Source organism: Equus caballus, chromosome 2 (genome assembly GCF_041296265.1).
Source record: "Equus caballus isolate H_3958 breed thoroughbred chromosome 2, TB-T2T, whole genome shotgun sequence".
Taxonomy (NCBI): domain Eukaryota; kingdom Metazoa; phylum Chordata; class Mammalia; order Perissodactyla; family Equidae; genus Equus; species Equus caballus.
In genome coordinates, this window is record NC_091685.1 from 58,731,571 (window position 1) to 58,792,782 (window position 61,212).

The following is a 61,212-nucleotide window of genomic DNA, read 5'->3' on the forward strand; positions in this document are numbered from 1 at the left end:
CTCCAATCACAACAAGATGAAGTTAAAAATAGGTAACAAAAGGAAAACTGGAAAATTGACAAATATCTGGAAATTAACACAACCAACCAACCAATGGGTCAAAGAAGAAATCAAAAGGGAAATTAAAAAATACTTAAAAGTGAATGAAAACAAAATGCAACAAACAAACATGTATGGGATGCGTAAAACAGTGCTCACAGGGAAAGTTATATCTGTAAATGCCCATGTTAAAAAAGAGGAATGATCTCAAGTCGATAACCTAACTTTATACCTTAAAGAACTAGAAAAATAGGAGCAAATTAAACCCAAATCTAGCAGAAGGAAGAAAATATTAAAAAAATAGAGCAGAGATAAACAAATAGAGTTTGGAAAGACAATAGAGAAAATCAATGAAACCAAAATTTGGATCTCTGAAAAGATCAACAAAATTTACAAACTTTTAGCTAGACTGACAATGAAAAGAAGAGAAGGCACAAATAACCAAAATCAGAAATGAAACTGGGAACATTACTACTGATCTCACAGTGATAAAAAAGATTATAAGAGAATACTATAAACAATTGTATGCCAACAAATTAGGTAACTTAGAAGAAATGAACAAATTCCCAGAGACACAAATTAAACTGACTCAGGAAGAAGTGGCAAATCTCATCATATGTATAACAATGAAAGAGATTGAATCAGTAATCAAAAACCTCCCATGAAAGAAAAGGCCCTGATCAGATGTCTTCTCCAGTGAGTTCTACCAAACGTTTAAAGAATTAGCACTGATCCTTCTCAAACTCTTCCAAAAAATCAGAGAGAACGCTGCATAACCCATTCTATGAGACTAGCATTACTTTGATACCAAAGCCAGATATAAAAATCACAAGAAAAGAAAATTACAGACCCATATTCCTTATGAATATAGATGTAAAAATCCTCAATGAAATATTAGCAATTGAATCCAACAGTATATAAAAAGGGTTATTCACCATGACCAAGTGAGATTTACCTCAGGAATGGAAGGATGGTTCAATATAATTAATAAAACACAATTAATAGGATGAATAAAAAATTCACATGATCATTTCAACGGATGCAGAAAAGGAATTGGACAAAACTCAACACCTTTCATGATGAAAAGCTCTTAGAAAACTAGCAATAGAGGGAAAATTCCTCAAGATGATAAAGGGTATTTGTGAATAACCCACAGCTTACATGATATTCAAAGGTAAAAGACTGAAACCTTTTCCCCTAATATCAGGAACAAGACAATGGTGCCTGCTTTCCCTGTTGCTATTCGACATTGTACTGGAAGTTCTAGCTAGAGCTGATAGAAAGAAAAAGTAATAAAAGACATCCAGATTGGAAGCAAAGAGGTAAAACTATTCCTGTTTGCAGATGACATGGCCCTAAATGTAGGAAATTCCAAGCAAGAAAGTGACTGCAATGAATAAATGAATTCATTGAAGTTGCAGGATACAAAACTGACATCCCCAAATCAGTTGTGTTTCAACTGATGCTGTTAACTAAATACTTAATTCCTTAGCTTCCTCTTGAGTGTGACAATTTCTTAGGTTTTCCTTATTTTTGATGAATTTGTCAGGTTTGTTTGTTCGTTTGTTTTGTGAAGAAGATTGGCCCTGATGTTAGCCAATCTTCCTCTTTTTGCTTAAGGAAGATCGTCCCTGAGCTAACATCTGTGCCAATCTCCCTCTGTTTTGTATATGGGATGCCACCACAGCATGGCTTGACGAGTGGTGCGTAGATCTCTACCTGGAATCTGAACTCTTGAACCCTGGGCCTCTGAAGTGGCACATGCAAACTTAACCACTAAGCCGCTGGGCTGGCCACTGACCTTGTCAGTTTTGAGGAGTAGTAGTCAGGTATTTGGTAGAACGTCCCTCAATTGGGATTTGTGTGATGTTTTACTTATGTTAGACTGGGCTTATGTGTTCTTGGGAAGAAGACCACAGGGTTAATCATGTCAGTCACATCACGTCAAGGATAAATACTATCAACATGATTTCTTGTCATTCACGTTAACTGTGATCATCAGGCTGAGGTAGCATTTGTCAGTTTCTCCATTGTAAAGTTGGGCTCCCCCCCACCCCTTCAGAGCAGAGTATCTCCGTGCATTATTTGGAATTCTTCTGTGATTTTTCTATTATCTCCCTTTTATTTATTTATTCAATTATTTATTGATATCAGTATGGACTTGTGCATATTTATTTTTGTACTTTGGGTTATAGCCTATGCTACTTAATTTATTTCTCAAAATAACAGAAAAAACAGTTTTGTCAGTCATTATTTTTTTCAAATATTTTTCCTTCTTCCTCCTTCTTTGGGGATTTCCACACTAGGTGTACAGTCGTGCATCACTTAACAACAGGGATATGTTCTGAGAAATGCCTTGTTAGGAGATTCTGTCGTTGTGCAAACATCATGGAGTGTACTTACACAAATCTAGAAAGTACAGCCTACTACACAGCTAGGCCATATGGTACTAATCTTATGGGACCACTGTCATATATGTGGGCTGCAGTGGACTGAAATGTTGTTATGCACATGACTGTGTTAGTCCAGTTAAATTTGTCCAGCTGATATTCTTTCCCTCTCTTCCTCTCTGTGTTTCTTTCTGTACAGTTTCTATTGCTGTTTCTTTAAGTTCTCTACTCCTTTCTTCTGCAATGTCTGATCCATAATAAATCCCATACAACATATTTCACAATCTCTGATTTTGTAGTTTTAATCTCTAAACATACATTTGTGTCTTTTTTGTAGCTTCTATATCTCTACTTAACTTTTTGAACATATGGAGTAATGTTATATTTTATGTTTGTTTTAATATCTTTGTCTAGCAATTCTAACATCTGTGTCTATTATGGATTGGTTTTTATTTTGATTGGTTTTTCTTCTCATAAGGTATCAGTTTTTTGTTGTCTTTCCATGTCTGATAATTTTTGATTGGATTTCAGACATTGCGAATTTTGCTTTGTTGGATGCTGGTTATCTTTGTATTCTTACAAATATCCTTAACCTTTGTTCTTGCGCATAGTTGAGATTCTTGGAAATCTTTTAATTCATTTGGTGTCTTGCTTTTAAGATTTGTTAACTGCAAACAAGAGCAATGTTTGGTTTAAGACTAATTATTTCACACTACTGAGGTAAGATACTTCTGAGTACTCTATCCAACGCCTCGTGAATTATGAGGTTTTCCAGTCTGGTTGTTGGAACTGAGGCAATATTCCTGGCCTTATGTGAGTACTGGGCAATTTTTCCCCATAATCCTTTTGGATGGTTCTTTCCCTGGCCTCAGGTAGTCTTTTCAAAGCATGTGCTGATTAGTGTTCTGCTGAATATTCAATGGGAGGTAAGAGGGGTTCTCTCCCTGTGCAGGTCTCTCCTTTCTGATACTCTGTCCTGTGAATTCCACCACTTTGGTTAGCTCAATTTCCTCAATTCAGAGAGTCCTCTGGGTCCCGCCTAGGTTCCCACCCCCCATGCTGTGCCCTGAAAAGTCTCTCAAGGAAATACCCCAGGGCAATGGTGGGGCTCACCTCACTTGTTTCCTATCTTTCAGGGATGACTGTCCTTCATTACCTTATGGCCAGTTTCTTGGAAACTTTTCTCATATGTTTTGTCTTCTTCGGTTTGGTTTGATTGTTTCAGGCAGAAGGTTAAATCAGGTCTTTGTTACTCTATCTCCAATAGAGGTTGAACGTCATTTTGCTCGTTTGTTAAATATTAGTACATAATACAGAATTTAAAAAGGTATACTACAAGCAAACAAAAAACATCTAGGATTGGAATTATCCCTTAAATCACCAGTTTGAGATCTCTGAGGGAGTAGATCCCATGAACAGGTAAAAATGGCACTTTTTATACAATGTAGTAAGAGCCATGATAGAAGCTGCTATTGGAGCTCAAAATGAGGCTCTTCATCCTTGCTAGGCATTGAATTAAGCCTTTTTGGAGGAAATGACACTTGAGTTAGCCTTGAAGACTGGACAGATGTTATCCGATAAAAAAGGCATGATGGAGAGAGAGAATAGTTTAGGTCAGAGATCCACCATGAATAATGGCATATTAGTGTGAAATCACATATCAGAAGGTAGGAACTACAATCAGTTTGATTTTAGCAAAGCATAATAGGCAAGATAGGAAATGGTAGATTTGATTCAGGAGAAATCATTGTTTGATGGAGAAAGAGGAAGCCAGCTTGTGAAAAGCTTCACATGTCATGCTAAAGCATTTAGACTTCCTCTTGTAAGCAATGGAGAACCACTGAACCGAAGGGTTGTAAGCAGTCATGTTAGCCTCTTAGAGAAATCACTGTGGTGGCAACATGGAGGATGGAGTTGAGTGGCAAAGATTGACTTCAGGGAGACCGGTTGGGAAGTCATCATATTGGCCCCAGGAAGTGATAGTGGAGCCTAAACTATGATGTGTGGTCAGTGTTGGACATTCAGGGGGAGGTATGAAAATCATTTAGGATGTGAAATGTCAGGACATCTTGACACTGTGTGTGAAGCAGTGAGGGAATGGGTGTGGATATAAAATAAGTTCCAGGCATTTGGCTAGAATTACCACATGAAAATGCTGAGATGAACTCTTAGGAGCTGTTATGAGGAAGAACAGTTCTGGGATAGGGAGAGTTTGGGAAATGCTGGACATAAGGTGGCCATCAGATATGCTCCTTGCGTGACCTATCTTTGACTCTTGCTCTTACTCCCTTCCTCCAACCCCCATTTATTTCTTTTGAAGTCAAGCCTGCCATAGTGGTAGGGCAAAAAATGTGGATTTACTACCTGGTTCAGGGAGACTTTGTCCTCATATCAGGTTTCTTCTTGCAGAACTCTGATCATTGTTTTTTTTTTTGGTGAGAAAGATTGGCTCTGAGCTAACTAACATCTGTGACAATCTTCCTCTGTTTTGCATGTGGGACGCTGCCACAGCAAGGCTTGGTGAGCAGTGTGTAGGTCCTTGCCCAGGATCCAAACCTGCAAACCCTGGGCTGGTGAAGCAGAGTGTGTGAAATTAAGCACTACACCATCGGGCCAGCCCCTGATCGTTGGTAGTTTTATCAACAGTCTTTGATAACTTCGAGGAAGCAGTTTAGGGCTGCCATGTTATATGGTGAAGATTATCTATGGCTCTACTCCAGAGGCACTGTTTGTATCATAGTACAGTGAATGATGCTCCCTGGAATTGGACAGTGCACGTCCTAAGCTGTATGTGGTGGTGCATTGCTGTGTCATAGAAACAGCCCAATTTTGGCTCTAACTGGACCACTTATACAATGAGTGATCTTGGTCAAGACACTTGAACTTCGTGACCTTCAGTTTCCTTGTTCGTAGTGTGTGTACGATCTTACAGTGCTGCTTGTGAGAATACAACGTTGTAAATTCTAATTTTTAGTTTTTATTCATATTTTCATCTCATCTTTGAAATCTCTTTGCTAATTTGGGGGAGATCTGATGACAAACTTTGGGTGATATATTTGCTCCGTGACAAAGGTGGCTGTAGCCAAAGTAAAATAGAAGAAAGATCACATCCACATTCAGAACTTGATCTTAGCTCTTCTTGCTGCCTTAGTCTCTTCCCCCAACTGCTTGCTTCCTATATCTTCCTAAATCTTCCTAAGGGGCTTGGGCTAGGTACAAAACTGAGATGTAAATGCTAAGCCAGTGGTTTTCAAGTCTGGATGCACATTAGAATCACACAGGGAGCTTTAAAAAAATGATGACGTCTGAGTACTAACCCAAGCGGTTGTGATGTAATTGGCCTGGTGTGTGACCTGAGCATTTGGATTTTCTAATGTTTCCTTGATGCTAATGTACATCTGGGGTTGAAAACCTTCTCTCAGCCTTTATATCTCCCTGATCTAATGGGCGGGAGGATTAAAGTTGGTGCTGGGGGCAGGGGTGGGTTTTCTTTTATTTTGGGATTAGTGTTTGTCATTTGGAGAGACTGGGCTGGAACAGAGGTATGAAGATAAGAAGTGGGCTGGGGAGATAGCCTTTCTAAAGATTTTATTTTTCCTTTTTCTCCTCAAAGCCCCCCGGGACATAGTTGTATACTTTTAGTTGTGGGTCCTTCTAGTTGTGGCATGTGGGATGCCACCTCAACGTGGCCTGACGAGCAGTGCCATGTCTGCGCCCAGGATCCAAACCAGCGAAACCATGGGCTGCTGAAGCGGAGCTTGCGAACTTAACCGCTCGGCCACAGGGCTGGCCCTGGAGATAGCCTTTCTAATCCCTGATCTTTTTGCCTTTAGAGTCTTGTTATGAGAAAAATGTTGCAATGTATTTATGAAATAAATACATAAATAAAAAGACACTATGTTTTCAAGAAGAATGAAATTGGCAACTGATGTCTCACATTCTGTTGTAAGGTTGGCCAAGATCATTGTTGGATTCAGGAGGAGTCAAGAGGTCAGTAAGTGAATGGGATAGGGTTGCCAGATCCAGCAAATAAAAATACAGAGCACATTTCAATTTGAATTGAAGATAAACAAGGGATACTTTTTTAGTATAAGTGTGTCTCATGCAGGATTTGGAACATACATACACTAAAAAATTATTTGGTGTTTATCTTAAATTCACATTTAACTGGATGTCCTGCATTTTTTTCTGGCAACTCTAGGCTAAAACCACTCAGTGAAGTTGGGAGAAGAATCTGAAGCAAGTCAGGGTAAGCTGATCTAGGAATCAAAAGTCAGGTTTTGATTTTAATCATCATTGGCTTAGGTTTTGGGATTAGTCTGGCTTTGAAAGAAAGAACTGAAAACTAAGTAGCCCACAAAGCTGTTTTAATAATATGATCTCTTATGTTGATATAACACATTTGCTTTCTAATGTAGTTTCACAATGTGTTCTCTCACTTTATCCTCCAAACCACCAGAAGGTTAGCTCACGTTAGTCATGATGTGACAGTGGAGACCAACCAAAGGCTAGAGAGAAGACACTTCTCTGAAGTCCCCCAATGGGTTGGTACTGAATCAAGACCTTGGACTACGACACAGTCCAAAACCATGAAGGCAGGAGTCTTCATGGTGACTAGCTCTAATTGTTGGCTCAACCCAGGTTCTAGAACATAAGATCCCTAAAGTTTGTTTACCTCTTAAGCTGCCAGCAAATGTTTATTCAACACTTTAATTTTACTAATTTTTTTCCTTCTCTGTCTCTTCTTTTCTCCTTTTTTGTCCTCTCTTTTTCCTCCTTTCTCTCTCTGCTTCTCTGCCCTACCTTTCTCTTTTCCTCTTTCCAATCTTGAGACATTTGAACAGAAATAAGGAATGTGTTACAACATGGAAGGCACAGTTCTGAGAAGCAGTATTTTTTACTCTTTTCCAGTTCATATCTATTGTGTCAAAAACACAGTACTAAGCCAAACCTTGAGATGTCCCTACTAGCAATGCATACTTATCAACTGCTTTGAGCTAAGGATGGAATAATGTGGCTTCTTGAACTGGAAATTTTTATTGGCCCTGACACTAAGGAAAAAAGATAACAAATGTGGGTGATCATTTGTATACTAGTCAAAAAACTACCCGTGTTGACCTCCAAATCTAAAAATTTTGGGGGGAAATGATATATGGCATCCCAAATACTTTTAGCATCAAATAACTTTGGAGTTGGAAAGGCCATTGGAGACTCTGAGTTGATGAATGAGGTAGAGTCAGGACAAAACTCAAAGCCCCTGGGCTTTATGATAATCTGCTGTTACAACATACTTCCTCCATTTTCTGAATTTTTCATTTCACACTGTGAGGTGGAGAAGTTTCAGAATAATATGGTGGGAATTCCCTAGCTAATAGTCTAGCCCTCTATCCCTTTAGGATGGGGCTGATTCTTCTTTGTAGGGCAAGGTCCAAATTCCTTTGCTTGGCCACTTAAGGTCCTCCACAGGTTGGTCTCTACCTGTTTTTCCATCTTTGCTCCCGATAAGTGTCACCTGCTTACCCGGACGGGTTTCCTTGCCGCCCACTGAATGCTCTGCATTGCTTCGCCTCCTCTGAGTCTATCCGTGTTTCTGGAATGGGCTCCTCCTTCCACGCTATCCACATCCTACACCATCACCAGGTTTAGTTCAGGTGCCACCTTCCCTATGAAACTTTTCTGACACCCTCTGATCTCCTAGGCCATTGTCGTCTGCATTATCCTTTGAAGGTTTATTATATACCAGGAATGATATTCAAAACAGTGGGCACTAATTGATCAAAATGGTTGCTGGCCACAGCACTAGCACTGGGTTCCAAAGGCCTCTTTTGTGCCGGGTATTTCCCTTTAGTTAATTGATGGATGATGAGGAGGTCTTTAGAGTCTGGGGAGGGGCCGGAGCGGCCAAAGTAGCAGGGTCACAGAGGTTGGAGGGCTTTGGGACAGATGTCATTTACCAACCAGAATAGAGGAATTTCAAGATTTTAACAGTTGGCATAGACATAACAGTGCACGTCAGATAAATATCATTTCTCCATATATTATCTTATTTTTTAACTTGCTTTATATGTGTATGTTTTACATACTTTTAGAACTAAAAATTTATCTCAGCAATCATCCAGTCCAGGGATTCTTAGCTTAACGTCTGTACTGTAGACTCAAGGGGAGTTGATGGCTTTCACCAGATTTTCAAAGGTATGTGCAATGCAGAGAAGGTTAGGAACCACTGGTCTGCGCCAATATCCCCATTTATAGATGAGAAACTCTAGCCGAGAGAGGCTGAGCATAAGTACCCTGCATGCAGTAGTCTTCAGGGGACTGTCTGCTGCCTGCAGTCCAGTTCATGTCCCCTCATTGAAGGCACTGTTACTAACCCTATTGAAGGTGCCGTAACACCACGGTGACTGACTGTCCGCACCTTTTCTTCTGTAGGGATCCTATGGAGCTTGCTAGGTTGGGGCTCCTGGTGTGGTGGGAGTGGGGAGGTAGTGGGGGCAACAGCTCTTACACGAAGCAATAGGCGGTGCTTACACTGAAGTGATGTGTGGACTAAGCAATCTATTGGGGAGATGACTTTAGAAACCCAGACGAAAGAGTCTAAAATAGGTTGTCAGATTATGGAAGGGGTTGAAAGCAGATATTAATAATTCATATATTATCTGTTATATTAATAGACTCATTTACTATCAGATAGGTGCTTTACAGGTATTAAGCTATTTAACATTTGCGGCAAACTTATGAGGTGGGAATTGTGATCTCCCATTTTACAGATACAGAACTCGAGGCCCAGAGAGGATACAAAACTTGCCCAAATTCATACAACTGGAAGAACTAGAATTTGAGCCAACGTAGTCTGGTTCCAGCATCTTCCATCCCAACCACTACGCCAGCTATGGCCTCTTAAGAGTTGGGATGTGGAGCCAGGGAATGAAAAAGCAAGGCAGGATAAGTTCAAGTGGGGGAGGCTGGCAAATGCCTCCATCAAGTGCTGCTGCCCATGCTGGCTTTCCTGTGGCCTGGCGCTGGGATGCTGGCCAAGTGTGAAGGGCAGTGCTGGGGTGGTTGGAGTCTCTCTCTCTCTCTCTCTTTTTTTGGTGAAGAAGATTGACCCTGAGTTATCATTTGCTGCCAATCTTCCTCATTTTGCTTGAGGAAGATTGTCGCTGAGCTAACATCTGTGCCCATCTTCCTCTATTTTGTATGTGGGACATACAGCCTGGCTTGATGAGCTATGCCATGGGGCTGGACCCAGTTGTACTCTCTTGAGAGTCAGAAAGCACTTGTGTTTTGATATTTGTGATTTGTCTATGTAGGCCCTGTGCTTGGTACTGGAGACACAAGATGCGTCTACTGCCTGGTCCTGAAGAAACTTGCGGTTCTTCCCAAAGGAGTAGAAAACAGATTTTGGCAGTGCGTCTTTGGGCCTACACCTTCCCCTTTCTGAGTCCTTTCTGCCCCTTGATGCCTTTCTCCTTTTTTTCCTCCAGGGTCCAGAGCCCTAGTCCTTGCTTCTCCACTGTCAAAAATTCTGCTCTGGGGAAAGGAAGGGAATCCCAGCCTGAGGTGCACATAGCCCAGGGGGCATAAACAGCTACACTTCCTGGATGTGATTTTAAGCTTGTTCTGCCTAGCTCTTCACTCTGAACTTGTGTGCCTCCCCTAGGAACCCTGCAGTCAGCACCACTATGACTAAGATCCAAACACTCCCACCTCATTGTTGACCCAAGCCATGGGCCCTGTCCTGCCCTGGCCGCTGACTTTGCCTCCTCTCCCTGTGCCAGTGCTCCATTGGAGCTGAGGGCAGCATGTGCCTCTTCCCTGGCACTGCCTGCTGCTCTCCTCGTCGCACCCCCAGCCGTGTCAGGAGGAGCCTGGCTGGGAGTGGGCGGGCTGGGGCCACTTATGCTGGGGCAGCTACTTAAAGCGCTCGGGATTGGAAGAGCCAGGCAATGAGGGTGGCCATTCCTGAGGTTCTACCAGCTTCTGGACCTTACATACTTTATCTTATTTCATCTTCCCAATAACCCTGTGTGGCAGGTATTAGTGGCTTCATCTTCCTGATGAGGAAACGGAGGATTAGAGAGTTTAAAAGACCTGGCTCCAGCTCAGCCAGTTCATGAGTGCCAGAGCTGGGACTCAGCCTGCATCTGTCTGATTGCAAAGCTGATGTGTGATATTTCCCCTGCCCTAGTCGCATTCTCTAGTCCAAGGTGGCAAGGAAGGGACCAGAAATGAAAAAGAAAACTGAAAGTGTTAGAAGTTGAGTGGGCATTGAAATGGAGCAGCCGGAGAAAACCAGCAAGGGCAAGGACAGAACTAGCAAGTCTGACAGTTAACAGTGACTGAAGCGGGAGTGCCTGAAGCTGTTCATAGTTTGCTGTTGGGTCCTGTGGTCTGTGGGAGGGGTGGCCTGTGCGGGGGCACGTGACGGGGTAGGTGCTCCCCTGTCATGCTTAGACCCTCAGTCCTGGACTTGCTCTGCTTGGAGTGACCACATCACCCGCCTCAGCTCCAGCCACCAGGACAGCAGCCCAGCCTCGGCCAGCAGCTCCTCGGGGCTCATCTCAGCCCGTACAGGAGGATCAGACAAGATGGGAACAAAGACTGTAAGCCTACGAGCTGAGCTGGCAGCCTGGCGTTTTAGGAATTAGCAAGTTGGCGGGGAAGGCAGCTTCTTCATTCAGCGGGAGAAGCCGTCTCAGTATTCCTAGGGTCCGACCCCCAGGTGGCAGCTACCTATTGTTCCTCAGTGTGAGGCTGGCCTCGGATAGTTACATAGGTGACATGTGCTCCATGGAGGCTCACGTCTGGTTTTCTGACCTCCCCTATGGTTCCTTTCTCAGGGAATTGATATGCCTTCCCTTCCCTCCCGAACATTATATACTTCCTGGCTGAGCTGTAAACGGAGTCCGCAGCTGGCCTGGAGGAGCCCTAGTGGTCTCTAACTTGGCTCTGGAGGCTGGAAAGGGAGAAGCGCAGGGCCGCCCTAAACAGCTGACTAAATTCAGCTCCACCTGTAGGGCTCGGGGCAACAGGCTGCGTTGTTCTCTGCTCCTGGGCTTTAGGCAGTGTCTTGAGAACTGCATGGCTGAGAGAGAGGAAACAGGTGGACACCACGTGGCCTAGAGGAAGCCCAGGGTCACCAACTCCCCCTGGGGCCGAGAGGCGATGGCTCCCTTTGGAGAATGGTGTGTTAATCATCAGATTGCTGAGATGTCAGGCTGCGGAGAGAGGAAAATTAGAGTCAGGGCTTGTTAGGTGTGTGATGAGGAACCAGCTCAGCACCGGTTAGAGTCCGTTTCAGTTCTTCTTCTCCTCTGAACTGAAAAGTGTAATTCATACCCACAGGCAAATTGTACCACCCTCCACACTTCGGAGGTGCTTTCCCAGAGCCGGGCAACTGGATAGCTGAAGAGAACACCAGGTCAGTGCCTGGGCTTGAGTGGCTCTCTGTCAAAGTTTATTAAGTACTACTGGATTTTATGGAGAAGGGAAGTGACTTGCCCAAGGTCATGCAGCATATTAGGGCTGGAGGAGACGAGTCCCAGGCGGGGACCACAGTTCCACAGGGGGACCAGTGGAAACCTACATCACAAATGCAATTACCAGAGTGGACTGAGTGGAAGGGCAAAGGTAAAGAAGAATTTCACACATCACGTGTTATTTTCCTATGGATTTGTTAACTTTAGAGATTATCTTATTTATTGGCTTTAGCATTAATGAGCATTTAGATTTCTAAGCCTTCTCCCTTAGCTACTCTGCCAGGTTTTCTGGGTTTTTTTGGCATTTAATACTCTACCAACATTACGTATTCTGTGGGATCTCTCTATGCGTGGGGAGGCAGTGTAGTTTAATGGAAAGACAGATGAGTAAGGAACTGAGCAGTCCTGGGGTTCGAGTCTTGGCTCCACTACTGACTCAATGTGTAACCTCTGGCTGTTGACTTAATTTCTCAGAATTTGTTTTCTTATCTATGAAATGGGAAATAGTAAGATCGCTTTCAATGGGCTACTGCGGGGATTAAATGAAATAATACATGCTTAACGTGGCACCTTGCACATAGTAAGCCCTGAGTAAAGATTATTGATATTTATGTCTTAAACTAAGTACTCAACATTAATTTTCCTCCACTCAGAGGATATTCTTTTCTCAGCGTAGGAACCTCGCTGTCCCACCCTCCCCTCTTTTTGAAATAATCAAATAGCCATTGCTTTGTGAAGCTGAATGTTTTTATATTGGCTCACATAAATGGAAATACACATCTGTATTTTAAATTAGATCACCTAGTGTTTATAGCATCTCTAGGGTATACAAAGGACTTTGACATCAGTTTTGCTTAGTTTTTTAATAAGCTCATTAATTTTCACAGCATTCTTATGAGACAAGGATTAGCCATATTGTTCACGAATTAATGAAAGTACAGAGAGGTTTTGGCACTTGTCCAACATCACAGAGAAAAGTCAGTGGCAGCCAGGAATCGCAGGGACATCTCCAGGCTGCAGACTCCGTGCCTGCCTGCTCTCAGCTGACTGCGCTCGGTGTTCGTGCGCGTGTCTTTTCTGCTCCACGAGGTTGTGCATATCTTAGGTCCTCTGTAGTAGCAGGAGGGGCTCACGTGAAGCCTCCATCAGGTGTCGGCCACTGACCATTCCCGCCGCCCCTCCCCCAGGCCAGTTTCAATCGGATGAGAAGGGAGGGGCCATCTGGAGCAGCACTGATGAAGGTAAAATGGAGTCTAGGAAATATCCAGCTTTCTTCTATTCCACTTTCCACACCCGTTTACCTTCCACGATGTCCGTGTTTTTTGACCTTTCTGGAGCCAAGCTCTCCTTCCTCTCACGCTCTGCTCCTGGGGAAAACACTCTCTACTTTTCCCTCTTGTTGATAGTGTCTTAAGCCTCATCCTTGATAGAAGCCATTAAGTTCTATTCCGCAACCAGAGACATTTCAGGCATCGGCGTCAGGGAGGTGATGGTGGCCGATATTTTGGGGACTAGAAATGCCACTCTCTGTGTTTCCAAAATCATGTGGTAAAGATGAGCGCTCTCTGCCTCTGGGGGAGCAGTCCTGGTTGGAATCATGGTGTCAGATTCTGGCTTCCACTTCCCTTGTTCTGAGGGTGGACACAAGCGCCTCTGTGGCAGAAGAGGTCTGGTTCTCATAGGCAGCTTCGGGATTGACTCTGGAATGACCAGGTGGCCACCTGCTCCCATGCTTGGTCTCCCTGTTAGCGCTGACCGTCTCCAAGCTTGGGGTTGACTCAGGGGCTCTTCCTCCACAAGGTTTTCTTCAAAGTTTTGTTGTCTTTTATTGCCTTGCCCGCTGATTAGACTTGGGACCAGCCCTCGCTCTATTTTGGCTGCTTTAACTGTGTTTTGATTCCTCTCTTCTAGTTTCCTGGCAGCCTAGCCTTGTACCGTCTCTGATTTTGGTCTCAAACACCTATCTTGGTGCTGACCACTTAGTTTTGTCTCTCCTTGCTGTAAGATTAGAAGGAAGCGGGTCGCAGGCTCATGATTCACACAAGGTTTCCTATAGGAGGTAGGAATTGAACTGGGCTTTGACGTTTGAGTAACATCCCAACAAGTGGGGAGAGCTGGGGAGGGAGCCTCAGGCAGAAGGAATAAGACTGAGTGGTGCAAAATGGTGCTATAGAAAAAGCACAGTTTAGTGATGGACAGAACTGGGTGCAAAGTAGGAGCGGGCTCTGGTACTTATGGAACACTTATGTAGGCTTTATGTATGTTTTAATCACAGCGGTTTTCTTGCAAAGTTTGGGTCAAATAAGAGAGGTGCACTAAAAAAAAATCCACAGGAAATTCTTTTCTATTTCCCTAAACTAAATACAAGATTGAGGCTATGGTTGTGCGTGTTTGTATATGCATGCGTGCATTTCACTTCTAAAGCCCTTTTTCCGTCATAAAGTAGTGAAGTCTCCTTCACTGTAAAAGAAGTTTTCTACTATAAAAGAAGCAGTTTCTGAAAAATACATGGCTAGTGCTTTGAGCATGAGAAATCATCAGAAAGGTGCTTGGGCAGGTCCCTTCACTTCTCTGGACCTTGGCTTTCTCATCTGTAAAATGGGGCTAACACAACTTACTTCTCAGTGTTGTTGGAACTATTAAATACTACATGGGAAAGCAGCTAGCACAATGTCTCCAGTATGCTCTCAAAAAATGTAGATTTTATGTCATTTCACGCTGCCTGAAATGCTGGTTTGCTTAGCTAGGCTCGAGAAAGTCAGAGAGAGGCACCGTTTCTGCTCCACCCTCGTGCCTGGCTGATTGCTCAGCGCTGAGCAATGAGAATGCGTCCGCTATAGACGAGCCCGCTCCCCTGAGCCTGGGCTTGAGTGTCTTGATTGCTGGGGCTTGTACACTGGGCTAATGATGAATTCTCTTGCCCTTGTTAAGACTTGGCCTGGGGATGTAAAGTGACGTCAGCTCCTTCCCCTCCCAAGTGCTTCTGTCCGTGTGTTCTTTCCCTGTGATGATGAATTCTAGCCATCGGTGGCCTAGTGCATTTAACACAACATTGTTATGGAAACTTCTGCTTTACACTGAGTTGAGGGAGGCCTGATGTTGGGAGTAGCCTGGGCTCTTAATTAGTACTCATTTGCTCTTGTTAACCAGATGCGTTTGTGTGCTCAGGAGGACACTCTTGTCACAGCTCTAGAACCGAGATGCCTTGTCACAAGCCTCTTCCTCAGAAGACCTTAGCTCCCCTTCATGTCCATCTTGCTGCTAACTACAGCTCTTTGTATGTTTATTGATCGGCTGCTCTGCTGCTAGGTTCCAATCTTTGTTCCAGGATTTCCATCTTTGGACTTGAACCTCTGCTAACAAGATGCAATCATTATCCTCGGCCTTTAATTCTTAATTTTTTTCCTTACATTTAATCTAGAAGCCTCATCATGCTCCATCTTTTCTCTTTAGTAACCCAAAGTGCTACTGGTCCTTGTCCAGGTACCAATACTTTGGTCTCTGCTACTGGAAGTCCAGGCTTCTTCAAGGCTATCTTTAGCTGAGTCCCTGGTTCCAAGCCTTTTATATGTCAACGTCTACCTGGCCACCTGTATCCATCCAGCCTGTCAGAAAGGTCTTGCTGGAATTTCTCCTAGACTTCAAACTCCAAACCGTAGCAGAGATTCTGATTCAGAAGCTTCGTTAGAGAAGGGCTCAGGTGGTGGAGAGCTAAGGGGGAGTGGAGCTTAGACCTGCCTAGAACACCAGGTGCTTCTGATACAGATAGTTCATAGATCATTCACTGTTGGCAACAGTGACCAATACCGAAGTTTCTGAAATCTGACTTTCATGTAAGGGGAAATGTTGTCATGTTGGCCAACAGAGGTTTAAAGCCACAGGTAAGAATGACTTGTTTTAAATCAGAGCTTTTTTGGAGACTGAAAACAATTTAATTTCCTAAGTAAGCTAAACATTCTCTCCCTAAGTTGTCTAGCCTAAGCATTTTGCTTGATCAGCTCTTTCTGCAGAGGAAACACAGGTGAATTTCAGGCCATGCTTTGTTCAAATAACTTTAAAATTTGAATCTGTTTAGGTCTGTGTTTATGAACTGTGCCTGGGCTTACAAAGCATAAAGTCTACTCTCATCAGGTACATTGTCACTTCTCCCCCTCCAGTCCTTGTCCTTAATCTGCCCCATACTCCAGCCAGCTCCCACTAAATGTTAGTAAAGTCTTTCCGATAGGTGCTTCATGGGTGATCTTTCTTTGAGCTCTATTTTTAGAGGAAGATATGAAAGGAGACTGAAAAATTAAAATCAAGATCAGTGGTCTCTCCCTTGGAATGTTATTAAGAGGATGTGGTCATTTAACAGTACTTTTCCCTCTTCCCATCAGTGTTTGACATCTGAAGTCCCGGAAGATGCTGTCACACCTTGCTTTATTAACATAGCTGGAGTCACCTGTTTGGAAAAGCCCAGGAACATTAACCTTGAATGAAAAGAAAGTGGGACAAAAGGAAAGATAAAGGGAAACAAGGTTTTGGCAGCAGGAGATGCCGGCTCTCAGCCAGGCCCCTGCAGCTATGCTGCTAAATGGCCACATGAATTTATTTTACAGCGAGACCACTTCCACTATCTGAATATATTGAGTCTGCCGTTGTTCAGACAAGATTCAGAAACCCAGTTAAGTTACATAATGTGTTGATCTTCCAGGAGAACTCGGGAGGGGGGCAGTAAGTTAGGGAAGGGAACAGATGGTGGAGATGGTCAGGATGGGCCTTCTTTGGCCCAGAAGGGTCAGAGGGTTCAAGAGAAGTTGGACTGAGAATTATACACACTAACGCCACAGCCATTGAGCCCGAGGCCAAGGACGTGTGTGGCAGAGCAGGGCTCTCGCAGGAAAGGTGCGGTGGAGCAGAGCTGGGAATGTGGCCTTACTTGCAGCTGGCAGAAGCCTTAGAGCAAAGCACTGTTGCTAATTCTACTTCTCTGCACTGAGCCCTGGGCTTCCCATTTTATTTCTTGTTGTTAAGGACTGAATGTTCCTAAACGATGGATGGGGTGGGGATGGGTTTGGAGTAGTCCTTTTGGGTGAGCTGACCTTATAGCCCAGATTTTTATGAGACATGCAGATTCCCACCGTCCTTCTTCATTGAATTCCTAACTCACTTGTCAAACCTTATGTCCTGATCTGTGGGTTGGATGCTTTGTTTCTCTGGCAGTTTGGCACAGAGTGGCTTTGGGTCCTGTAAACCCTTACTTCCAGGCCTGCTACCTCCTCTCCAGAGCAGAACAAGGCAAGTGATTAGAATATTAGCATAGTTTGTTGTTCAACAGAATAACAAGGACTGAAAAATGGGTTTGATCCAAAGCAGGACAGTTGGTTTTGCTCTGGTTCCTGAGCCAGGCAGAACCTCCCCCATAGCAAGCTACCTTGCAATTGGTCACCTTTGGCCACAGAGTCAAAGAAAGAGTGGGAAGGAGGCAAAGATCAGGTATGAATCTATTTTCCCATTTGGGAAAACAGCTCAAAGTGTGGCTTCATCATCATAGGGAAAGGAACGGCAAATTTGTATCCTGGTAGTGGTTTCCACTCAATAAAAAAATAAGAAAAAATTCTGTACTGTCATCATTTTAGAGGGGTGAAGGGGGTTGTTAGTACTGGACTGTGGTGAGTACAGAGCCTGGCACTCAGGAGGAGCTGGATAATGATGTCGCATGATATGTGAATTTTCTTGACCTTGAGCTGTGTGATTCAGCAGTTTTCTTGGAACAGACACGTATCTCTTAACTACTACAGTCACTGGGTGGATCTGCACACAGCTGGCCGTCAGACATGACAAGGGAATTTGCTGCTTTCATGAGGCCTTTTTATAAAAATATATGGTGAGCACATGGATCAATATTTTGAATCCTTTAAGGTCAAAATAGAGTAGTTTTACAGTAATTAAGTGACTGAATTGTTTAAGGCCTGCTTTTTGATTTTGGTTCTTTAAAATTTTATTTTTGTCTTAAAATAAAAATAGTATATTGTAAAAAATACTGAAAATACAAAAAAACCCTCAAAACAAAATGCAAAATAAAGCCAAAATGGCAAGTAACTTTATGAGACAAAGACAATCACTTAGCAACATTTTATTATGTAATCTTCTAGTCTTTTATGTATGGATATATGTACATATTTTTACAAAAATTAGATCATATTGTGTGTACATTTTGCTAAGTTCTTTTTTCACTTACATGTTTTGAACCTTTTCCTGTCTCTATAAATATGGTTTATATTCTTTTTTTGTTTGTTTGTTTTTGAGGAAGATTAGCCCTGAGCTAACATCTGTCAATCCTCCTCTTTTTGCTGAGGAAGAAGGGCCCTGAGCTGACATCCATGCCCATCTTCCTCTACTTTATATGTGCGACGCCTGCCTCAGCATGGCTTGATAAGCAGTGTACAGGTCAATGCCTGGGATCCAAACCCATGAACCCCGGGCCACCAAAGCAGAGCGTGTGAACTTAACCACCACCACTGGGCCAGCCCTTGCTTTGTATTCTTTTTAATGACTATTATTTCACCACAATTTCTTTAATCAGTCTATGATGGTGTATATAGTTTTTATTTATTTGGTAACAGAAAAGTTTTTATAATCAATGTCTCTATAATAAGGTGTTGCATATGTTTATTTCTTTTTTCTTTTTTTTAAAGATTGGCACCTGTGCTAACAACTGTTGCCAATCTCTTTTTTTTTTCTGCTTTATCTCCCCAAACCCACCCTGTACACAGTTGTATATCTTAGTTGCAGGTCCTTCTAGTTGTAGGATGTGGGACGCCGCTTCAACGTGGCCTGACGAGCGGTGCCATGTCCGCACCCAGGATCTGAACCCTGGGTCGCCACGCACGAACTTAACCACTCGGCCACGGGGCCGGCCCACATATGTTTATTTCTAACGCTACATTTCTATTTGTGGAATTTCTAGTTCAAAGGTTTTGTAAAACTTTAAGCACATTGTATAGGTATGGATAAGATATCCCCAAACGAGTTCTTTATTTTGTGTTCCCTTCAGTAGTGTTTGAGAGTTTTGTTTTCTTCCAATACTGGTCAACACGGGAAATTATTACTTACGAATTCTTTTCTGGTTAGGTAGTGAAAATGTGCGTATATTGAATCTTTTCTGTCTGCAACGGTCAATTGTATTTGTTGTTTTGGGACTTGCTTTTGTTTCCTTTGTTACTTTTCTTACCAGAGTGTTTATGTGTATAGATGCTAAGAGCAACTTGTGTCTCACATATGTCTTGCTGTTGTCCCAGGACAAAATCTTCAGGAAAGAGAATGACCACCTTTTAATTAATTTAAATACGCCACATTCTCACTCAATTAAATTCAACATGTATCTATTGAATGAGTACCTAGTATGTGTGAGGCACTGTGCTAGACAATAGGCATACGATTTTGAAAAAAAGACACTGACCAGGCTCTCAAAGGACATTTAGTCTAGAGAGGGAAGAAAAGCCAACAGGCAGTTTAAATTCACCAGTAGAGACGCGAGCACTAAAAGCTTTGAAGCAGGAAGAAAGGGTACCCACTGTGTCTCAGGTCATCACAGAAGGCTTCTTGGAGGAAGGGAGGATTTCACCGAGTCCCCCAAAATGAATACCCATTAGCCAGGTATGGAAGTATGTGTGTGTGTGTGAGTAAGACGGAATAGTACTAACAAAGTTTTATTGTATTGTTACTGAAATAGTATTCACAAAAGTCAAGGAGAGGATGGTAAATAACTGTAATTGCATATGCTACATACATGGCTGGAGCTCACAGTGGGAATAGATAGGAGCTGAATTGGTTAGCCAGAGACGAGGCTGAAAAGTAAGAAGTGACCAGATTGTGTAGCATTTTGTATTATGTAGTAAGCAGTGTGGATCTTTTTCTGATGTTTTACAGTTGCCATTGATGGTTTTCAAGCAGTGGAGTGACAGAATCAAATTTACCCTCTGGAAAGAGTTTTCTGACCCTGAAGAGGGGAATAGATTTGGGGATGAAGGCAGGGTATTCCTGGCATCTGAGAGAAAATTTAGGATGGTTTTGAGAATGGGGCGTAAATCAAGATAGTAGCACGGGCCGGCTCTGTGGCCGAGTGGTTCAGTTCGCACGCTCTGCTGCGGTGGCCCAGGGTTCGGATCCTGGGCACGGACATGGCACCGCTCGTCAGGCCACGTTGAGGCGGCGTCCCACATCCCACAACTAGAAGGACCTGCAACTAAGATATACAACTAGGTACGGGGGCGCTTGGAGGAGATAAAGCAGAAAAAAAAAAAATAAAAAAGATTGGCAACAGTTGTGAGCCCAGGTGCCAAAAAAAGATAAAAAAAGATAGTAGCAATGTGAACATGGATAAATGGATGGACTAGAGAGATAATTGAGAGAGAATCCATAGTTATTATTTGCTGAGAGGACTGAGGAGAGAGGAGATAAAGATGGTGCCTGTATTTCAGGTGGATGAAGATGCTGTTCAATGAGTCTGGGAACACTGAAGAGAACTCCATTTTAGATGGGTTATGTTTTTGGTGGCTATCATACATCAGAGTTGAGGTAGCTAGTTGGATATGTGGATCTAAAGTGCAATAGAGTTTTCAAGGGAAATCAGAGTTTTGAAGTTATTAACATATAAACAGGCATTGAAATGTGGGAGTAGATGACAGTACCAAAGGAGAGTACATAGAATGAGAAGAAAAGAGGGGCCAGGACAGAAAGCTGAGAGACTCCAACATTTAAGGGATGGGAAGAGGAGGTAGAGACTGAGAGGGAGCAGTTAGAGAAAGAAAAGCTTTGTCAGCGAAGGCCTTTTAGCGGGGACAGAATGTTCATTAGTGCCAAATGGTGCAGATTAATCACATAAGATAAGGATTTTGGATTTAGCAACAAGAGGTAGTTTGACCACTGTAGAGTCATTTCAGTGGACGTGGATGCCAGATTCTAAAGAATTAAAGAATGAATGAGAGATGAGGAAATGAAGAAAATAAATGCAGACATTTCTTTAAGGAAGATTGATTGTGAGGAGACGAGAGAAATAGGGTGGTAGCCGAAAGACTAGATGGCTCTGAGAGGGAGCGGAGAGGGAGAGGCCGCTGATGTAGGAGAGAGAGTAACCCCTGAAGGCCGGAGAGCCTGTGTGAGGCGGGGGGATGGTTGGGATCTAGAACTCAGGTGGGTTCATTCTCCTGACACAGGAAGAGAGATTCTGCATCTTTTGTGACAGAAAAAATACAAAAGGATAGGTGTGGATGGGTATGGTGGCAGAGAGTCGAAGGATTCTCTATGTGATGGTTTCTATTTTGTCTGTGCAGTAGGAGAGAAGATTTTCTGCGGGGCGTTAGAAGAGAGGTGGTTGGGTGGGAGGTTTGAATGGATTGGAGGTTTTAATTGTTGCTATGGAGAGTGGAAAAGGGAGCTGACCAGGGATAGATAAGAAGATTCCCAGGCAGCAGTGAGGGTCCTATTGAGCTTGAAGCTGACAAATTATAAGTGAAACCAAATCTGTACATAGTTTGATGATTTTTTTCTCCAGTTGAGAAGGCAGACTCCAGGGTTGGGATTTTTCCAGTTGAGTGTGACAGAAGATTGATAGGGCAAGCTATTTGAGGGCAATGCAATTGCATGGTTGAAGTGATTAACCACGGGTTCAAGGCTGCGCAGGGAGAGGATGATGAGAGGAGAGGGATTGAAAGATCAGGAGAATGTAGAAGGGTCAAGGGCCTGGGGGTGGGAGTAAGGTTAAAGAAATGGTATAGTGCAGATAAATGAGTGGGAGAGCTGTAAGAGAAAGGATGCTGCAGTCAGAAGGGGAAATTTTGGCTTTAAGATTTCAGAATTGTACCAGTTTCCCAAAAGGAGAATATTCAACATATTCAACTGATCTGACACGGGTAATGACCAAGTAGAGTAAACCACACACAGCCACACTGGTGAGTACTTCTTGATTCCAGGGCGTGGCTAAGGGGTGGAGCTGAGGAGGGATTAAGAGTTTGAGCACTGGATGAAGCATTCCCATGAATACTGAATTTGTTCAGACTGATGAGCGCGATTTGAGAAGGAAAAGGAAAATCATAAGCCTGTTACCCATATCATCAATAAATGAGAGGCAATTCCTGTCAATATCATTCCAAGGCATTTTAGTGGTGGATAACAGTGATAAAGAGAGGAGGAAAGTGGTATAGCCAGATGGCTCAGGTCTTAGTCCCTTGGGGCTGCTATAACAGAATACCATAGACTGGGTGGCTTATAAACAACAGAAATTTGTTTCTCACTGTGCTGAACGCTGGTAGTTCAAGATCAAGGTGTTGGCAGAATTGATGTCTAGTGATGGGCCACTTCCTGGTTCATAGCTCAATGTGAACCATCTTCTTACTGTGCTCACATGGCAGAAGGGGTGAGGAAGTCCTCTCCGGTCTCTTTTATAAGGACACTAATCCCATCACGAGGGCTCCACCCTCATGACCTAATCACCTTTCAAAGGCCCCACCTTCTAATACCATTACCTTGGGGGTCAGAATTTCAATATATGAATTTTGGGGGGTGGGGACTCCAAACATTTAGACCATAGCAGCCTAAGCCTCAGTTGGTCAGAATTTTTATGACAGAGGCAGAATTATAGTCTGGAGCAGCATTGGGAGAAAGAGGCTCACAGATTCCACTCGCCAACCTTAAGATTTGAAAGAATAAGCAACCATTTGAGAAGATTGCAATGGACAGCGTTCTTTGAGGAACCACTGAAGGGGATATTAAAAGAGAGGGTGAAGATGCAGTAGATTGCTTTTACCCTGGAATGGGCAGAGTTTGGAAGGAAGAGGGCAGTGGGAGGTTGACTCAGGGAGAAGTGACATAAAGCAACATGAGAATGTGCAGACAGGAGGAGGCTAGATGTCGGAGAGGCTTGGATCTTGAGTGGTGTCTTTGGATGACCACAATATAAGGCATGTAGGGACTAGCAAGCTGCAAGGTTTCCAAATAATTAGTCCTAGAAGTCTCCTAATGAATAGGGGATGGGGAGGAGAGGAGCTCAGACCAGTGTGGAAGGAGTGGGCCATGGCCTGGAGTGATTGTTCTTCCAAGAAATCCCAAGACAAGTGAGCAGGCTGTCATTGGAATTGGTTCCAAGATTTTGACCAAACATTGGAAACACTGAGAGTCTCTTGTGGGACATATACTGTATCTGGTTTTCCTACAGCAGAGTACACCTGCAGAGTCACTTAATTGTGCTAGAGTTGGAAATAGCATTCTATCCTCAACTGGAAGCTGCAGATCCCTTAATAGAGACTGGGGAGCAGAGATGCATTTAATTGGTAAGCAAGGGTCTGAATTAGTGAGTTCTCAGCTTAACCTGCTGCATGCTGCCCCCAGGTACAGGGTCAAGTAGCACATATGTCCTCAGTTGATACTTATTCAATAATTGGGCTTTAATTCTTTATTTGCAAAATAAAGTGATTTGCATTGGCTTTCAGATTTTACAGTAGAGCGGGATGGGCTTAGCTAATGTCTCACTCTGGCCCTCATGTTCTTGCATAGGGTGAAAAAAAATCAAAGGACCATGGGGAACACAGTTCATGGCAGAGCTTAAGTACAGAGAAGAAGAATTAGTGAACTGAGGGGTATTATAAGAATAACCACATGACAAAATAACTAAGGATACCAAAAACATGGTGTAACTTGGCTTACAGATGGTCATATTCCTTCTGTGTTCCAGCTCTCTAGTATGATGTCTTACACAGACTTAGCAAATATCTAAACATGTTTATTGATGAGTCTTTTGTTGCTCAATTTACCAGGAGAAAGTAACAAGTGTATATGTTTATCAGGGCTGGTTCTGGAAAGAAGGATAGTTATGTGGTGTTGTTACAAGCTGGCAGACTTAAGGATACCCAAATGGTACCTAGAATTAGTTTCTTTACTCACCATGGCAACATGCCCTCCATTCCCCAGCATACCCTGCTATTGCTGCTAAGGCCCCAGCATGCTACTGGAGGAAAAGTCATGAATTAGTTGGTGGTGGTGGAAAGATTTCCTTCCTTCCTTCCTCCACTCACAAATGCTTAGTGCATGCCAGCTTTGTGTTAAGCACCGGGAACACAAGGATGACTAAGTCCTCTTTCCTTGCAAGCAGTCTGCAGTGCAATTTGCTACAAGCTTGGCTATGCTGGGAAAGGCCTCCCAGGTGACATGGGCTTTGGCGAATGAAAAGGAGTTTGGGGAGAAGAATATTCATTAGAAGGAATGATATGTGTGAAGGTAATGAGGCAGAAAGGATCATGGTGCCTTTAGGGGAAGAATGAGAAGTTAGCATTGACAGAATCTAGGGTGCATGCTGGAAAGAAGGGCCCAGGTTTTTAGGGGTTTAAATTTGAAGTCAAGATGCTTGATTTTTATCTTCTAGGCAATGGGAGCTACTAAAGCAAGGAAGTGAAATGATCATACTTGCAATTTAGCAACATCCTTGTGGTGGCCCTGTGGAGGTCTGTAGGATTGAGGAACTGACTCAGTTATGTGGAAACAGTTGGGACCTTGCTACTCAAAGCATCCTCCGTGGAGCATCAGCATCAGCATCAGCATCACCCAGGATCATGTCAGACACGCAGACTTGTGGGCCTCACCCAGTGGGACTGAATCATTTTAATGAGATTCCCGGGTGGTTTGTATGCACGGTGAATCTGAGAAGCCCTGATTCAAGAGTTACCCTGACAGCTCTCACGGCATTCATGGAGGCCCGAGGGGAGTGATGGCCTGACCTTTCTTCTTCTCTTATACCACAGATTCAGGGACCATCCCATGATCTTTTTAACACCGTTTTTGAAAGGCTGATAGAAATTTAAAAAATTTTTTAAGTATATTTAAATAATTTGAGAAATTCTATCCTTTTAAGCCATGGCTTTTCAAAACATTTTAGCGCTAAACTGTTAATTTGTGAATGGGTTCAGGGAGGCACACACAAGAGCCTATTATCTCTGTGCTATTTTATTTCTTAAGCTTGGTGACGGGATGCAGATGTTTATATATTATAATTTGCCATTTTTAGTAGGTTGCAATATTTTACCATTCAAATTCATGAAATCTTGATTAAACAGTAATGTCTAGTGATCTACAACAGGAAAAAGAGCAAGAACCGTCATCCAAAATGGTATCTCAAGACTCATGTCAGAGGTGGGAGTAGAATCTAAATGGTGGTGATAGTATTCATGTAAATGGCAATAGTTACATTTGTTGAGTGTTCAATAAATACTATTTTGCAATGTGCTAGATACTGTTTTAGGTGCTTCATATATAACTCACTTCATGTTCACGGTCATTCTAGGAAGTAGGACCTATTATTTATCTCTAGTTCCTAGGGATGTTTTCATAAGTGAAAAATTTAAGATGTCAGATACTTTGCCAAAGGCCACAGAGATTGCTGGGGAACTAGGATTTGAACTCAGTTCATGGAGATTCCAGGTCTAAGTTCTTACACACTGCACTATGGTGTAGTATGCGTCCACAGCCTCTCTGCATAAATAGATATTGATATAAGAAGACTGAGAATGAAGGATTACAATAAAATCAATGTACTCTTTTCCGTTGGCCAGGTCAGAGAAAAGCAAATATAATACATTTTTGGCCTTGGAGTGACAACTCTTTTAGTATTTGTTAGCTGTCTGGTGCATATCTGAACTTGGGAAAATGCAATTTGGAGCTAGAAATGAATGATATTGAGAAAAATATCCCATTTGAATTTAAAATGTGGAGAAGTCCATTAACATAAAAAAACCCCCAACTATATGAGAACTCTCCTTGAAAAAACTACACCACAGAAGCCCCCCTTTTGCTGTGACTGAACTCGTAACCATCCTTCAAGACCCAGCTAAATGTCTTTTCTGCTGTGAATCCTATCCCCATTTCCGAGATGAGGGTCACCTCCCTTTGCTTTCATCCCCTCTACTTGTGACAGTATCTACTTGTGACACTCATCGAGCGTTGCTGTGCATTGGACATGCTGTAAGCACTTTACTTATTTCATCCTCTTCCAGTAGCTGTCTGGATAGTTAGTTACCACTATCCTCATTTTACAGAGGAAGAAACGGATGTATTTCGAGATTAAGTAACTCATCTGACATCGTGCAGTTAATACTTGTATTGAATTGTAGAGCCACAATTCAAATCCCAGAGGTCTGACCCTGGAGCTGGATCCTCATAACCACAGAGCTGTCTCCCTCTCTTGTCACATTGATTCAATTGTCTTTTTCCTCTCTTCCCATTCTTTCTAAATCATTCATTTAAAGTGTGGAGGCTATCCTGCGAGCTGGGTGCTTTTTCAGTGCTGGGAACTCATAACAAACAAAGGTGCTTCCAGTCTAGGCAAAGGTGGAGGGCAGGGTCTCTAGAGAGGGAGAACCGCATAAAGGCAGGCCTGGAAGGGAGCGCACACAGTCCTCTCCAGTGCTCCTGCAGGGCTGGAGCCTAGAGTTCGCTCAGCGGAAGGAAAGGCGAGTCTGAGCTTGGAGAGCTGAGCAGTGTCCAGACCGCAAACCTTCTTCTCAGCTTGTAAGGAGTTTGGGTTGCAATTTTACTGTGAGGGTAATAGGAGCCACTAAATGGTTTTAAGGAAATTGGAAAATGTTGATTTAAACTATATTCATTTACATATTGACACTTAATTAGTGACTTTAAAGAAAGTAATCAGCCATTAACTTCATGTTCAAAAAGTCTCATTCTAGAGGTTTTTAAAGAATAACAATGAAAGACATTGGGGAAAAATAACCAATAAAACGTAACACTTTATTATTATTTATCTTAGAAGGAATTCACCAAAGGCTTCATATTATGCTATGGCATCTTTAATTATAAAAATAAGCAAATAAAATAACTTGCATCTGTCATTACCATGATATGTTTCATAACCTTTATATGCACATGGAGCTTAAAAATGTAATTTAACAATAAATAATGACATATACCAGATATGCTCACTGTTTATTCCAGTACTCAGCCAAAAACCTAAATATCATTTAAATTATAAATACATAATGCAAATATAATGGCACAAAAATGTCTAAAGTGCAACCAAATCACAATAGAAGAATCATGCAAACTGGTCTAGGTCAGCCCCCGAATCACTCTGTGCAGCAAACACAAGACGAAGCTTTGGAAGTTTAAGGAGAAGTTGGAGAGAGTGGGATGGGAAAAGAGAAGCAAAAAACTAGCAACATTGTGAGAACTGCTTCTTTCCGTAGGTGTAGATATATGTATTATAGATACATATATAAATATTATTGTGGGGAGAAAAGGGGTGGTATCACGGTTTGAAGAGGTCACAGCAAAGAAGAGAATCTACTGGACTGAAGTAAGAGAATTTTGCTAGGAGTACTCATGAACTACTTGTCGCATTGGGGTCCTGGCTTAGTGGGTTTGTGAAATGGACACAACACACAAACTTTAATAGCTTTTCTGGTTTGGAGAAGTCAGCCTTGCCAGGGGGTGGGGGACAGGCAAAGGAGGGAAGGGAAAAGTCAACTTAGAGTATGGTCTACCTGATTTCCAAGAGGCTAAGGCAGTATCCATATGTTTGGGGACCTGGGGATGGGACAGTTCTGAGTATAAAAATGCTCGTAACAATCTGATGTCAGCACGCTTAGAGGCTGTGTGGGGACAAAGGCAGCAATGCTTGTGCTGCTGCTGCTGCTGCTGCTGGGTCTGCTGCAATTGCTCTTGGTCCTTGAGCAGCACATTACTGGTTTTAAAGGCTTTATGGTAAAGTTGTATTGCTTTTCATTTTTCTGGAGATGTGCCCTCCCGCCTCCCACGAGGATCCCTATCACTCGATTTGGTCAAATCTTGAGTTTAGCCTAGTGAGAGTCAAGCACCAATAGTTTCTACCTAAGCGAGTTTGGAGTGGCCCCTACAGTCCTACCCCTCCTCCCTCTTCCTTTCTTGATATTGACCTTTGGTGGGCAGTGACGCTCATAAGGGACTGTTAGGTTCAAGGACAGTGACCCTGAGAAATTACTGTTGTTCATAGATAGGTTAATCATTTGGCTTTGGTGGTCGCCATCTTGTAAACATCATGCCAGAAATGAACAAACCACCAGCTCTTTTTTCCCTCTTTCTTTCCCTTTTTTTTTTTTTTTTTGCGATCCTATAGAGATGGTCCAGCTGCCAGGACTACTTTGGCAGGCAGCGTGCTACAGGACAAAAATGTAAGAGGAGTCTATTAAGGCTGGACAGCCCAGGATTATTTATACCCCCTCAGCCCCAAGTCCCCCAAGTGAAAGACCCAAAGGCTGATTGACTCATTCCTGATTGATTTAATGGAACGTCTCCCACCCTATCATCAGTTTGCCAGAGTACCAGGCACCAATGAAAGGTGGTGAGTCAAGAACTGCCACTTCCCAAGGTACAGTAGGCCTTATCACACTCTAAGTGGTCTAAGCCCAAAGGGATGCTCTTTTTGGTTCCTGTAATTCCCAGTTGGATGTGACAGAGCTGTTTCAGAACAGGTCTAAGTCAAGAGTAGCCTCCGGGTTGAGGTGGGCTGGGAGATTAACATCTTACCTGGGGTCCTTCAGATAAACCTGTTGGTTTTCCTATCTCATACAGGCCCATCTTAAGTTTTGATGTTGAGTAAAACTACTTCTACCCCCTTAGTTATAAAAAAGGCCACAAGGAGCATTTATGTGGATATCTGGAAGTAAGATAGTTATTCCATTCCCAGGAAAAGAAAAATAAAGCTAAGTTACAAAACTAAATCTATATGCAATAAAGTTATTATATACTGCTTTGTTTAAGCAGAGTCCTCTGGAATTTATGTACAGTACATTAGTTTTCAGCTATTTATATTCCACAGTTAGACCTTAAGATTCTCTGGTTTTAAGACAATTGTTAAAGATACTTTTAAAGCTCTGAGCAGTTACAGTACATAAAGATGTTAGCTTTTTGTTTTTCATTAGATGCAAGAAGATGCAGGCTCAAAGCCTGGCTGGAGAGCCAGGCTTGAGCAATTTGGTAAATGTGTTGGAAAGGAAATTAGACATTGGAGGATCAAGACCATAAGACACTAGCTCATGAGAGATCAAGAATTCAAACATGACATTCATATTCGTCCATGGCCAGCACAGATTCATAACACGAATTCCATTCAACATCTTTATGAGCATTTAAGACATGCATTTAAATTAAGTTGCTTCTTATCAGCCTAACTCTACCGGGGCAACCATTCTAAAGGGCTCCACATCTTCCAATTACAATGACTGGGGAATTACATGAATGTTTTGTGTTCGAGAGTAGTTTGAGGGGAGCTGGGAAAAGACATGGTAGAAGAAAGTGATAAAAGAGGGTGCTTTCTCCTGAGGAGAGGCAGAAAGATCACACGTATTCTGTTTGTGGGAACGCCGCCATCGCAGAATGTTGGGATATTGATTACAGAAGCCTAGTTTCATGCAATTTTCTTTAAGGGGGATAGAAAATAAGAACTACTTAAAAAAAATCAAACCAGGCACAGTACACTCAAAGTTGGTGTGTGAACACCCTTCAAACGATCCTAATTTGGTGAGGTTGTGAATGCCTCTCCCTGGTTACGCACTCTCGTGGGAGGTGCGTTTGATGTGGGAGGGAGAGGCCACCTCACCTCGGAGGTTCCTGAGGAGGACTTTCAGCTTCTGTGGCTCATTGGTGCGCCTCCTGTTGAAGTCACCTCGCGAGTGTGTTTGGGCACAGTGATCTGTCTGCAGGATGTGAAAGAGACTGGCCATGTTGGGTCCAATTTTCTCCATCAGGCTGTCTCTGATTGTGCTGACCGTGTCTTCATCACATTCCAGTAGGCTTCGGACAAGTCTGTTATAGTATCTGTATTGAGAAAGAGGGCACGTGTGACAATCATTCAGTGAGAGCAAAGCAAGACCCAGGCTTTCCTTGGGGCTCTAGCCAACACCTGTCCCGAATGGCCAGACCATGCAAACACAAACAGTTCATCAGCTGAAGGTGGCTGTTGCGTCTAATCTTTCTGCAATGTCTTCTTAGTTTGGGTGCATATGCTTCCTGGATTTATCACGCAATGCAAGACAGCTCCGTCTTCATGTTTAGAATCTCCGTCAGGAGATTTAAATCATACTTTGAATAGTAGGCTGACAGAGATGTCTAAAATTCTTAGAAACAAAGCATCATAGAGCTAGATGGGATCACAGAGATCATTTAGGGACTATTTCATCATCTCATTTTTATAGAGAAGAAACTAAGCTCGGATAGCTGCAGAGACTTGTCTCAGTTCACACAATGGGATAGTGGTAGAAGCAGGACTAAGTCAAATACAATGAGGTGAGCCCAACACTTGACACATGAATTTGCAGTTATTTTCGTGCTTCTTGGCACTTTTCCTTCTTCTTGGTGGTGTGTGTGCAGGTGTATGTGTATATGAGCGCGTAACTCTGACTAAACTATTTTCAGAGGAGGCCCCTGTCTTCAGTATCTCGTGCATGTTTCTCTTCTGTGTAATTTTCCCAGCACACGCTCAGCTAGCCTTGCTACCGGCTATGACTGACCCCATTTTCAGTCTTCCTTCAATGGTATATTGTAGTTAGAGGGCCAAATGCCAGGCAATGAGGACATTTTAACGGAAACAATGGTGGTCTTCAAGGATTCATGTTTCAATAATTCCAAGAAGCCTTCTCCCATTGCTCTAGCTTTTCTGGCCTCTTCCCTTTTTGGACATTTTATAGATATTTGGTGAGCATCACACAAGTCAGCATTTGATGGTTTGGGGATGGTTTGCCCTTTGTCTCCCAGCCCCATGTGCCAGCGTCATCGGGCTATAGTGCCTGCTCACTGTCGATTTCTGGATTTATTTTGTGGCCACTGAGGAAATGGAGCTTTAAAAACATAATTCTCTCCAGTAACTCGTGATTCCCAGAAGAAAAATTATCTGTAGGTCTGGTAAATTTTACAAAAAACCTTGTGTTTGGTATAAATTGCCTTCATCTTTGGTGCAAGTTCTTTAAATATCCCCAATACTGCAGCTAAGTGTTATGGCTCAGAAAGGATTAAACTGTCTGATATTTATAGCATAGAAATTACTCGTCCTGTTCTTTGGGAAGACAGTTCAGGTATTTTCCAATTTGAGTTGGGGTGCTTTTGCTCCATGTTGAGGTGGCGGTTGTCAAAACCCATTAGCTCTGTGTTCACGAAGAAGAGACTCTCCTGATGACAGTGATCTGTAATATTTAGATGGAGAGACCTTTCCTCTGAGGAGCCCAAGGGTCACTTGGGCCACAAGATCTTCCATGAAAAGGAACCTGTTTATTTTTAACTCACACCTCACAGAGCACAGGATCAAACATCTTTCTAGAATAGCTTAACCCTCCAGAGAGGTCCTTTCAAGGATGTTCAGTAAATAGAGTGGAACATGTGTAATGAAGCAAAGCGGTCACCCTTCTGGGAGCGAGCAGAATGAAGCTGGGGCCTGAAAGAGAAGTGCCGTGTCTGGGTCTCGGACACAGTCCTGGCTCTACCCTCCCACGAGGGAGGATTATATCCAGCTGTTGTTAAAATTGGGATTCTCTGGCACAGAAACACATTTTCCAACCCTTTGGAATTATAAAGCACATGAGTCAAAGCAGATCTCACTTGGATGGGGAAATGGGGAGAAAAAAATGGTTTTGGAAAAACTGAGAATAAAGTACTTTGTACCAACAGCTTCAGACATCTACACACCCACGTAGACCCCCCAGGCATCGCTTTACTCTTGAGTTCTGCCAGGACCTTGGTCCCCTGGATCTCTGGGTCTATTGCACCAGGTGATTAGATTCTAGAGAACAGGTTTCTGACCCTTTACCCCACTGGCCCTCAATAAGCACTTTATTACATAGAAGTTAACCCTTCCACTAGAAAGAACTATTCACACCAGATGACCTCCCAAACGGGCTAGAGAAGATTGTCTTTCCTTAGATCACTGTTGAAAAGAGCTCTTGTCCAGACGAAGACTAACACCAGTAAGGAAACTAAGCTTCTGTAGCTAGCCTTGCCTCTCAAAGGCCAGATGTGCCCCTCTGGCCCTATTTTGTCAAAGCACCTACTCCATCTCTGAGGGCTCCTACCGTTCCTTTGCTTTCTCTGCTGGCCCAGATATGACACCTGTTCTTGGTGTTTCTTGACGATGACCTTGCCAGCCTGACCACTCTTAGTGACTCCCCCCAAATCTACCTTAGCTCCTCTCGTGGAGCTTCTCTCTTTGAGCTCTCTCAAAGACAGCTCCTTAGACCAGTAGATGTCCATGGCTCCGTTAGCAGCTCCTCCAAGTCTGGAAAGCTTGTCAGGCTGCCTTGATGTCAACACCATAAGCCAGAGTGCGCAACAGGTTAACCCAGTGCCTTCCACTAAGGGCTGGAACTTGGCATTGACCTCTGAGATTATGCGGGTTAATGAGACAGGCAATTTCCTACCTATAAATCACTAAGTGAGATTATGTAGGAGATTATTGTCTTCAGCAAAAGTTGGCTTGGCAATTGTCACATATTTATTGTACCAAGTCTTGATGTTACTATAGCTATTGGCAAGATGTGCCTTCTCTCTGAGGAGAGAATGTACACAAATTGAATTACTGATCATCATGGGGCACATTTATTCAATTCTTCTTGGTATTCTATTTTTGGATTGTGGATATTTCCTGCAGGTTTTACTGGCTGCCATTTTTGAAGTAGAAATCAAATAACTTGGCGCAAGGCCACCTGAGTTCTAGGCCCAACTCTGGTCATTCACTAGCTGTGTGACCTTCAGCAGGTCACTCCCTCTCTGGGCCTTTGTTCTTTAATCAGTAAAATGAGCCAGTTAGTCTAGATAACCTCTATGGTCATCTCCAGCTACGGCAGGCTATGTTTCTAGGGATTTAATACCTATATTCTTTCTCAATTTAACCAAAAAATAGTGCAACTCTGCTTAAGGCGCATCCTTTCCAGAAAGAATTAGAACTACTTAAGAAGATTCCTTTCTTCATCTTTTTGGGGGGTGGTGCGATGTGCTGCAAAGATTTGGTGGGCTAAGTGTTCCGATCACCCAGCCTGGAAGGATCTTTTAAAGCATATTTCTTTCTTCCCACTTTGAAAATTCCATCACCAACTTTTTTTCTTGGTAAAGAACAAGATCAGATATTCTCCATAGCTACTGTTTCAGCCATGCTTCCCCAAATACACATACTGCCCAGGAACGTTCTGTGTGAGGTTTATAAATAGTCCTTTGTTTCCCTTGATCAATATTATTCTTCTGTTTCCTGTTCCCTATCCATGCCCTAGAGAGCTGGAAGCTTCGTCGGTTTTCCCACTCTGGATCTGGATTGGTCTAACTTCTTCCCAAGCCTCACACTGCCCAGCCTGCCCGGGTCAGTTTTGCCTGACTCCCTCATGGTTAAAAGCGTAGATTGCAAATTCAGCCAGGGGACACTCCAGCTATCCTTTCTCTTCTAAGTGCATTTCTTTCATGGAAAACTTCCTTGTTTTGGATCCTGGTCCAGTCACAGGCTTTTGGATTCTCCCAGGCCCAAATCTCATGTTAGATAAGTCACAGGAAGGTGGAATGAACCTGTAACTACTTCCTTTCGCAAATCTGTGCCAACTGGCACAACTTAGCTTGTCTCTATAGTGGGACAGAGGCTGGGAAAGCAGGATGTTTCAGAGAGCTAGGAGCTTAAATAGAGCAAATCAAGCCCAGCATGGAACCGGAAATTGCCACAGTTCTGAGCAGGAATAATATTAGCCAGTTGAAGTGAAATAATTGAAGAAAGGTAGAGTTGATGGAAGATTCTTGTCTTTATGGGGTGGCCATTTTTTCCCACTTTCCTAATAGGTGTGATTCCCCTATGATGAAAGAGGAAGATAACAAGACTCCTTGTGACTATTTTCTAAAGGTGGTGAAAAGAAGGCGCCTATTGAAAGGAATAATGCCCAGAGCAAAAACTGTATTACTAGTCTCTTCTTAGATAGGTAAGATCACCAGTCCAGAATCTGTACCATCCTCTCCATAAGACCTCTCCCTTCATAATGGAAGATGCTCCTCAGTTGAAATAGATTAGTATTGCCTCAATATGCCTTAATGCCATATCATAGATCCTGAGTTGTCACAGGATCCTCAAAGATTGAAACTTATAATAATGGCTTTGCTAACATCCCCCTACCTGCCAGCTACCACACAAACACATACTGTGTCCCTAGCCCCTGTCAGATTAAGAATCCCTTATTTCTTTTTCTTATGGTGAAAGAGTCTTCAACAATTAGCCAGGTTTTTTTTCTTCCCAGATATAACAAGAATCTTCACTGGAGAATTTTAAACCAAGGTCAACATAGAGAGTCAGGCCATTTGAGATAAACGCTTGATTTGATTTTCTTGTTCTGAGAAAATCAGTTAAGGGTCCCTGACAGAGTCACTTCCAAGGACTGAACAAACGATTTTTATAAATTGACATGAGGTCCTGAAGAGCACCGATCTGTAGTTAAGAGTGAATCAGAAACTTTACAATGTTTTAATGTCAAGGGCCTTAGCCTTTCCCCAGGAGGAGCCACTTTCCCTGTCTTCCAGGTGTGTGTATGTACACAACTAAAGCACCGGGGACTGGGCTGTTGCCACTGTTCGAAGAAGAGTGGCAGCACCTGGCTAGGATTTTAATCAGTGTTAGCTCTCATGTGGTTGCAGTAACACGAACAGGACTGATCTTTGTGAATGTGTGCAGATTTGGCTGGAGAGTCAAAGAATCATAGCACTTCAGGACTGGGAGTCAGGTTTTAGGCTGTTGGGCATCACAGTGGGCTGAACTTGACCCATTGCACTGTCCCTGCCATACCTCCATGCTAGCCCCGTCAGTACCTCTCTTAAGCTGACCACAGAGGGGGAAGCCCAGGTCTTGCTGGGAACCTTTCTAGGCCATGGAATGAGGATGTCAGCCCTCTCATGTATTAGGTGTTCGCTGTTGACTGGAAAAGACAGTGAGCCAGGGGCACAGAAAGGCAGGATGGTCCAACATTACTGCCTCAGTGGCTCCGCGTCATGTTAGAATACTAAGATGAGAATGCAGTTTGGGGGTCACCAGAACAGGATGCCATCACTGGACAGAGGAATGGGATAACACAGGCCTGGAAGGGAACACAGGAATCATCCAGTTCAGCCATTTCATTTTTCATAAAGGAAATCTGAGTCCCAGCGAAGTGAGATGGCTTGCTTTGGGCTACCTAGCAAAATATCTGATTGGGCTTGGGACTGGCTCAAAATACATGCAGATTTAAAAGTCTGCATTATGACATTTGACCAGGGTTATCACAATGGGCAATTGGTCTGTGCATAGTCATGATTTCAGCCAAATTTGATGTCGAAAGCTTGTTTCCATAAACTTCATAATTCCCTCAGGCTTATAGCAAGACACTGACAATGAAAACGCACCCAGGGACGCTGCAGATGAAGCTTTCTATTAGCTGCATGGAAAGACTTTTCCTATAACAGTAAGAAAAAAAATCCAGGCTGCTTAAGCTGTCACAACCAATCACAAACATATTTTTCCTGCAAAAGCTGGGAAGACTGCAAGCTAAAATAAGCGCGTGACCGTGGTGATTTAACCCCTTCTGGGTCTGGTTCTGCCAGCCAACCACCCCCCGCCCCCTCCTCCCTAATTGCAAAAACGTGGACTCATTTCGTACCTGTTGGAGAAGTGATTGGGGAGCTGGACGACTTCAGTGAAGGCTTCAGGGTTCTGCTTGGCAACGCTGCACACGTTCAGCTTGCTGTAGCACTCCTCCTGCACCTCGGCAATCATCCTCTGGAAAGTGGAGCACCTCCGAATGGCGAGGAAGACCTTCGACGTGACCCCATTGGCGATGCACTTTAAGCTCTCTTTGACAAATGCTTTTCCCTACAAAAGAAGGGGGTAGGAGGAAAAGCTTTAGCTCCAGCTGACAAGAGAGTACAGGGCATACAATATGTGGGACTTAAGGGGACTTGCTTTGGCACTGTATCACAGCCATCTGCATGTCCTTGCAATGAGAAAATTGTGTGCTGTGGCCAAGATAAAAAAAAGGCCCTACCCTTAGACTACCTTGAGAATTGAGCTCCACTGTAATGAGATAAGACAAGAGAAAGGAAGAGATGAAGCATAATCCACCAGCCCGCAGCTTAAAAATAGCCAGCAGATGGCTTTGCATTATTGGGATTGAGACTTTGATAACTCAAATCAGAAGCCGGAATGCTGGGTCACACAGTGAGAAGAACTTCTTTGTTGGAAGAACATTTTTACTTCCCCTTGAAGAAGCAAAGATTTGCTGCTCATCACACCCCTCCTCCCCTCCATAAGACAGCCTGTGTCAGCGTGCTGCAATCGGGCATTAGAGTGGGTGGGGAGCGTCTTATACAGAACCTATTTCCTGGCCAAAAGTGCGCGTGTGTGTACACACGTTGGAGATGAGAATTTACAGTGGGGAGGCTGAGAAGCAGAGCTGGTTCCCTACAGGACTGGTTCCTAAGAACAATAGTCTAACACACTGTTAAAGACAAGCAGCCCGCGGGAGCAAGGGTCAAGGTCTTATTACCTGAGTGTCAAATTTAGCAGCGCTGTACAAGAAGGATTTACAGATGTCGTACATCCCATCGGTGTCACAGGTGGAGTTTTCCAGGCATGCAAAAGCCCCACAGCCAACCTGCAGAGCACTGTTGAGGCAGCGAACCACTTCAGCTGAAAGAGACAAATCCATACAAATGGGTCAACCAGAGGGCGGTCCGGAGGGGTCAAGGTGATGTAGTGCAAAGTCCAAGGACAGGGGCCAGTAGAACTTATCCTAGAAGTCTGTGATGGGGCCACTAGACAGACCCATTCAGAGGGGGTGGGGGTGAGAAAGAGTGGGGAGGGGCGGATCCCTTCTGCTTATAAGAGCCAGAGCTCACGAAGGGGAGGGAAGGAGTTTCCCCTCTGAGATACATTCTCTTGGTGGCACCATTACAGACAGTTTTGGTGGCTAGAGAAGCAAGGTTGGAGTCTGTGGAAGGCACGAGCTTGAAGCAGCTCCGTAGGATCAAAGGACATCCCCTAGAGCATGAGAGCATGGGAAGGCAGAAGGCAAAGGCTGGGCGTCAGGTTCAGGAGATGGAGGGGCCAGGGACGCCACTTGGCTCCTGAAAATGCACTCCAGAGTAATAAGGATGGAATTTTAGCCTAAATGGCATAGAAGAATTTGCCAGGAGTCCACTTGGAGACCTTTCTGATTTAGGGCTTTTAACGTGCCTTCAGAGTGCAGAGGGGAATCTGATCCATTCATGGTTCACCCCAACCCCCCACCACAGGACAGCGCTCAGAGGTATGCATAACCTCTCTCATATTAAAAGCCATTTTTTTCAAAAAGAGAAACACAGGTGTGGAATAATAAGGCCGAGGCACCGTTTGAGCAAGACTGGAAGAAAACCGCAAAGAACTTGCATGAGGCTTTCTACATTCTGGATAAGATCTCCCATAAAAGTAATTTCTCTCCTACAGAAGGGGGGTGTTCTGGCAGGCAGCTCGGCAAGAAATGATCTGCAGCCTTCATACCATAGGATTCTCCTCTGAGATCAAAAGCACGGTTCGGTTAGGCTTCCCCTCCCCCCGGCCACTACCCGCAGCCTCTGGGATGTTACAAGTCATTTCCCTAATTATATATTTCCACGGGTTCAAATTATAACTTTGCTTTAAGCAGTTTTAATATGCATTAGGGTTGCTATTGTTTTAGGCAAGCTCAAATTGTGAATCACTGCATCTCTATAGCAACTAAGTACAAAAGGAAGTGAAGCAAAGCCCTCCTCTCGGCAGGGACCTGTGCTCTTCTGAGGGGAGCACGGTCTGCAGCATTTGGACACCTGCGATCCCATCTTTGCTGACAGTTCGGGGAGAGAGGGCAGTAACGAAAGAGGAGCAAGCTGGGCCAGCGAAGTCAAAAGGCAGAGGTGTCAATGCCGGCTTCCTAAGGACTCTTTTCCTTTAGAGGCCAAGATAATACACAATTAACTGCTCCAGGAGTCAGGACTAGAGTGAGACCTTCCCCTTGGAGAAACAGCTGCTATGTTTCACAAATACTCTTTTTCAAGGGCTCTCTGGCCAAGGGCTGCATGGGCGACTGAATGGAGCCGGAGAGAGCTGGGAGGGAGAGAAGGAGCAGTGTTGGGAGTGGGATGTGTAGGGTTTTCTCTGAATCTGCCCTGGATTTGTCAGACTTGAGGGTTATGGTTCCGTAGATCAGTCTGCAGAGGGAGCTTTCTGTGTGTTCTCTGAAGGGGTAGGGAAGTCAAGTTATAGGTTCCTAGGGTGAAGGAAGAGGGACAGCATCAGACAAATCATGTCTCACCTTAAGATTAGCTTCAGCTTCTCGAAAGTATAGAGAGCGCTTTGAAACATGCCAACATTCAAGCCTTTCCCCCGCCCCCTCCCCCCTAAGAGGGTACGTGCCAGATTTCAGGCAATCAGGCTAGGCTTATGCAATGAAATACCCTCAGCAGAGCGCCCAGCTTCTTCGTTAGTTGCATGCAATTTATTAAACAAAGGAGCTCCACTTCCTAAGGCTATTGGATTACACTGGCAGTTTATTGCCATCAGGCATGAAGCACATTTATTATCAAGATCAGCCGTCACAGACACAGTTGCAAAAGCGAGAGGCAAATGAGGACAGCTCTTTGGGGGAGAAACCGGTCCCGGGTTTGCCGCTTACCTGAGTTCTGGGCTGCCACCCGGGATTTCCTGGGGCTCACAGAATCATTCTGCTCCGCCTCATGGGCTGCAGAAGCACTGATCACCAGCACCAGAAGCACTGCTGAGTTTTGGAGCATTCTCTGAGAAGTTTCCGCTAAGTTGTTGGGTTTTTTTTTCCTCCCCCCCTTTCCTCTTTCCCTCTCCCGGCTTGAGTGAAGATGTGGATCTGGATACACTGAAAGCTTAGGTGAGGATTTGATGAGGGTTTTTTTGCTGCTGCTGCTGCTGCTCCTGCTGTCGCTTTTGCTGCTGCTGCTGCTGCTGCAGTCGCCGCTTCTTGCACCTCTGGCTTTTGCAAACTGGGGGCCCAAGAGCTGTACCCAGGGATTTTATAGCCGTTCTTATCGGTCCTCAGGATCAGGGACCAATCAGGTCCCTCAACTGGTCTGGCTAGCCAATCAGAGGGCACGCTCATTGGGCTGGAGCTGTTTGACTTCTTAGAAATATTTTCCAGCAAATTAAAAGTACCTGCTGCCAATGTTTTATGTGTGTGTGACTGTGTGTGCATAGATGTGTGAAAAGCTATTTTCACGGAATTAAGGGATAACTTTGTGTTGGTTGAACTAAAGGAAACCCATATGAAAATCTCAACAAGGTGCTTTTGGAAGTCTGTCCCTCCTTTTCTAAAATGAGCTAGTGGGAGGAAGCATGCAGCCTCGGCAGCATGGGGAGTGTGGTCTCTCTGGATTCTGATTTAACCTCTTTATAGCAGTTTTACAGTAATTTTAACAGCATATCCTCCATGTTGTGAGTACGTGCACAGCACCCCCCTCCCCCCCCCCTCCCCCCCCCCCCCCCCCGTCTTGTCAGCATATACAGGTTCACAGGTCTGGGAGGCGTTTTGGTTGTATGTGGTTATCCTGAGTTCTCACTCACATGTAGGAGCCCTGGGAGAGGAGCGCATATGAGAGGAAGGGCCTGGGATACGGCAGCTCTGAGCTGTGGCCTCAGTTCCCTATTGGTTAGCTCCATGACCCTGGTCAAGTTCTTTTACCTTGCTCAATCTCTGCTTTCACATCTGTAAGATGCCAAAGTTGGAGTCTAGCATTCTCTATGCCTATAAAACCATGATTCTCTAGTACCATAAATTAACCTTGACTCCATCTTTTTAGTCACCAGCAGGATTGCAAACTCCAGGAGTGTTAGTTGCTATAGGTACACACATGCACAGCTACACACACTGCACTCAACAAAGAGACATCATGAATGCCTGAAAATGAATAAACTGTGTATTCTAGCCCAGCAACGTCATAATCACGTTGAAGCAATAAGCTGGTCGAAGCAAGACTAAACTTGCTGGGTAAACCAGTTCATTTCTTGGAGGGGAGGGGGCAGGCAGGACTGGGGAGAAGGGGTAGGAAAAGACCAGATGTGTAGGAGAGGAGACTGATAAGCTCTAGACTTAATGGGAAAATTACAGTGGCATCACAAATTGTGCCTAGTGTAGAAGCCCACGCTTTCTTATAAGCGGGCTGTAGGCAACACTGAGGCTCGCCCCTAACTGGTGAAGGAGGCCAATGACCCAAGAGAGGATTTATCAAGGTAGAAAGGTGGTCATTAAGGGCTGGGGTGAAGTGAAGGGATTAAGAAAGAAAACCTTTAAAAATCGTCAGGAAGTCAATGAGAAAGGGCCACTGGAGATTCATACAGACAGGGGCAGGAAGGGAATAGAGACAGTGGTTTCAGTTTAAATCCTAAAATCGTCAAAGGTTGGAGAAAAAGAGTGCCAACTCTATTAACAACAAACCAAGAATCAGCTTCATATGTGTGTGGGGAGAGGGCTTGCTGAGTGCTTATAGCTTTCCTTGCAGGAAAGGGTTGTTTGGAAAGCATGAAATTTGCTAGAAAAAAAACTAGAAGGAATAGAGGAGAAAAGAAATATCTAAAGGAGAGAAAGGGAATGTTCAGATTTCCATTACATAAGTACCTTTCAATTTAGATAAACTGACAGTATCGGTATTTCTCAAGTACCTTCTGGATGCTGGGGGATGACTTGGGGAGGAAAAAAGAGAAGAGATATAGAAGAAGAAAAAGTAATATTTCTTGACGTTGAGGAGCTTGCAGTGAAGTTGGGAAGAAGGTCAGCCTTGGTCACATTTCCTAAAGGCTCAGGATGTTGAGGCTTTGTTTGGTAGGAGAAGGGCGTGGTCAACGTTGGCTAGAGATGTGGGGAAAGATCTTCAAGGAAGGATCAGTGCAGGAAAGATGTGAACTGCTGTTATTGCTTTTTAAGAATTTAGGAAAGAGCCGGGATGTTTCATTTTTTAAAAAGTTTGTGTTCTGGAAAGCTCAGAGGTCATTTTTCTTGCTTTAGGCAGGGGTGGTAGATGTATGGCAATGCAACACAGTAGTTCAGTGTTCTCTTCTAGAAGGAGGACAAGAGGACAGATGCATGTGTTTTCTTCCCGAGGATCTTGATTTCTGTTCTTCAGCATTCTCTACCTCCTTAGTCATTTTTCATTGTTAAAAGCAGTGCTGTTTGTTTCTCCTGCTGGATGTGCCCCATGTTGGTCTCTTGACCTTGTAGGATGATGACTTACTTCCCACCACCCACATTCTTTTTCCCACTCTCTGATGCTCCCACCAGACAGTTGCACTCCAAATGTCAGGATGTGTTTTGTGTTTTCTCTGATGTTGATTTATTCTGCTCATTTACTATCTTGTGCCTGGAGGCTCATTGCTGGGTGTGCGAAGTGTCTCACTGCGACAGATAAGCTGTCATCTGAAGAAATCCAATAGTGGTCAGCCACATGGGTTTGCATGTAACTAGTGTGAGCATCAGTGCATTTGAGAACGTCAAAGGAGGGCAATGGCATCTAAGTAGAAATGCCCACAGTAAAGTTTCTTCCCAGGAGTTCAAGGATGTCTGAATGTCCACCATCCTTGTGCTCTGTCTTGGACTTTGGTGTGGCAAGGGTAGAAGAGTCTTGGAAAGTCTGGAGGTGATGTCCAGGTCCTTTGTAATTTCTCCTTGGTCTCTTGGGGGGTATGAGAGAATATAGAGTTTGAATATCAGATTTCAGAGTTCGAATTTTATCCCGTAAGCAACAGGGTGTCATGAAGGGTTCTTGAGCAGGAATTGTTAAATGATGTGTTGCAATTAGTGTTTGGGGAAGATCTTTTGATCATACTTATGATGGTTTGGAGGAAGAAAAGAATGGAGTTTATAAGACTAGTTGTATCAGTTTGTGTTGATGAGGTCCCAGACAATGATGGTAGCAGTAGAAAAGGAAGAGAGAAAAAATAAGAAAGAGATTTTAAAGAAAATGGAAATTATCAATTAACTTAAGAACTTTATTGAAAAAAACTTTTCTTCCAGTTTGATGATAATGAAGATAATGTACATTAGAGTTTTCCCTTCCCCGTTTAATGGTTATGATTTTTAGTTGACTATCTAGTGTCTCCGTTAGGCAGGCACTTCTGGCCTTCTGTTAAGGTAGGAAACTTACCTAACAAAAGGACTTGACTGTGCTTCAGGTAGCTGAGGAAGCTTCCCAGGCCTGGCTGCAGGAGTTGGAACGTGCCCCTAGTGCAGTGGGTGGGTGGGGAGGGGGGCCCTTGCCTCCCGGAGCAGGGAAAGTGCAAAGAAGTGGGTGGGAGAAGCTGCCAACACCTAAGGCTGGGTGATGATGCCCTGGCTGTGCCCGTGCAAGGCTGGCATGAGTTCAGTGAGAAGATTAAGCCAAACATCTCTGGGGCTTTGTTGGATTTGGCTAGCTTAAAGCTAAGCGGTGAAGGGCTCTTTGCCATTTTGGTGAGAGGAGCCCAGGAGCATGGTTTCTTGGAAAATGTTTCTTTTCTTGTTAACAGAGTGCAAGACCATCAAAGTTGGTCTGCCATAGTGACCAAGATTAGAGTGTCATTGTCATTTTTCTTTGGGAATTCTGGGCCTGATGGCACTGTTGGACTGTTGAGTCATGCCTTCCTAACTGCAAGAAAAAGGAGGAGGAGAAGAAAAGGAGGAAGATAAGGGGAAAAATTATTTTCTTTTTTATATAAAGATGCCAGGTTTTCTCTGTGGACAGTTTCAAATTCTTGAGTGAATCTTTGCCTTTTTGTCTCTCTTTGATCGCTTTAAACTCTGCCAAAGAAAACAAGTGAGAAAATACATTGAGAGCAAACCTCCACTGGTTTATGGAGGGTTACTGAGCGCCTGGCACTAGGTCAGGTGTTGTGGGAAATTCAGAGAAATGGTTGACCTTTTCCTGTGCTCCATGAATTCCCAAGCTAGTTCTTAAGACATGAATGTTGTATTTGAGGAAGAATATTTGTTTTCTGGAAATATAATATGGCAAGTGGGTTGGAATAGAGTTTACAGGTTTGGATTCAATTAACACTTACTGGATGCCTATCTACTCTATGCCGGGCATTATCTGTGAGAAAAGAACCACTATCCTCTCTTCGCACAGGAAGAGCCCGGGATCCAGAGAGAAGAATGGCTTAGCCATAGTCATAGAGCGGAGGGTGAAGCTAGGTCTCGGGAGATTTGCTTATGGTAGAAGTAGCTCTGAGTTCTTCACTTGTGTGACCACTGCAGTGGTGGAGGGAGTACGCATGCCCCTCTGGTGGGGCTGGGGAGGAAAAAGAAATAGACAGCATGACCTCACGTGTTTAAACCGGAACAGGCAAGTTGAAATTAACATCGGCTCCTGTGAAGATTGACTTATTCCTTCAGGCACAAGTTACGATGTCACTTTATATCGGGGGGACAAATTCATAGCCCTAGGGCAGCCTACAAATCTTCAGGTTCACACAAAGCTCCTGAAACAAGTACGAAGAGGACATGTGTGTCATTGAATCTCATTACCAATAGCCCTTTGGAAGACCTAAAGTGACATTACTCTGTTGAGACACATGAGGGCGCTCGAACCAACCAACGAAATATTTCTTTCACATTAAAAAAAAAGTTGTGAATCCTGGCTGTGTTAGACTGGCCATTGTTTCAGGCCATCAGGATGCTTTTTAAGGGGATAACTTAACGTTTGTTGTCTAGCTCATTCACCTGTAACTTAGCTGGTGAGCTTGCAGACTAGCATGGTCCTACATATTTGGAAGTTTTGCAGTACATAGCATTCGGTATGCCATCCTATCATTGCCTAGTAGGGAAATAGGTTGCAGGCAAGTTTCTTAACTCTTCTGCCCCAGTGCTGAGGATGGATAATACCTGTACCTGACTGTGGAGGGCAGACGCGAGGATGCATCAGATAACACACGTGTTACTCTGAGCTCCTTGGTTTAAAACAGGGATTCCATTTCAAGGTGCTCCTCGTTAATGAAGGAAATGAGACTTCTTTGACCCACTTTTCTACTTAGCAGTCTTTCTTCCAGTGGTGTGCAGACAGAGGTCAAGGCTGAATAACTTTTCACTTGATTTCTGACAGTTTTTCCTGCCTATCCTACTACTTGGAAGTCTCCCAGGGGAGTGTGCGAGGTCGACCTGGGGGCAAACTTGTGCATGTGTTCTCTCCTCCTGCTTGGTCTTGCCCCAAACACTTTCCTGAAGAAGATATTTGCAGTCTGTTAGATGTAGGGACTGGTGTGGGGCGGGGCAGACCTGTCACACCGCACACTTCTGAGGAAGCCTCCCCGCCCCCCCCCATCCCGAGCTCGATGCAAACCCTTTCAGCTGGCGATCAGGGCTTACCACTTGGAGCCAACTAATCCACGCATCAGTGTGGACTCCTTACGCTCTCTGTACCTGGCGTGGTGCTGGCACTGTGAAAGCACAGACAGTGCAGCATGGGGCAGGATGTGGAGGCCTGGACCTGAACACGAGGCAGCAAATGCGCCGTGTTAAACTGTGAGCTACAGTGAGTGAGACCGATGGATGACGCCAATGAGTTCGTGAAACAGAAATTTAAAAAATCCGCTCCAACAACCCGCGCTGAAGCATCATGCTGACATATTTAGCCTAAAGCCAGCTTGTCATTTGCAAAATGCTGTCCAAGTGTAAAGAAGTGTCTTGCAGCCATTCCTGAGTGCTAGACAAGTCTGTTATTACTAGTTTATTGGCTGAAAAAGGGGGATGTGGAGAGGGAGCAACCTTTATACAAAGTCACCTGGCAAGTCAGCAAAGGGGCCAGACCAGGAGATTATAGATTTCTTTACTTGATGTTTGGCAACCCTGCCAAGAAATTTATTGTGGCAATTCAAACGCATTTTATAATCAAGTTGCATTTAATATGCTTTAGGCTAAAGTGCAATTAAGATAAACGAGTTCCTGGCTCTGGATGGGTCTCATGGGAGTATCAACATATTCCGACTACTCTATCAGAGTAATAAGTGCAGAATGCAGAGTTAGAGTCTACACATAAGGGTTTTATAATGGTAGCAAAAATGGTCACCAAGTGCCATTTCATTTGCTTTCATGGAACACGGTTTTTGCCAGCTGTTTGGGAAATAAAGTCTCCTAGCCCTTTTAAAAATTAATTGTAAGGAAATTCAGTGGAATAAATGGAAATCCAAGTGTAAAGGAAACACGCTCTGGCCTCAAGGCAAACATTTTCTTGAACATGTCATTCTGCACTCTCTAGTGACAATAATAGGAAGGAGGAGGAAGAGAGAGAAAAAGTTACAGCTTGGGAGGAAGTGGTGAAATACTTAAGGGCAAAAATGTCATCAGGGGAGTCACTGGGCTAAGTCAGAGAAATTTAGCTCAAAAAAGTATGGAGCGTAGAGTATTATTCTTTTCATAGAACAAATTTTCATTGCTTCTTCTCATATTTGTGCTTATAATAATTTCTTCACATAGTTATAATTGATTGTCTTCACTGTTTCTCTTGTTAGACTAACAAAGGAAGGGCAGTTTCCTCTGTGTGCGTGTGTGTGTGGTGTGTGTGTGGTGCGTGTGTGGGTGTGTGTGTGAGTGGGTGGGGGGTTATCCTTCATTTGGTGTTTAAATCACTGACAGCAGACTTTGGAATACAGAAAACAATGGGAAATGAGCCACACTGTTAATCAAATGTTAGAAGTGAGAAAAGAGTATTTCCTAACATGATATTGCACAAACCTTGAAAAATAGATTGATTTGAATAAAGGGTCAGTGTTTTGGGCTTTTTAAGTCATAGCTTCTCTCTCTCTCTTTTGCCTCCAAAGAAGTAGAGAAACAAACTAAGAGTTTAGACTTATTCCATGATCCAGATGTCTTCCCAGATCGTAGATAAGCGTGCGTGGACACGGAGTCATTTCTCTCAGGAACTCAGTTGTTGTCCTCATGCACAAGCTCTCGTCTCATCCAGGCTGCCACTGAGCGGGACGTGAGGCACTGCCGTCCACGGGAACGAGGCTCTGAGGATTTGTACCTCTCCTTGTGTGTCTCCTTTCAAACAAATGAAATTTCTGTAGAAGACCTTTAGAAGCTGTGAGATTTTCTTTCAGTCCCTCTCAAACCCCATCCCCCACTCACTCCTTAAAATGTTGCCTTTTGCCATGAATTGGAAGGAACCACTGAAAGCCCAGAGCTCCTTTTAGAAGCAGTGAATGCGAAGCCATCAGCTGTAAAATAGGTGCCCTGAATGGCTTTTCACAGGGAGGGGTAGGTTTACGGAGAAAGAGCTGTGCTTGCTGCAGGATTCTGTGGCTATTGCCGGAAAGGATTTGCTACATGGTTAAGAATCCAAACCCTACTGAGTCCTTGGGCACCAGGGGCTTATGGACGGTGGGGAGGGGGAAGCCCCCAACCTACCTCACTATTCAGTGACTGAATCTGACTGCTGCTCTCATGCCAGAGGCTTGGTTTATAATTTTGGTTCTTAATTGGTTGGGACTTCTCCAGCTCCTGGGTATGTCTGTGTATACATCTTATGAGTGTATATATATGATTTAAAGGTACGGCCCTTAGCAAGCTAACCAGTGGCCTTTCTAAAATTTAGCCTCTCATTCTAATGGAGCCCCTGAATCACAGCATAGTCAACATGTTAGGATGCACTCACATTCCACAAAGAGTATATTTTTATGTAATTATATATCATGTGTTGAACAGCAGTTGACCAGTTGACACAATGTTACATTTTATAGATGTTTACTTAAATATCTGTTTCAGATTTTTGCAGTTTTCTTATTGTATTTTTTCCTTTTGGAACCAGCAAATTTTCTCCCCGGTTCTCAATCATCTCTAAGCCTTGAAGAGCTCCTAGATGCTGGGCATCATCCTATAGTGCCTAAAGAATAAGTTGGTTCTGAGCTTTGGGTTTAAGAAGGAGTTACCAGACAGGACTAGGAGACCCACTCATTGGAACCAACATTTCCTGGAGTCTGTTCCAGGAGGTAACAGTCTTATGAAATGCACCAAGAACAGAGAACCCCACGCTCAAATCCATTTGTGAGAGGGAGTGGTTTGCTATGAGCATCGACATGCTAAAGTCACCCAGAAATCCTGCAGTAAGAAAGCTTTTATTGTTTAATCCAATGCTTCCCAAATGTATTATTCAGAAAGATTTTTTAGAAGTAATACTATTAATATCGTGCAGGAATAGTGTTCCTAGGAACTAACTTTGGGAAATGCCTGTTGTAAGCCAATTAGCTCCCACTGACCCGCTCTGAGGTTACCTTGGTTCTGCTCTGGACCAGCTTTTGTCCCTGCAGCCTCAGGCTCCTTTCTTTACAGCTACACTCCTGATTGGATCTTTACTTGAGTGTCTATAGGGCTTTAGGTGCTTGACATCTCATTTAACCTCCATAACAACAGTGTCACACAGGTGTTATTATGCATATTGTACCTACAAAAGAGAGTGCGGTTCAAAGAAGCAGAGTTATAAAGAAGTAGTGTCTTCATTCAACACTGGGTCCTCCTGACTGTCAAGTGCATGATTCTAACCAAAGGCATTCTATAGAAGAAAGCTAAAAAGCTTCATTCAGATATAATATATTTAGGAGAACAATAGAAAGACTGTGTTTCCCTTTAGGTTTCAACTGAACAAAATCTTCCAAATTGCCTGTTGGAGCAGAGCAGGGAGGCAAGGAGCACAGGCGCTCCCGCATGGTGTTGTCCTCCAGCCTAGGAGTGCTCACTGTAGCTACGGAGGGTTCATGGTTGCCAGGCCAGGCTGCACCCAGATGTTTAGGAGTGCTACTTCCTTTGGAATTTCTTTGCTGCGTCCGTGCATCTGTCCCGTGTCCGTCAGTCATGCCCCCCCACCCTGCCCCCGCTTCTTCTAGTATCCCCCCCTGAGTTTGCTGCTGGTTACCCAAAATACTGCAGCAGAAGATCATCTGGGTCGCCTCTGTCTGTGTTTCCTTTGTTGTCCCATTGAAATTGTTCTTGCCTCTTGCTAGGGAATGGCTCAATCTCTGATTGAGGGTTATTTTCTTGTCATGAAAAAAGGGGAGGGGGAGCACAATGGCTGCTTTGACGAGGCTGGGAGAGCTCAGTGGTTTCTTGGCTTTCTCTCTACTTAAAGAAAAGACTTTTAGAGTTGCAGCTATTACTGCTGTTCGTTTGAGGGGTCCCCGTTCCTTGCTCCTCAGAACTGCTGTGGGAATTCTAAGCTTAGGCTTTTCCCCATTCGTATGTAGCAGAGTGGGCATCTACCTGGTAAAGGTTGCAAAATCTGATTTTTTAAAACACCTCTTTCTGAGAAAGGCATCTGTGTGCCGTCTAGAGTTAATTCTCCATTAGTGAGGGCTTTTGTCCAGCCCATGAGGCTGTGTATCGTTACAGCCTTCCCCTGCCTCTTTCTGGGGGTGTGAGTATGGAAGGGACAGAAATTTGCACGTATATGTTTTCCAGGCTTCATAACTGTAGGAAATGACAAATTTAAAAGCCAACTTATTGAAATAGAAAGGCTTATCCATGTTATTTCATTTTTTTCTCTTACACTATTTCTACGCCAAGAACATCAGCAGGGATAGGGGAAAATACGTGTTGTTAAATACTGCTTAGGCATTAGACATGTTATGAGGGAAAAGGTCCAACCCCATTCCTATGCATACGATTATGTTCAGACCTCTGTTAATAGCATGAGTTTGGCTAGGTGGCCGTTATGGTAGTCCCTCCTTATCTCCTGAAGATAAGTTCCAAAACCCCAGTGGATGCCTGAAACCACGCGCGGGTAGCACGAAACCCTATATATGCTATGTTTTTTCCAGTGTACACATAGCTATGATAAAGTTTAATTTATAAAGTAGGCACAAAAAGAGATTAACAACAATGACTTCTCTTTGGCATGTCCGAATTGCCAGCATCACTTCTCTTGTGCTTTGGGGCCATTATTAAGTAAAATAAGGGTTACTGGAATATAAGCACTACAATACCGTGACAGTTGGTCTGATAACCGCGAGGGCTACTGAGTGCTAATGGGAGGGTAGCATTTACAGAGGGAGGATTCACATCCTGGGTGGGATGGAGCCGGACTGCCAAAGATTTCATCATGCTAGTCAGAATGGCGAGCAATTTAAAACTTACGAATTTTTTCTGGAATTTTCCATTTAATATTTTTGGACCATGGTCAACTGTGGGTAGCTGAGACCGCAGAAAGCAAAACTGTGGATAAGGGCGGACTTCTCTCTGTTTTTTGTTAATCAGACTTGGTACATTATATTGTTTTCCAAGCACCATTTTTTTTGTTTCATTGTCCTCTAGTTTTTTGTTCTAGATTATTAATTTCTATTTTCATCTTTATTAACTTATTCTTTCTACTTTTAAGATGCTTATTTTGCTGTTGGTTTTATGGCCTTTCGGGTCAGAAGTTTAGTTAATTTATTTGAAAAGTTTCCTGTTATATAATGCATTAACTATGTATATTTCCCTGAAAGCTATTTTGGCTGCATGGTAAAAATTTTGTTATCTGGTACTCATTTATCATTTTTCCCAATAATTTGTAATTTCATTTTGTATTCCTTTAAAAATAAATAATTATTTAGATCAGTTCTAGTTTTCTAATGGTACCACAGCAGTTTTAGGCATATCTGGACTCATATTTTTCTGGTGATGGCTAGTGTTAATATTCTTCCTCAAGAATGTCAGCATGCTACAACTTTAGCTTTTTCCACTTTTACCATGTCCCAAATTGTTATAATCTGGGATTTTAGATCCAGATTCATATTAATATTTTAAAGTTACAGGTCAATACTTATGTAGCTTTAACTATGGGTTTTTATTGGATTCTCTAGTAATCACTATTTACATATTCCATATTTTCCTCTTTTAAAGCACACTTATTTTGCTCATTTGTTTTGATGGAGTAAATCCTTCAGTCTTTCTTTCAGAGAGGATCTCTGGAAAGTTTTCCGAGTTCTTACATTTTGAGAACATCTTTATTTTCCCCTCCTTTAATTATAGTTTAGTCAGACAGAGAACTCTACGTTCCAAGTGGTTTTCTTGCAGATCATGGGAATATTTCTCCAATACGTTTTAGCACCTTGTGTTGTGGATGAGAATTTTGATGCTGATTGGATTTTCATTCCATTGATGGAAATCTACTTTTTTTATTTTCCAGAAGAGTTTGGTTTTCCTACTTAGTTTTAGAGATCTGGAAGTTTGTTAAATTTGTCCAGTTGTAGATTTTTTTTGTTTTGATTTACTTATTTTTATTTTGACTTGAACTTTTTGTAAAGATAAAACATTAACATGATTTTAAAATTTCAGAGGCACAAAAGGTAATTTGGTGAAAAATTTCCCGCGCACTCCATTTCCAGTTCCCCCTTTCCTCCTGGAAACAGCTGATGTCATCAACCTCGAGCGCAGCCTCCTAGAGCTACCTCCCTTTTGTGCACCCCCTCAACCCCTTGGCGTAGCATCTCATAGACATTGTCCCATCTTTTGATTTGTTTTTTTCTATTTAACACTCCGGAGAACAACATATCAGAATACATGTAGCTACTTCTTCTTTTTGGGCCTTTATGGTATCCCATGTGTTATGGTACATATGTACATATACATTATGGATATGTTCATTTTTCTCCAATCTTTCTTTCCCTCTTTCCTATAGATTGACTAATTTCTATTACTCTGTCTTCAGGCAGACTGGGCTAAACATCCAAGATGATCCATTCATGTGACTCATAGTTGATGCTCCTGTCAGCTGGAAGTTGAGTGGATTTGTCAAACACAGCACCCACATGTGGCCTCTCCATGTAGCTTGAACTCTCATACTGTGGGGCTGCGTGAGTGTTCCAAAAGACACAGATAGAAGCTGTGATAAAGATAGAAGGGCTTCTTGTGATCTTGCCTAAGAAGTCCCATAATGTCACTTCCACGGAATTCTATTGATCAAAAACTTCTAAGGTCAGACGTTGGGAGAGTTGCACAGTCACTTTGAAGAAGAGCACGTAGGATGGGAGATACTGTTGTGGCCAACTTTAGAAAATATAATTTGTGACAACTTCTTTAGAGTCTTTGTCTGCTGAATATGCCATCTGGGTCATCTTGGTTTGGGTTTCTATTGATTACTTTTTTCTTTAGTGGTAAATCACATTTTCTTGTTTCTTTGTGTGTTTAGTGGTTTTTAATTGAATATTAAACATTTGGAATAATACACTGTAGAGACTCTGTATTCTGCTATCTTTCTCTGAAGGTTATTGAGGCAGGTTTTAGCAGGCAATGAAATTATTGGCTGATCATTTTGAGTTTGTGTGAGCTTGATTTTTATGCTTTCTTTGGGTAGATATTTCCTAAGCCCCAATAAGTATGGGCAAGATGAATCTCCTATAAACTTCCTGTAACAAGATGAATCTCAACTTCCAAACTCTCTGTTCCATAAAGATCTTGTCAGGGCTTGGTTTAAGGCACGGTTCATTAGATGTGAATAAGTCTTACACTAGGGCATCATCCTTACTCCCAAGGAAAGCTTTTCTGACCTGATGTTGGAGTATTAATGAGGACTCTTCACTCTGGCAGGGTCAGAACCCTCTGATACCACTCTCACCTCAGCGCAGCCCAATCTCTAGAATTTCGTTTCCATTTTCAGCCTTGTAGCACTTGCTACGTGGTGAGCCTTGAATGGAATTGTCCTATGCAGGTACAGCCTACCCCTCATCATGGAGGTAGTCAATACAGATTTTGGGAGCCCTCCACTCTATATATTTTCATCTCTCTCTTGTGCCTTTCCCTGTAGAATCCATCATTTCGGCTGCTCTGAACTCTGATTTCTGCCTCCTCCACTCAGCAGGACTGCCAAGTTCTACTGACCTCCTGAATTTCCTCTGTAGAAATTGCGGTCTTATCCTGCCTGTCATCCAAGGCCTTAAAAGAATTGCTTCGTATGTGCTGTCCCGTTTTATAGTTGTTTATGGTAAAGAGACTAACGTAGTATCAGTTACTCCATTATGGCCAGGAGCAGAGTTTCTGTAAGTCTTCTTATTTACAACTGCTCAGTTTTTTGTTATGTTTAGAAAAACTGTCTCCATTCTGAGATTACAATAAAAATCCGCCCATAATTTTTCTGGTACTACTATTTATGATTTTAATTTTTAAATATTTTAATCTCTGATCTATCTTTGATTTTGATGATGTATACTATGAAATATGGAGCTAATTTCATTTTCCCTCAAGATGGTAGTCCCAAAACCATTTATTTAAAAAATCCTGAATTTTTAACCACTTACTAAAATGCCTCTTATATAATTTACTGCATTTTAATACTTATTGGAGTATATTTCTTAACTTTCTAGTCTGTTACATTGGACTATCTGTTTACATACTAGCATATCACTGTTTGGTTGTAACTTTATAATGCATTTAAATATATGATAAAGCTATTTCCCCCATTAATCTTCTTTTCCCTAATTGTAATAGCTCTTCTTGATTATATATTCTTCCAGATCAACTTTAGAATCAACTTGTATTGTTGAAACATCTTATGTTATTCATTCAGTTTATAAATTAATTTAGCAAGAATTGTTATCTTTGTGATGTCATTCTATCTAAGAATGCATATTGCCATTTTATTTAGTGAAGTGTTCTTTGGCATCCCTCAGTAACACATTTCTTGTTAAATTCACATCTAGGTTCATCTTTATTGTGACATTTTTCGTATAGGCTGTTTTTCGACTGTACCTTCTTGTTGGCCGTTGTTTGTGTACACAAAAGCCTTTGGCTGAATAATATTCCATTGTATGTATCTACCACATTTTCTTTATCCATTCATCAGTCGAATATTTAGATTGTTTCCACATCTTGGCTGTTGTTAATAGTGCTGCAGTGAACACAGGGGTGCTAATAACTCTTTGAGATCCTAATTTTAATTCTTTTGTATAAATACCCAAAAGTGGGATTTCTGATCATATGGTAGTTCTATTTTTAATTTTTTGAGGTATCGCCACACTTTTTTCTATGGCAGCGGCACCATTTTGCATTCCCACCAATAGTGTACAAGGGTTCCAATTTCTCATTATTGTCACCAAGACTTGTATAAAGTTTTAATTAAGCAAGATGAATGGGTTCTACAGATGTGCTGTACAATATTGTACCTAAAGCCAACAATACTGTATTATACAATTAAAAATTTGTTAAGAAGGTAGATGTCACGTTAAGTGTAATTACCACAATAAAATAAAATTTTGAAAAAGAGAAAGCCTTTGGATAAAATATAGGTATTTGTCCCTCATTTTCAACCAATTTTTAACAACTCCCTGTGATGATATAGATATTAGCCCTTTAATCTGGCAATATTACATTTACAAAATTGAAAAGAAATCCCCAAACAATAACAAGTGATATTAATCATAATGCAATTCCTTCACCTTGAAAAGTGAATAAATAACACAAATCCTCTTGTAACTCTTGAGGCAGCTGGAGTGTGTGGATGCTTTTTCACTTCATGCTTCTTAGTTGATGAGATTGCTGTCATGTGGTTTATCTCTGCCAGGACTTTCAACTTTTTTTTCTGGACAGTTTTCTCCTAATGGGATTCAAGCCAAGAACTTGTTATTTGGAGCTCCAGTCACCTGACCAGGTCATCAAGCATCCCAGGATGATAATCATGGGCCATCAGCAACATGATCACCAGGGCCATGCAGAATGGCTGGTGCATTTCTTCTGTCCCATAACCACACGGGGATCTCTGTGAAACAGCCTGTGTGCCTTCACCCCCTCTTTCCGACTCTGACAGTGGAATTATGACCCGTTGGCTCTTCGGGTGCTTTGTGTTCACCTCTAGCTGCCTGGCCAGCTCAGTAGCAGACATGGCCGCTGAGCTGCCTACTCTCCCACCTCCCAGGTCTGAGTGCTTACCTCTGTAGTCCTTCCCCCACCTTCAATTTTATCCAGGGAAGGTAAGAACATGGCTGCCAGCATTTCTGGAGATATTGTGGAAAGAGGGCTGGAGTCTCAGCTCCCTTCCCTTTGTGGGAAGTTCCTCTCTAGAACCCTCTGTACCTACAGAGACCATGGTGCAGAAAGAAAGATGACTGTAGACTTTCATGTAAGCACCGAGGGCGCTCAGCTCTAGCAATATTGCTCCAGAGGGCAAGTTCCTTATCTCTGATGCTAATGATGTTAGTGAGACAACCTTCTCTAACTACTGCCACTGTTACTGTCACTTTTTTATGTCTTCAGACTTGAGAATGCAGTGGGTGCTAGGTAGAAGGTTCAGAACCTGGAATAACTCAGTCCCTGTAGGGGTGGGGTTATCATACTGCAGTTCTGGATGCAAAGCTTTTCTCCTTGAGCCTGGGGGGCCATGCCTTTCTGCTGCCACCACCAGGTAGCCTGTCCCACACATTGGCCTTCCACCACTTGGGATAGGGCTCCCTTTCTCCTGTGTTTTCAAAAGGATTTGTGTATTGTTAAAGTTTGAAAAATGGTGGAGTAAAGCAATGTCTCTAGACAGTCCTAGTAAAAATGCTAATATGTTCCTTGGCAGGATCAAAGGTCAACGTAACTCCTTCCAACATTCACTAACAAATCTGTAGATTGTATCAGATTAGCGAGTTATCCTGCATCATAGCATAATAGCAGAATTAGCATGGGTCCAGCTGCATAGTGGTGGAGAAGGAGGCTCAAGATTTCTTTCGAATTTACTCATCCTAAACATAAGTTGCTTGCCTTAGTTTGTCTGGACTGCTATAACAACATATTATAGACTGGGTGGCTTATTAACAACAAAAATTTATTTCTTACAGTTCTGGAGGTTGGAAATCCAAAATCAAGGTGCTAGCGTGGTTCCATTCCCCATGAGGGCCCTCTTTCTGGTTCTGGGCCGGCTCCTTCTTGCTGTGTCCTCACATGGTGGAAGGGGCTAGGGAGCTCTCTGAAACCTCTTTCATTAGGTACTAATGCCATTTATGATGGTTCCATCCTCACGACTTAAGCACCTCCCAAAGGCCCCGCCTCCTAATACTATCACTTTGGGCATCAGGAGTTCAGTATGTTAATTTTGGGGGACACACAGCATTCGTACCATCTCAGTGCTCAAGAAGAAAAAGAAGAGAATAGTGGAAGGCAGGGAACAGTCTTCTCTTAATCTATATTTTGCCTTTGTATGCGTCTAATTTGACAAAGATTTAATTAATATAAAAATTTCTCAGGGCTGTAGATAGCCCTTTGCTGATGAGGCCAATTTTTATCCACTCCCTTCCCCGCTTGGTCCTCAGGTGAGCATGGTGAGCTTCAGTTTCACTCTCCTTTTTACTCTTCACAGCACTGTGTTGGGAACACTAATCTGGTTCAATCTCAGCATTTGATATTTAAGGGAACTGAGTTCTATTTATCTCAAAGTGGCTTTCCCAAGACCTCTTCTCATGCAGCATGCAACAGACACAGGCTCCCTTAAAAACGTTAAACCCCAGGCCTCCCAGGATGGACGAGAGTGCACCTGTGTGAGGATTCTCCTTCTGGGACAAGCCTCAAGGATCTAAGCACAGCTTTACAAGAGCTGCTGGTGAGCTTCCTTACACGCAGTTTGATTTTCTTGAACTTTTTGAATTAACTTTAAAGAGAGCCACAGTGACAGTGAAAGCTTTTGACAGTGACAACCTTGGGTTTAAGCAGACTAATATAAAGTAAAAAGAGAGTTACGAGTAGAAAATGTGAGACACTGGAAGACAGCTATATGACTTGATTCCAGCCCTGTACTCAGGGAATAGAGAAGTATTTGCTTACCTAAGAGCTCAGGGTGAATGTAGTCTTGAGAAGACTGGGAGGGAAGTGAGGAATGGCGGGGAAAAAAGTAGTCTCCGGAGACTTCAACTAAAGACAGAACTGGAGATCAGAGTCATGAGTGTTTGCTTCCCCTGGTTATTTCTTCTTTCCCCTTTAATTATATACGGTGGTTTAACTCTATTGTGCATGCATCAGTTCTCTTTTTGTTTTTTTTAACAGAGATTATTTCCAAAGAAATTACCTACGTATCTATCTATCTAACCATCTATCCATCGTCTGGTATCACGCTTTGGGCTGCCATGGCATTTTTTTATGGGTTTATTTATTTCTCACATTGTATTGTAATTATCTCACTATATGCATGTTTTTAAACAGCAGACTGAATTCCTTAGGGAGAAAGTCCATGGTTTATTTGGACTCTGTGACCCTGGGGTCTAGCAAAGAGAGCTTTGGGATGAATGAATGAATGAGCTCATAATACAGAGAACAGAGTAGACACCTTGACTTAATTTTAAATTATTGTGTGTGTGTGTGTCTGTGTAAGCTAAGTGGCTAACAAGTGGTACCAATAAACTAATAGAAGAGTTGAGAACAGTGAGAGCATGAGACGGCAGTAAAGGGTTTAGGTGCTCAGCTCGTCCTTGACGGATGGAGAGGAATTGGATCAATGAATAGGGTGTCAGAAGAGGCTTGAGGAAGGGAGAATGATGTGAGCTAAACTGTGGAGTCAGGAAAGTATAAGTTGTGTTTGGGGAGCAGTTTGGATGAGCATGCTGGAGGTGGATGGTTTGTGTTGGAGAATGATGGGCAGAAGGCCCAAAGTTGGTCCGATCTGTGAGCATCTTGAATATCTGTAGGAAATTAATATTTTATCCTTTAAGTACAAATGAGAATGTTGGCATATGAAGTGGGATGGAAGGTACTAGCAGCTTTGACAAGAGAACTGCCACAATGAAAACACAGGGATAAGAAAGAGTTTAAAATCACTTTATTCATTCCATACATTCTTACATGTCATGCACAATGCTAGCTACTTAACACTGAATGAGAGTCAGTGAGCATCCAGCCTCAAGAGCTATAGAAGAGGCAGACGTTTACAATACACATGATAAGTGTTAAGGGGTCAATATGAGAAATGATCTGACACATCCCTGGAGAATTGGCAGGAAAGGTTTCCCGGAAGAAGTAACATCTCAACCAAGTTGTAGGTGATACGTACCAAGCCGCCAAGTAAAGGAGAATTTCTGAAAAGGAAGATCCAGAGTGATGTTGAAAGGAGCTTGGAACTTTCAGGACATTCCAAGTAATTTAGCCTGGTTTAAGTGTGGAGAAAAAGAGGATGCGAGAAGTGGTGACTGATGGAATTAGAAAGGTGAGCATGAAGGGCCTGGCTTGAAATGCTAACCTAGTTAGAGATTGCATTGTTAATATTTAAAATATTCTTCTTCCTTATACCCCCTCTGAGATTTTATCAGGTTGCTATTTTTTCATACTGTGTCATCTAAATTCATTGCACTCTCTTTTCCTGTAAGAGTAAGGGCTTTATTCAGGTACTCAAATCAAAACCAGTGGACTTCTGTCTATGATGCACAGAACCTCTAGTTTTCTCCATTGATAGTCTAAATTTTATTAATAGATTTCTAATGTTATTATCATTGTTGAACTTCTGGGATAAAATTTGTTTTATTAAAAAAGTATTTTTCTGATAATTGGCAGATTCATGTACTACTATTGTATTCCAGGTTTTTGACTGTGTATTTTGTCATAGAGATTGTTTTGCAGCTGTGTTTTCAAGTGGTCAGATGTCAGAAAGAATAAGTGTCACTTGGTGAAATGAATCACCAAGTAATGTTCCATTGTTTTCTATAGTGTAGTACATTTTAAATAGTACAGGAAGGGTCTTTCCCTGAAATCTCAACAGCTTTATTACTTAGTAAAAAAAGCTTCTAATGGAGTCTATAGGATTTTCTACATATAAAATGTCATCTGCAAACTTCTTCCTTTCTAATTCTGATGCCTTTTATTTCTTTTTCTTGCCTGATTGCTCTGGCTAGGACTTCCAGGACTATGTTAAATGGGAGTGGTAAGATTGGGCACCCTTGTCTTGCTCCTGATATTGCAGGAAAAGTTTCCAACTTTTCACCATTGAGTATGATGTTAGCTGTGGGCTTGTCATATGTGGCCTTTATCATATTGAGATACATTTCTTCTATACCTAATTTTTTGAGAGTTTTTATCATGAATGGATGCTGAATTTTTCCAAATGCATTTTCTGCATCTATTGAGATGATCATCTGATTTTTTCTTTCATTCTATTAATGTGATGTGTCATATTTATTGATTGTGTGTGTGGTGTAAGTGCCTGACAGTTGGCTTTTTTGATTGTAGTACAAGTGCACAACACTAAGCTTTTGATTGCTGAGGCATCCACTTCAAAGACAGCTGTCTTGAGTAGACACACTGCCAGCCAAATGACCAGATGAAGAGCCAGGCCCACCCATCCTCAAGTTTCCTTTGTTTTAGAGATCTCTGAGTGACTTAGATAACTGACCACTCTTTTTGCCCTTCCCGTGCTTGAATTCCTGCTCTTATGTTTTAAATTCACCAACAGTGAACCCATGAAAATCTAGGCACCCCACTCTTGATCCCAATAAAAGTAGAACCCCACTCTCTCTCTCTCTCTACCTTGAACCTTGCTATGTGGCCCCAGGTATGCCGTGTACTCTCCAGGATTTGTGAGTAATAAAATCTTGGTTTTTTTTTTTTTTTAACCAAAGTTCCCAGGTGAGTATTGCTGAAGTGCATCTTGCAATCACAATAAGAACCCACAAGGGCCTATCCAGCCATGGCATTGATTCTGAAAGGGGAAATATCTGTGGGGGCTTGCTGCGGGCCCAGGTGACTGCCGCTGGGCATTTCTAGCCATTATATCACCATAGATAGCCTGAGACCAGCACAAAACAGTATGTCGAACCATCCTTGCATCCCAGGAGTAAATCCCATTCAATCATGGTGAATGATCCTTTTAATGTGCTTCTGAATTCGGTTTGCTAGTATTTTATTGAGAATTTTTGCATCTGTATTCATCAGGGATATTGGCCTGCAGTTTTCTTTTCTTGTGTCCTTATCTTGCTTTGGTATTAAGGTAATGCTGGCTTCATAAAATGACTTTGGGAGTGTTCTCTCCTCTTCAATTTTTCAGAAGAGTTTGAGAAGGAATGGTGTTAATTCTTCTTTAAATGTTTGGTCAGATTCACCAGTGAAGCCATCTGGTCCTGGGCTTTTCTTTTTTTGGAGATTTTTCATTAGTGATTCAATGTTCTTGCTAGTAATTGGTCTGTTCAGATGTTCCATTTCTTCTTGATTCAGTCTTGGTAGGGTGTATATTTCTGAGAATTTATCCATTTCTTCTATGTTGTCCAGCTTGTTGGTGTGTAATTGTTCATAGTGGTCTCTTATGATCCTTTGTATTTCTGTAGTATCAGTTATGTCTCCTCTTGCATTTATAATTTTGTTGATTTGGGTCCTCTCAGAAAATATTTTAATGGTGTGAATTTCCCTCTGAGAACAACTTCCCCCCTAACTTTTTCTTAGTTATATAGTGCTTGTATCTTGCTATTTTTCCAAATAATTTCTGATTGTGGTTTGTATTTACAATAGTGCATAGAAAATTGCTCCTAAGTGTTTTCTAGTTTCTAAATTGGTTCCCCTTATGAATTAAAATGGTTGCTATAATTTTATTTCTTTTTTAGAAATGATATTGTGGTTATAGATTTTCGTCTAGATCAGGGATAAGCAAACTTCTGTAAAGTGCCAGACAGCACGTCCTGGCAGGTGTATAGTCTCTGTTGCAACTTCTCCACTGTGCCGTTGTAACAGGAAAGCAGCCATAGACAGGATGTAAACAAATGAGCTGTGTTCCAAATGGTCATGTTCCAATAAATCTTTGTTTACAAAAGCAGATGGTGAACAGAATTTTGCCTGTGGGTCATAGTTTGCTGACCCCTGGTGTAGACTACTTTTTTTTTTTAAAGATTAGCACCTGAGCTAACATCTGTTGCCAATCTTCTTCTTTGTTTTCATTCTTCTTCTCCCCAAAGCCCCCGAGTACACAGTTGTATATTCTAGTGGTAGGTCCTTCTGGATGTGCTATGTGGGACATCTCCTCAGCATGGCTTGATGAGCAGTGCCATGTCCGCACCCGCACCCACAACCTGAACGGGTGAAACCCCAGGCGGCTGAAGCGGAACTCTCGAACTTAACCACTGAGGCATGCAGCTGGCCCCTAGACTACTTTTGATTTTTTCATTTTAGTGACTTTTAAAAAATTTTAATGTATGATTAACTTTCTATAAATAATCCCTGGTCACTAGAAAAGAAGGTGTATTCTGTATATGTATGGTACAGTTTTGATCTCGTAAATCTCATTGCATATAATTTAGGCCATTTTAGCCTTTCTTTTTTGTCAAGTTTCTCGGCCTTTGACAAATTTCTATCAAATATAACATTTCTATCAAATATAACAAATTTTATTTGGTATAAGTAAAATTTTTGCCAGTTGTCCTCCAAAGAATTCCAGGAGAGTACTAAAATGTCTCTCTACACAAGGTTGTGAACTGGCAATTCATCCATTCATTCCAGTTATTTTTGTTTGGCCTTCACAGTTTTTTATTTTTTGCTTGAATTAGTTGTCAACATTTAGATATATGGAGATTTTATATCCCATGCTCCATAAAGTCTGAGATGCCAGAATTGATTTTAAGATATGCCATTATCTTATATAGTAGCAATGAAGAAAAAAATTGCTGCCAGTTATAATTGTAAGACACCATTGATTGTAAGACATATCCTGATTTTAAAAATGTTAAAATGTGAAAAAAATGTGCATCCTAGACTCAATGAATTGTGCTAAATATTTGAATTTGTGACTTCCTCCATGCATGGGAAGATCTAACAGCACTGGGAGCGCATTGTCACATCACAGCAATGAGGATGGAGTTGGGTACTAGCTGCTCCTTTTGAGGGCTCCCAGCTTTGCATGTTTCACAGTCCCCGCCTGGCCCACTAGTTTATGAAGTTACCTGTAGGTGTGACCCCTGCTCTAGGTGATAGACTCAATCAGAGGTCTGCTTTCCCTTCCCCATGGAAACAGATGACTCCTTGCAATATTAGAGAGACTATTGGACGTCTCATTCTGCAGCATTTGAATTGTGATGACTGCCAGCATCTGGAGCTTCCTCAGTTACAGAATAGTACTGTAATAAAGTACCTCAGCGTGATGAAGGAGACTCACCTTGAGGCGCCTCCGAGAACAAAAAGTGTCTGCCCTTTAGCTTTAGACAGATTCAAGCTTACAAATAAGAGTCACAGGAAGCGTGGTTCTGGCCTCATATTCACTATCCTACCCATTATCCTCTGACACAAGACAACAAGACCCTTGCTGTGACAACTTTGCCCCTATTTCCTGCTACTAAGTGATCAGAAATGTTGACATCCTTTCTCAGTGTAAGGCTGGAATATTTCTTTAAGTGATTAAAGAAATGG

General features: G+C 42.7%; 1 protein-coding gene across 1 annotated transcript; it reads right to left on the reverse strand.

Annotated features, from left to right (window-relative positions):
• Window positions 1-26,656: 26,656 nt before the first annotated feature.
• On the reverse strand, window positions 26,657-38,933 carry STC1 (stanniocalcin 1). Its single transcript, XM_001493195.5, has 4 exons — window positions 38,590-38,933; window positions 36,448-36,590; window positions 35,563-35,774; window positions 26,657-29,740 (listed from the first exon to the last, which is right to left on the reverse strand). The coding sequence occupies exons 1-4, from the start codon at window positions 38,705-38,707 to the stop codon at window positions 29,470-29,472; spliced, it is 744 nt and encodes a 247-aa protein (XP_001493245.1). The 5' UTR covers window positions 38,708-38,933; the 3' UTR covers window positions 26,657-29,469.
• Window positions 38,934-61,212: the final 22,279 nt, after the last annotated feature.

Excerpts from the sequence above, each read along its gene's own strand:
- STC1 (XM_001493195.5), bottom strand. The coding sequence starts at position 38,707 with ATGCTCCAAAACTCAGCAGTGCTTCTGGTGCTGGTGATCAGTGCTTCT. Across the intron at positions 36,591-38,589 it reads GGTGGCAGCCCAGAACTCAG|CTGAAGTGGTTCGCTGCCTC; the intron begins GTAAGCGGCAAA and ends TGTCTCTTTCAG. Across the intron at positions 29,741-35,562 it reads CCCAATCACTTCTCCAACAG|ATACTATAACAGACTTGTCC; the intron begins GTACGAAATGAG and ends TTCTCAATACAG.